The sequence below is a fragment of the Vulpes lagopus genome, chromosome 16 (assembly GCF_018345385.1).
Source record: "Vulpes lagopus strain Blue_001 chromosome 16, ASM1834538v1, whole genome shotgun sequence".
In the NCBI taxonomy this organism is placed as follows: domain Eukaryota; kingdom Metazoa; phylum Chordata; class Mammalia; order Carnivora; family Canidae; genus Vulpes; species Vulpes lagopus.
Genome location: NC_054839.1, coordinates 51,579,036 through 51,651,124, shown reverse-complemented (window position 1 = coordinate 51,651,124; position 72,089 = coordinate 51,579,036). Strand labels below are relative to the sequence as shown.

Below are 72,089 nucleotides of genomic sequence, written 5' to 3'. Positions count from 1 at the left end.
CTCCAATAGTGGTCAATCTGAATGAGCTTTCAAAGGGGAGCTGGTTTTTACAACTTTATAGTTCCTCTATCGGATTCCATTGGATATGTTTGAATGGTACCAACATCAAAGGTGACAGGAATTGTTTCTATTTGTAGAACCATCTAGGAACTTCCAGAATTTGGGATATGCCACGTCTCTCATTTTCCCCTTGGCTGATATTTCCCTCCACTGACTTGGGGTGGGGGGTGTCTTTGGCCAACAGGCTGACTTCAGGAGGTGACACTTTACCCAGAACTCTGGAGGTGACAGTGCAGATAGGGACACCCCTCCCCCCATCCCAAGGGCTGTCAGCAGGCTCTCATCTGCTCCTGAAGAGCATCCTGGTAAGGACAGCAGCATGGTGTTCCTTTCTGATAACACAGCTTGTGGGTTTTCTCAGAGCCATCCTGGGCGGGGCTGTACCACAATGAGTTCCATAGCCCCACTGAGACCAGCTGCTGCTTGCTGGAGTCTGGGTGGCAGATTTTCTAGAAGGATCTCAGAAGTCAATGAGTGAAGGCATAACTGCCCTGGAGAGGAGGAATTCTGGCAGTGTAAGCTCAGGGAATTAGTTTGGGAAAGAAAGTTTATAATAACAGTGTTCTAGTTCCTGCTGAATAAAACATTCACAGAGCTTTTCTTCTCCCAGCAGAAAAATAAAATACTCTGGTGGCAATAGAATGGTTGTTCTTTTTAAATGTTGTTTTTAATAAAAATCAGATGCTAGCAGTCATTTGACCTCTACACCACTCTCTCTCTGTCTCCTGATCCCGTACTGGGCATCCTCTGGGAGCACATGGGACATCATGTCCTGGGGCTGCATTGAGGCACTCTCATTGAAGCAGATGGGGAAACAGCCATCTGAACGAATGGGGCATGAGCCCAGAGAAGGTACAACCAGCTGCAAACAGAACAGTAAATATGGTTGTTACACATCTGGTAGGTAGTTCTACAGCGACACAGCTAATGGTGCTGGTATTTAAATGGCCATTAGTAGACTCTGGATCCTGCGCACCCAATTAAGAATACCCTGGAAGCTCTCTCTTGGTGCTGCTCTGCTGTCATTTGGCTGCACCCTGGCCAGCAGCAGAGCTCTGGTTTGCAGGGCTGTCTTCATGGCCTGCGGGTGGAGAAACTTCCTCTTTGTCAACAGGAGAGAGGAGAGTCTGGAGTGGGCCCGCCACTGATGGGGCCTCTCAGGGGTGATCCTTCTCAGAGGTGCTACTTCCCTGGGTCCTCTCGTGCGGGGGTGAGGATGCCAGCCTGACACATCCTGCCGTTCTCAGCGTTTGGCTCTCATTAACCCCGAATCGACAAAACTCAAAGCCAGTTAATCCGGAGGATTCAATATTCGTGAGTGCCAGGTTATTCCCTTTAAACCCTTGACAAATGAAGAAGGGGGAGGTGCTTTTTCTTCTGAAAAAACCTCACCTGGTTGGCAGATTGAGTAGGCTTCCCTCTATCTTTTGTAGGATTCTAAGATCCCCAGGGCAGCTGAGAGCCACTCCCTTGCCTTAGGGATTTATTCTCTGTGGTAATACAAATCTTTGGCCAGGAGAATTTACTTAGGAGAATTTACTTAGAATGGTTTGTTTTTATAGTCCACATAGGAATGAAACAAAGGGATCCAGAAGGGGCGGTGGGTGGAGGGGATGGGGTTACTGGGTGACAGGCACTAAGGAGGGCACTTGATGGGATGAGCTCTGGGTGTTATACTATATGTTGGCAAATTGAATTTTTTTTTTTTTAAAGAATGGTTTGTTTTTAACTCCTTGCCTGAGAAGTTTGAACAGTGGAGAGCTTAAAGGTTTTGAGGTGGGGCCAAGCTTAGAAGACGGACGTCTCTGACAGTTTACTTTGCAGGGAGAGACAAAGGCAGGGAAAGCCGCTTTACCTATTTTTGCTGCCTGCCACACTCCCTCTCCACTCCAAAACCCTTTTGCTTTTTTATTCTTCTCGTTTCATAGGGATTATTGAGAACTACGACCACTGCCACCATCTCCAAATATGCTACATGCTGCACAGCAAAGGGCCTAATTTTTATAGTGGGTCCCCCGTCATGCTTAGAAGTTTCCAGGTTAAAAACAAAAACAAACAAAAACAAACAAACAAACAAACAAACAAAAAACAACAAAAAAAAGAAGTTTCCAGGTTGAGCTGCTCACCCTATAGGCCACCCATCTGTAGGCATATTGTTGGAAGATGTCATATGTTTTTTTTTTGTTGTTGTTGTTTAATCTGTTTTCTTTCTTGTTTTGGGGGAGCAGCAAGGAGACACATGCTTCTGAGGCGATTTAAAGGTTGGAAGGAAGGAATTCTTGAGACATTTTCGGTACAAAAAGGTATTTTTTTATTAAAGCACAGGGACAAGACCGTGGGCAGCAAGAACCACACTGGGGGTTGTGAGGAGGATTGATTATATATACTTTAGAGTTGGGGAGATAAACACATAGGGAGGTTTCCAATTCTAAAGAAGACCCACAGGATCCTGAAGGCCTAGCTACTATCAAGCTACCGTTGTTTTTCTCTCTAGCAAAGCATTAACACTTTGGGAGTTTCCTGGAGGAAGGTCACATTCTGTCTGCCTCGAGTATTTGTCAGTGGGCCACAGGTTATAAGGACATTTAATTTTATCTACATCTCCTTGCCTTTGTTCTCCCCATCACTTCTACTCTTCCACAGCAATTTAAGGACAACCAGAAACAGGAGTTGACTGGGGGGAAAACCAAGGCAAGCCTAAAAGAAGTCAAGCTGCACAAAAATGCAGATTGAAGTGCCCCACGGGGTCCCTGGTTCCTTCTCAAGCATCCAATGCTCACTGAGATCCATGCTTCCTGGCAGCAGGGGAGAAGCTTGGCGAAGCTGGTGCGGTAGGCTGGTCTATTGATGGCCCAGTGGCCCAGAGTGGAGCTCTTTTGGGTGTCATATGCTGAGGAGGTGGCTGTGTGGTCGGAGTAGCACATGAGACACTGTGGGGGGAGGTCACAGTCACATCTGCTCCCAGTTCCAGCAGTAAAACAAAAGGCTGGTAACTCAGCCCAGCTGTCTTCTCAGGGGAGGATTCTTGGAATCAGGAAACATGGCCAAGCAGAGGCTTGAGTGGTTTGCTCTGCTGGACTGACCTGTGTTCAGATCCTAGAATGTTTGGAGATCTGAATATAAACACACACACATACAATCTCTCTCTCTCTCTCTCTCTGTCTCCCCCGTCTCTCTCTCTGTCTCTCTCACACACACACTTCTATCCACAGTGTTTACCATAGTAAACACAGCAGACACTCAACTTACAGATGAGAGGTGACGGTGAGGCACAATGGAACCAGATCTGGTTTGAGAACAATCAAACTTGGCGTCTAGTCCCCCCAGCTCTGTGATTTACTGGCTGTGTTAGCTTGGTCAGGTTTCTTTTTTTTTTTTTTTTAACAACTTTATTTATTTTTATTTTTATTTATTTATTTATGATAGGCACACAGTGAGAGAGAGGCAGAGACATAGGCAGAGGGAGAAGCAGGCTCCATGCACTGGGAGCCCGACGTGGGATTCGATCCCGGGTCTCCAGGATTGCGCCCTGGGCCAAAGGCAGGCGCCAAACCGCTGCGCCACCCAGGGATCCCATTGGTCAGGTTTCTTAAACTTTCTGAGTCTCAGTCTCCTTAACTAGGAAATATGGTAGTTGTGAGAATTGACCTCCCCGGCCACAGAACCAGGTCTGACCCACAGCACCAGTCAAGAAATGGTAGTCACCGGTCTCTCCCCATCCTTATTCCAGCTCCAGTTTAAGAATCTTTAAGTTGAACGGGGAAGGCTTGTGGAAGAGGAAAATGTACTCTCTGCTGGCAAGGGTACGTGCCCACGGGCCATCTTTTACTCAGTGTCTGTTTTCATATTCCTTCCTGGAAGCTTCCAGCTCTGCCTCAGTTCACATAACTCCATATGCTCCGTGGGCCTGTATGTGCCTGGCCCCTGGCTGGCGAGAAGTATAGTTGCTGCTGCTGGTTTACCAGGGGCCACGCTGCTCAGAGATAGGTTTTTGTTCTTTGAGGTTCCTGCAGGTGGGTCCTGTTGAGCTTTAGCATGGGTGTTGGCCTCTCAGACACCGTAGAGGGCCTGTTCCTCTTTCCATTTCCTGCCCTCCCCAAATGATAAGAGAGTAACAGGATCCGGTCCCCAGAAAAAAGCCTGCTCTTGGCCTGTTTCTATTGTGCATCATCTATGCTTGGCCTTGGCTCTCGCGTGTTCTGCACTGTGAGCAGAATATCAAGTGGTGTGGAGGAGAAGCAAGCCCCGCGCTGCCAGCCCAGTGTGTGCATTGTCAGGGGGAATATCATGCTACGTGCACAGAAAATAACTTCCTTTTCTCATTTTATAAATTAGCTCAGCGATCCCTGAGATTATGAACCTTTATTCCCACAGATAGTGCTTTAAAGGGAAAAAAGTAACAGCAACAGTAACAAAGGAATCAGAATGCAGTTCTCTCAGCAGTTCCCAAAACGAAGCATGGGTGGGAATATGGTCTAGAAATCCTTACAGCACCCAAAAGCTCTCCATCTTCCCTGATCCCACTTTTTTCTCCGAGCCTCACCCCTCACTTTGGCTGCTTTATCACAAAAAGCTTGGATGAAGGCTTATGACCTCAGCTGGGGCTGCCAGGCTGGAGAGAAGAGAAGGGGTCCTCTTTCTAGAAGAGAAAGGTCACACAAAATGCTAGATTCCTGTGCCTGGTAGTCAGCTTACCAGCCTTTAGGTAAGGTAAAGGTTTATCCTCTGTCATAGAATTTGTCATTGAAGCAATCAGAGCAAGAAATGAACCAATACATCATCTGGACCGACTCCTTTGTCCTACAGATAGGAAATTGAGACCCGGAGAAAGTAAGTGACTCACCTGAAGTCCTCACACAGCTGACAAGGGGCTGGGGCTGGGGCCCAGGTGAGCATGAGTGCTTCTGCAAAGGAACACACTTGGGGTTCCCAGGGGATCTCATTCCCAGCTCATTTTATTCCCAATTATAAAACTCATTCCTATCTGTTCTTAATCTACTTGTAAACTCTAATGACTAGTTCTAGTGTTAAATACTTAACATAATTTACTTAATTAGCTAATTGTTAACAATGTAAAGTAATTTCCTTTGACCTTTTTTAATCCGTGTTCTTCCTCCAGAGAAGAAGGTCCAATCACCAATGTTTTGGTGATATTGGCATAAAAAGTGAATGGTTTGGCATAAAACCAGGGTTCAGTTCCCAAAGGCCATGCTTTCCTCCACTAAATATCCTATATATTCCCATATAAAGTAAAGGGTATAGGGGAAAAAAAGGACATTTTTAAAAAAATTAAGCGCATTACAGTCACCTATTATTTACTGATCATAGAGGTGAGTTAATGTAGTCAGTAAGTTTGGGATATTGGGACCACGGGGGCCTGACTTTGAGTCTCACCCCTACTCTGTCCTAACTGGATGACTTTGGGTGAAGAACTTTATTTCTTTATCTATAATATGGGTTGGTAACTGTGCCTATTTTGTAGAGTCATTATGAGGATTAAGTGACTTGATATATTCTAATACCGCATATGGCACACAGTAAGACTTCAACAAATGTGACTTATTATTATTAATAAATACTTATAGAAATATTTGAAGGTTTGTAAAAAGATGAAGAAGGAAAGCTACCTCCATTTCATTCCTCAGTTTGTTACTTTCCTACTGTGGAATCATCATGGTATCACAAAGTATGTATAATTTAGCAGGCTGCTTTTTCCACTTAGCATTCTTTTGTGAACATCTTCTCTTATTCTTCAAACATATGATTTTTAATGTCTACAAAAGATTTCATAAGTAGACATACCATAATTTATTTAACTACATCCCTATTGTTGCAATTTGGTTTGGTTTCCCCATTTTTTCCCCTTTATAAACATTTTGGCATATAAATCTTTGTCTGTACTTTTGATCATTTTCTTATGATAGATTCCTAGAAGTAAAATTATTGGGTCAAAATATAAACATATGTCAGAATCTCAATTCATACTGTGAGTTGCTTTGCAGAAAGAAACAGTGCTTTGCTTTGTAAAGCTCATTCTCCAAAGCTGCACATGTCAACATTTCCCACCGGGCTGTTTTTGTGAAAGGGGAAGTAGAATACATAACATCCTCAGTCAATTGAAAGCTTATTTCCTCTTCTTTCTCTTCCTGGGCTGCACATAGGACTGTTGGAAATGTCCATGATTTGGGAATCCTTTGGAATCTCCTCCTCCGGAAGCCTCACATTCCCTCTTGTTTTGGAGACTTATTCAAACCTGAGCTGGTCTTGCAAGCTCAGCTGACCTAAGTCAATCTTCTGACTAGGGGAATGGTATTTATCATCATGCTCATCTTTTAAAAGCTTTCAGAACAGTTGAGTCCATGGGTTCTTTGCTTAGTCTATCGCTGTGTGGATAATACCCCTTATATGTTTGAAAGTGGCTGCTTAAATTTACCATCTGTATTTGACCAGTTTGGTCCCAATAAGCAGAGGTCTTCCAGTTCATGTTTTTTCTCCATAGTGTGTGGATGGTGACCACATCACAGGGGTGCTTTGCCGATACCTCTCTGAGTCCAGCACAGGGAATGCCTGCTACATGGCTTAGGTATTGCTAAGCTGCTTCTCAAGCTTCTCTCCCCTGAATCCAGAACCTTCACCTTTCCTGATTTCACCCTTTCTATCCTCTAGTATGCTACCTCCAGTTCAGGGCTCCTATTCTTCATGCCTTGGGTGCTGCATACTTACCTCCTTGGTTTCCCTGCTGCCAAAGTCTTCCTCCTCCACTCTGTCCTACGCATAGCTGCAAGATTAGTCTTGCTTAGCCATAGTCCTGAGGCTGCTGCTCTTCACTGAGGACCAGATTAAGCACACTTTCAAGGCCATCCGTTGCATGGACTGTTTCCTGGTTACCCCCAAAGCACTTTCCAGTTAAACGTCCTTACTCTCTGTTCCCTGAAAGGACCCAATACTTGTCAGACTAATTCTTTTCCTTTTGCTTAAGTGTCCTCCCTTTTCTCCATGTCTCTCTTGAAATCCTGAATACTCTATCCTGAATACCTGTAGATGAAGCCTGTCTTAACACACTGTCACCAGAATGAGAGCTCATCCACCATGAACACCTGCACATCACTTCCGTTTTCTCAGTTCCCCCAAAACACAGTATTTTCTAATATTCCCTTTGTCCAAATCTTGATGGATAATAAAGATTACCCACCTCCATTATCTATCTCTTATTATTGAATCCTTCCTTTGTGCCAATCTCTATAGATCACGAACACCCGGAAGGCTGAACAGTGCTTGTCTCCTCTCTCTGCTCCTTACATCACCCCTCAGAATGTCTGGTGCATGGTGGACACTCAGGTCCTGAGACAGAAGTTCTCTGCCATGCTGCCACAGAGTAGGAGCAGCACAGCTGCCTGGATTTATTGCTTTTCCCAGGAGAGGCAATTATAGCGCTTTATCTTCCCCTTTGGCTTTCAGCCAGTGGCTCTGCACCTAGTTTCTAATTTTCTTTTTGTTTGAAGGGATGTTGTCTACTCAGTCAAAGCAAAATGATGATGGTAATACGAGTTGCTGCTATTTATTGAAAGACTACTATGTGCCAGACACTGTGTTTTATGTAGGGGATCGCATTCATCAATCTCTATAAAAACCTTAGAAATGAGTAATTTATGCTTTATGATGAGAAAATTGAAGCTCAGAGAGGTTAAAAATCCTGCACCCAAGGGTGCAAGTGTGGCTCAGTCAGTTAAGCATCTGCCTTCGGCTCAGGTCATGATCCCGGGGTCTTGAGATCGTGCCCTGTGTTGGGCTCCCTGCTCAGCAGGGAGTCTGCTGCTTCTCCCTCTCCCTCTGCCTGCCACTCCCTCTGCCTGTGTGCACTCTCTCTCTCTCAAATAAATAACATCTTCAAAAATCTTGCACCCAAAACACTACTGTAGTAGATCAGAGTTTGAGTTAAGAATTGAACCTGGATCAGATGCCTGGGTGGCTCAGAGGTTGAGTGTTTGCCTTTGGCTCAGGTCCTGATCCCAGGGTGCAGGGATCGAGTCCCGCATAGGGCTCCCTGCGAAGATCCTGCTTCTCCCTCTGTCTATGTCTCTGCCTCTCTCTCTCTGTGTCTATCATGAATAAATAAATAAAATCTTTAAAACAAGAAAAAATTGAACCTGGATCTATGGGCCCAAGTCCCTTCTGTTATGTCCTGCTATAAAAGAATGACCTGAAGGGGCTGGATATGAGGCTCTGGCTCAGCTTTCCTGGGATCTGAGAGCCTGAGGCTTTGTAGTGGAGGAAGTGCATGCTTCCACTGGAGCTCAGTTATGCTGGTTATGCTGAGTCCCTGGTGCCTCTTCATCCTGTTGCAGTTCCTACAACAGGGCAGAGAAGTAGAGTGAGACCACTATTTGGGTCTGAGTGGCCTGGGGGCCCCAAAGTTCTTTAACTCTGCATGTACTCGGTGTTTCCTCCAGAGATATCCAGAGATTACAGACCTATCACTGAATCAATAGGCAAAATGTACTCTTGACATGAACTTATGGGGAATCTGATAGTTTACTACACTCTCCAGGTCATCTGTTGGCTGGGGGAAAAGCAGTTGAAAATGGGTATAATGTATGCTGAAATCAAGACAATCTCAAATATCTTACTTTAGGTATCAAAACTGGGTATGTTGGGATAATTCAATGCTAATTTTTTTTAAATTTTATTTATTTATGATAGTCATACAGAGAGAAAGAGAGAGAGGCAGAGACATAGGCAGAGGGAGAAGCAGGCTCCATGCACCGGGAGCCCGACGTGGGATTCGATCCCGGGTCTCCAGGATCGCGCCCTGAGCCAAAGGCAGGCGCCAAACCACTGCGCCACCCAGGGATCCCTTCAATGCTAATTTTTAAAGAACTCTGGAAAAATAGCATCCTAGCATAGTGCTTGGCTGCTATAGTAAAGCATTTATTTAATAGACGTTAATTGAATAAGTGAATGAATGAATTCAGGAATATAGGAATAAATGAATGGTATTTAAAGGTTTTTTTTTTCTTTTTCCCCATAGCAAGCAATGGAGAATAATGGGGAAAATGGTATTTTCCAATTATTAGTAGTGTGACTTTAGCTAACTTTTTTTCTTTAAGGCTCTGTTTTGTCATGTGTAAAATGATGATGTCAATACCTGCTGTCAAGCACTGTGAAAAGTCTGAAATTTTACCTTACTTCCATCTTACATGTTAGCCTGTCACAGTTTCAGAGAGGCTGGCAGGAGACACCGACTTTTGGGTCAGATGCACCAACTTTATTATTCATGGAACAGTAAAACATGAACATTTCCATATTTGATATTTGTATAACTTCCCATTGCAATTGGCTCATATGGATGCCTGTACACACAGTGAGCTATGTCCTAGGACAGTGATTCCAGGCTTCCAGGCTTAGGGATTCTAAATTTATAATGAACAGAAGTATGCCTGCCTTTTCCTCTGGAGGGTGATAGTACCTCTACCTTTCCAGCCTGTTTTCTGTACAGATGTCCTTGAGAAGATATTCCGGAATAAAGGGAGCTATAGCTTTGCCTGTAAGGAATGTATGAAGAAATGCATGAAATCTACGAAGAATCATCTCCCAACAGCACCTAATGGTTTTTTTTCTAATAAGGATTACATTATATATATATATATATATATATATATATATATATATATATATATCATATCAGTCAGGATTATTCAGGTTATGTTGCACTAACAAATGACTCTCCAAGTTTCAGTGTCTTAAACTTCCAAAGATGTACTTCCTGCCAATGCCACTCGCTCATAGGGATTTGTGGGAGCTTTCTTCTAGGTCATCTTCATGTGAACCTAGGCTGGGTCCTAGGCTGAAGGAGGCTTCATCATGTGGCACATTGTCATGGCAGAGGGAAAGTGAATGTGCAAAATAGCAGGCTGGCTCTTAAAACGATATCCCAGAAGGAACACGCATCTCTTCTGCTCACATGTCTTCATCTAAAGCAAGTCATGTGGCTAAACCTAATTTTGAGGGAGAAGGGAAGTGTGCCCAGAAGAAACGCTAAAATACTTATTAGTGGCCAGCACAAAATACTTCTAGAGAAATGCAAAAAAACAGAAAACAAAAGAACTCCTTGCACAAAGCATGGCAGATGAAAAATTTTGGCTTGCTTCTTCCTTCTCACTTGTGGAACCCTGAGTTTGGGCAGGGTCAGAAGTGTGGGTCTTTGGTCCAGAGGAAGTTCATAATGAACATGGATTCAGATTGTTCTCTATCTGTGGCAGTGGTCAAGAAGATCTGCAGAATTTCCAGACCCAGTGTAGTCAAGGCTCAGAGTTATGTGCCCAAGCTTGTAAATCAAATCCATCAATGCTAATCACTAACATGCGTTCAAGTTCACCAACCTATTGGTTTTCAACATTAAAAAAGAAGGTACACAGAATTTCTTCCAATCCCCAATTATTGCACAGAGATAATAACTAGATTGAGAAAGGAAAAATATGTTGATTTATTTTTATCCATGAAGCAATGCAATCACAGATTCAATAGTGGAAATACTTCCTAACTTGGTTTCCCCCTCTGACTAGAAATCATTGAATGTCATAGAATGAAATAAATATTATCATCACAGCCTCCATGTGTTAGAGTTAAAAAAAATGCTAGATGAGTATTAATTCATATCTTTAATAACTATTCATCGAGCTCCCCTGGGCCCCCAACTATCAGGTTCTGTGGTAAGGATCTGAGTATTGTATGGGAAACAAAACACAGATCCTGACTCCATGGAGCTTAGAGTCTAGAGCAAAAGAAAGATCATAATAAAAGGAACCCTTATTCATGGCTTGCTTACTAGGGCCTGGGTGCTGGGCTGTACAATATGTTTGCATTTCCTAAAAGACTCAACAGTCTGTAGTGGTTAATTACTCACAATAACCATGTGGAGGTGGTGGGAAGAACAGCTTTGACCCAGTGTAGTCAAGGCTGTTATTTGACATATTCTGTGGGGTCCGGAGTTTTTAGGACAGAATTACAGATGTGCCCACACCTAGACATTGTCACTAAGCTGTATCACAAGAATCACCCTTGTTCATAGGCTGTAGATTCCCCATCTCCAGGCTGTGCCATCTCTTTGTTCATATTCTCCGTCAATGAAGAACTCAGAGAACTCATGGCACATCTAGTAGGTGCCAGGCAATGTGCACCTACAGTTATCCTCCTACAATTATCGGCAAGGGTAGGAATGACTCTTATCCCTTGGCAGATGAAGTGATGGAGGATCAGAACATGAGAAGTCACTTGCCTGTTATTCCAGGGCTCAAAACTGGGAAAGGCAGCCAGGATTCAACCCAAGGCATCTGAGCCAGAAACTCTTCGCAGGGCCACTATCCTGTCCTTATGGCCAGCAGGCCTGACCAGTGGCTGCTTCCAGACCTATAACCATGGCTCCTGCCAGACATCCCTAAGTCCCCCTGCAATACTGTTAGGTTATGAGATCCAGGCAGCTCTAGCAGAAGCAGACTCATTCTGGGAGCACCTGCCTCTCTCCTCAATGCAATAGTACAACTTGCAGCTTTTACTCATCTATTCTAACAAACTCAGCAAACATTGATTAAACAGCTTCAATGTGGCAGGCCCTGAGGCTAACAGGGTGAGCCCAACACAGCCCTGGTCTCCAAGGGCTGAAAATCAAGAGTATGAGAGAAACTTAGAACCACAGCAAGTATAATGCAAATGGATTTAATGCAGGGTTATAAAGTGCAACAGAAGAATAAGGAGAGAAACTCCTACTGGCCAATGTAGGAAGGAAGACCTTGTGGGGAGGTGTGATTTGTCAGGGCTTTGAAGGATGGGTAAGGCTCAGGTGTTAGAGACCAGGCAGTGAGGGGTATGGAGGGAAAGGGTGAGTGTGAAGGAGCCAAGTCCTGCAACAAGAAGGTGCTGTTTCTCCCAGAAACTGGTAAGCAGGGGGAGAAGTTGCTTTTCCGGAACTCACAAAAGCTGGCCCATATTCACAGAGGCCCCAGGGAGGAGCAGTTTATGGGAGGCAGATGCAGTCAGAGGGCCTGCTACTTTCTGAGAGGAAAGAACACTCTGGACACTTCGAAAGTCCTATCTGAAAGGGAGCCATCTGGTGCTTAGTACCAAGCAAACTTCCTTTTATTTTCTCCAGGCATCTGGGCTCTGTGAGGGTGGAGGGACCCATGGTGGCTCCCTGGGCTGCTGAAGGGCTGCATCTTATGCCTGAAGCCTGACTGGTCCCAGCCTCCGCACCTCTGCACAGAGCAGTCCCCACAGTGAGCTGATGAGCTGACAGCTGTCTCTTTAGGAGCCCTTCGGGGTCTGCCTCCCAATGCTGTCCCCCCTGCGAGAGAAGCATGGTGGGTTTTTAATCCTGGCCAGTTACATCTGGGAAAAACAATCCAAATGTTAGTCCATCTGGAGAGAGGATGAAACCATATCTTCTGCAGCCAGTGCCTTTTGATTTTCATGTCTGGGTCTTTAAATCTCATTATGAGGCCAGAACAAACCCCTTGCTAGCCTGTCTCCTACCCTTCAGGCGGTCTTTTAGATATTTCTTTGTGCCCAGTCTCCTTATGCTCTTCACTAACAGAGCTCCTTTCATCTGGGCGTGGCAGAGCCCTTGAAACAGCTAAACAAAGCCTCGCAACACCCCCATGAGGAAAGAGGTGATCATAACTGGCCTTCCTCCTGCCAGAGAGGCGACAAAACAAGGACAGCACAGTGACCTGGTCACAGTCTCAGCTCCTCCAATCACCCTAAGATAAGACTTTGGCCACAACACCCTGTGCTCATATGCTTCTGTAGGAGCAGACTTGCATGTTCAAAAGAGAACTTGATACGTTTCTTCCTAAATTGGATCCTCCTCCTGTGTACCCTGTTAGGGGAAAGGCAATGATCGATCGCCCAAGGTAGGAAGTTTCACCTCTCCCAGGCTTTCGAGACTTCCTCAGTCTCTTAACACTCATGCCTACCCTACCTCTCTTCTCCAGTTCTCTGCAACTCCTTATGACACCCTGCTTGCCTGGATTACCACCACAGTTTGCTCTCTGTAGTCCTGTTCCACTGTGTTTCCTTCCTAATCCACCCTCCAGGCAGCTGTCAAAATAAACTTTCTAAAATACACTTAGTTAGGTCATGCCTCTGCTCAAAACACTTGTCTGACAGGGTAGGATTTAAATTCCTTAGCATGACAGAGAAGCTCCATGTTCCCTGCTCCAGCTTACCTGTCTAACCTCATTTTTCACCTGTGCCCCTCTATACTCTCCATAACTGGCCATCTAGGACCACTTCCGGTTCCCTACACATGATGCATCAGGGCTTTGCACATGCTCTATGCACACTGCTCTAATGTTCCTGCCTGTTATCAAAGCCCTGCTCAAGAGTGGTCTCCACTCTCAGCACCAGATGAAACCAGCAGCTCACTCCTCCGTGTCATATTGTATCTTCATCGGGTTTCTGTTAGAGCACATAGTAGGATATCGGACATTATTTATGTACTCACCTCTGGCCCAAATCAACTGTGTGTTCCTTCTTAGCTAGAGCTATGTCTTATTCCTCTCGGCATTGTCAGGACCTAGGACAGCACCTTGCAAATAGTCGATAAAGTTTGCTGAACCAGGAGCATCATCCTATCTGTTCATAGAAATGGCAGAACTAATAGACAGGGAAACTGAGGCCCTAGACAGTTAAGAGGTCTTTCCAGACTCATGCTGTGAATTGAAGTAGCAATGCAATGACCAAACCCAAGGCTTCTGGTTTCTAGGTCATTACCCTTCTCTAGTTCCTCAAACTCAATAAATCAAGCGAGCCTTTTTGGGTGAGTTTGTGTTTCTCTACATGTCACAGATAACATTCATTCATATATTCAACATTCACTCACATATTTAACAAGATAGAAAAGTCTCCTTTCCCATGAGACACTTTCTGCTGGAAACGGGTAGAAAAACCGGTAAGAAAGGACATAAATAAGGTATGAGGTGAGTAGGCAGGAGTCAGTGTAGGTAGAAGCTTGGAGGCCATCACAGGGTGACTGAATTCTGTTCTAGGAGAAGTTATTGGCTTCTAACTGCAAGGAATTTGACAGCTGTGGGGACAAGAGTTTGGAACAGAGTAACCCAGGGAGAGGAGTTATTTACAGCTCCCAAAGGATATGATAGTGGCTCGGACCAGGTTGGTGGGACCGCTGGGGCGTAAAAGTGAACTGATTTGAGATTTGATTCAGAGGAAGACAGCTTGTACTTACAATGGGCTGGTTGTGGTTAAAGTCTTAGGTCTGGAAGAAGGGTCATTAGCCATTGCTCTCATTTGTCTGCATTAAGGTGATGACCACAGAGGCAGTGGTAGGATTCTTGAGTCATCAGCAGATTTCAGCATTTAGTCATCACTAGTTATTTCTGGGGAACCATCCCACAATATTTTATTATGTGGACAATATTATCAAAGCCCTCCATTGAGGGGTCAGGCTTTTTCTTATATGTCTTAAGGCCAAAGTTGATGGCAGTAGGACTCTGGTTGGGACCATGCTGGGTTTGGGTGTGGCCTCTGACTGTGCCTTGCAGGGTGGGCCTCACGTGCCTTGCACGTGAGGGCCAGCATGGCCTAGGAAGAGCATAAGATTTGAAACTGTGCAGCACCTGTTTCAAGTTGGTGCACTTGGGAAAGATTTTTAAACTTTAGTTGTCTTATCTATAAAATGGGCATTAAGAGTACATGACTCACAGAGTTTGTGTGAAAATTTAATGACCTAAATACTTAGTAGGCACGTAGTGCCTTTGGTCCTCTCTAGAACCAGTAAGTGGAGAGGGAGGGAGATTGGAAAAAGAAGGAGCACTCTTAACATCCCCTCACACTGGCCTGGGCCCTGAGTACCTGTACCCCAGAACAAGAATCTTCATATTCCTAGTAGGTGTTCACCTAGTTTTAGGGCAGAAAATTTAGTATGGGGCACAAGTATTCTTTTAACCAACTAATGGCTTGCACTTTTCTCTGTCCCCAGTGAGGGTAACTGTGGCTTGAGTAATGACAACGTGATGAACGTGTCCATTTTCAGCCAATACTGTGGCATCTGGTGTTTTCAATTCTGGGCCTGAGGGTTTGGTAGAAAGTATAAGAGGAGACTCCTGTGAGAAGCCTTCTCTTATTGATGTTCATATGAAGGTGTGGTTTTGAGTTGGTGAGCAGAGAGGGGCACATCTGTGGTCAGGTGTGGGCTCCTCTGATGTATGTCATTCTTGGCAGATTACTCACTTCAAGATTAGGTAGTCTTCAGACAGGGAACCAGAACTTAGAAGGGGACCCTCATCAGCAATGATAGGGAATTTTTTCTCAGGGCTCTGCTTTGTTTGATAAGGACTGTGAGAGGTGTAAAGCTGGGATCATAAGTTGATGTTACTTTGGCTGATTAGTAGTTGATACCTTGAGTATTAAATCCAAGTCTGCACTCAACAAGCAAGAGTGCTGTGATTGATTGGCGACATCTGTCCTGAGCAGCCTATGAAAGACATGCAGAATGTAGGATGTGAACTGGCCATTCCTAGCATGGAGATTCACAGGATCCCTCTAGGATGGCAGGGGCTAAATGTGACCTCCACCACAGGGAGGCAGAAGGGCAGCAGGCAGGGAGGCCTTCCCACTGAAGCTACATACTAAAGATGGATAAACTACATCGTGTAAAACAGATATGACTGCTTGCTTCCTCTTTTTTGTTGATTTATCTTTTTTTTTTTTTTTGAGAGAGAGAAAGAGAGCGAGCAGAGGAAGAGGGGCAGAGGGAGACGGAGAGATAGAGTCCTAAGCAGGCTCCACACCCACTGTGGAACATGAGGCAGAACTGGATTTCATGACCCTGAAATCATGACCTGAGCTGGAATCGAGAGTTTACCTGGGTGCCCCTGTTGATTTCTCTTTTTGACTCCTCCACCATTAGTGTAATCTGCCAAAAGACCTGTGGCCAGGTTTCTGCTTTATTGCAAGGGGGCTGGTGGAGGGTACAATGCCTGGGCTGGAGGACAAAGGAGAAGGACAGATCCCTGAGAGTAGGGGAGCTGGCAGTGGATAGCACCCTAAGATCCCAAGGAGAAGGTCAACCTCAGGGTCCAGGCCTACCTCCTTCTGTGTGGATTTCCTCTCTATCATTAGCTATAGGCCAGTAGAATTCTAATGTTCTGTAGGAAGCATTCCATCCTTCTTTTAGCTTCACCTTTTCCAGGATTTTGCCAAAGACTATTGCCAAGATAGTTAATCAACCATTTCAATCCTTAACTCCATTAGGAAAAGTGATGGGAAAATTACATAAAAGAGGAAAGAAACTAAAAAGACTGAAATTGAGTGAGCATTTACCAAATATTTTTATATATTTTATTTCTTTTTTTTTAAACTACCTTATTGACATATGACTGATATTTTAAAAGGTGTACGTATTTAATGTATACAACTCCATGTGTTTGGGGTAAATATCCATCTGTGAAACTATCACCTCTACCAAGGCCATAAAAATTTTCCAAAGTTTTCTTCTGCCCCTTTATCACCATTTGTGGTGAGCACACTTGTATCTCACAATCACCTTGTGAAGTGAGTACTATCCTCACTATCTAATCAATGATGAAAGGGAGGTCCAGAGAGGGCCAGCCCCTGGCCCTAAGTCTAAAATCCAGCTGAAAGCAGAGCCACACCCCCAAGCCCAAGCACAACAGTCCCCAGTGTGTGTGCTCCTTGGCTCTGCCATTCCCTGGAGTGTGGTGAGATTTGCAGTCCTGATAGTGCCACTGGAGGAGTGTGGGATCCCCAGGCCTCAACACCCCCAGGGATTGCTGTCTAGGAAAGAGCCAGAAAATTTCACCTCCTGTGGCCACCTGGTAATCTGGGCAGACAGGAGAGGGTTGAGGCCTGGGATGCTCTTGTGTTCTTCGAACTGGGGAAGGGAGCATCTTCCCTGCCGAGAGGGGCCACTGTGAACTGAGGTGACCACCACATCTCCTGGACTGCTGGGCTCACAGACTCCCTAGCACCTGAATCACATTGTATTTGAGGGACCCTTCTAGGAACTGCTGTCTGGTCCTCTGTGCTAAAAATGCCCTTGACCATAGGACTTGCCTTACAGATTTTTTAAATATATGTATTTTGATTTTTTTACATTAATAAAACACTCAAAGAACTGAATGGGGTGTTAGCTATGTGACTTTCACCAGTTTAAATGGAAATTGTGTAGCTAAATCAGGGAGCAAGGCATCCTTGAGTTCTTTGTGTGTGTGTGGTGGGGGGGGGGTAGGGGTAGACATGATTTGACTAGATGTCACCATGAATATTTTTAGAGACCTTGAGAATACTCTGTAATTACACTATCTATACTTTGGGCCTAGTCTTATTGTTCAGTTGACAAAATACTTGCTTCTAATTACAATAAACAAAGGATTTCATTACTCTAGAAGAAAAAAAAAAGGATTCTATAGCTTCTCTTTGCTTAAAAGCAGCCCAAAATACCTACTGGGATTGTTTTTTGTTGTTGTTTTTAATGGCTAGGACTGGCATACCAAGACAATTTTTATCACAATTACATTAGTACAGTTTGCAAACAAGGGAGCCTTTCTTCACACCTTCTGTCTGATGTGGTGGCAGAGAGATTAGAGGAGGTTTGTGTAAAAAGTTTAAACTGAAGCCTGGATTCTGTGAGGCTAAACAGCAATGCTTATTCCAGCATTGTTCCCTTCTGGCTGTGGGGTGCTATGTGGACAGAAGCCTCAGGATTTTTCTATTAGTTCTTGAGAAAGGAATTGAGATTTGCAGCCTCCCCTTTCAGATGACAGAGAAAGAGGAGGAAGAAAGGACACAGGCCACCTTGCTAGTCTGTGTGGTTTTGAAGGCTGAGTTTTTCAGACAGGAGAGCAGAGGCAGACTGGTCCAAAACTAAGCTCTGGCTCTGGTGGTATTTTATTTTATTTTATTATTTTATTATATTTTTTTAAATTTTTTAAATTTTTATTTATTTATGATAGTCACATACACAGAGAGAGAGAGAGAGAGGCAGAGACACAGGCAGAGGGAGAAGCAGGCTCCATGCACCGGGAGCCCGACTTGGGATTCGATCCCGGGTCTCCAGGATCGCGCTCTGGGCCAAAGGCAGGTGCCAAACCACTGCGCCACCCAGGGATCCCCATTATATTTTTTAATTAAATTTTTAATTTTAATTCCAGTATAGTGAACATACAGTGTTCTATTAGCTTCAGTTGTACAACATAGTGATTCAACACTTCTATATGTTAGTCAGTTTGTTCTCTGTTGCTAAGAGTCTGTTTCTTGGTTTGTCTCTCTCCTTTTTTATCCCTTTGCTCATTTGTTTTGTTTCTTAAATTCTACATATAAGTGAAATCACATATCTGTCTTTCTCGGACTGACTTATTTTACTTAGCATTATACTCTCTAGCTCTATCCACGTTGTTGCAGATGGCAAGATTTCATTTCTTTTTGATGGCTGAGTAATATTCCACCCCCACACACTTATTTATCTATTCATCAATTGATGGATGTGGGCTGTTCCCACAGGTTGGCTATTGTAAATAATGCTGCAATAAACATAGAGGTACATATATCCCTTTGAATTAATGGGTTTTTTTGGTATTTTTTGGAAAATGCCCAGTAGTGTGATTACTGGATCTTAGGGCAGATCTCTTTTTAATTTTTTAAAAAAGATTTTATTTCTTCATGAAAGACACACACACAGAGAGAGAGAGAGAGAGAGAGAGAGAGAGAGAGAGAGAGAGGCAGAGACATAGGCAGAGGGAGAAGCAGGCTCCCTGCAAGGAGCCCGAAGTGAGACTCGATCCCGGGTCTCCAGGATCACGCCCTGAGCCAAAGTAGATGCTCAATCGCTGAGCCATCCATGCGTCCCTCTTTTTCATTTTCTGAGGAACCTCTATACTATGCTTCACAGTGGCTGCACCAGTTTGCATTCCCACCAACAGTGCACAAATGTTCCTTTTTCTCCACAACTTCGCCTACACCTGTTGTTTCTTGTGTGTTTGATTTTAGCCATTCTGACAGGTGGGAAGTGCTATCTCCTTGTGGTTTTGATTTGCGTTTCTCTGGTGGAATTTTAGTTCCACCAGAACTGTGTGACTGGTGGCAAGTTGCCTTACCTCGCTGAGCCTCATGTACAAACTGGAAAGAATGACAGCACCTCCCTGATAGCATTGTTATAAGTGGATAGAAAGCCCTAAGTACAGCGCTTATACAGGGAGTGTTTATATGTAGCTGCCCATTATTTTAAAGATGTGCTCAATAAATATGTGGTGAATGCATGAAGAATATTGGTTCTGATCACAGGATGCTTCAGGCAGTGTTTTCCATTTTCCTATGAAGAAAGCCTAATGAAGTGCCAGCCTCCTCCAGGAACCTTGTAACTTGTTTGTTTGTCTCCAACAAGGAAGGCTGCTAATCTTCCTGTTGAACTGTGGCCACCTGCACTCTGCAGCAATAGCAGCCAGGAGCTCTTACTGTAGCCGGAATGGAATTAGGGCTAGGCTGACAGAGGGGCCGGCCAAGGGTGCAGGTAGGCGCTTCCATAGCTAAATATAGCTAATGCTTATTTAAATCTTGCCATGTGCCAGGCGCTGTTCTCAGCACTTTATGCTTAGAACAGCAATCCTACCAATAGGCACGATTGTTATTCCGATTTCAGAGGAGAAAGCTGGGGGACAGCGAAGTTCTATTAGGAGGTCTCTTGAGATCTCACAGCTTGTGAGCGACAAAACTGGGATCCCAGCACTGGTACTCTGACTCTAGCGTTCCCCCCATCACTGTACTCTTTGGCCTCCCTGGAGCCTGTAAATCTGAGGGTGCCCTGAATAAAATTTATGTTATGGGTTGGCAACAGGACGTTGGTTCTCTGATCTACAGGTGCCTTGCTGAGAAATATACCAGGGCAGACCACCCAGCTGGTGTCTTGAGCTGATCTGGCTTCAAGCTCCTAAGCATGTGTGTGTAGGCACATGGGTGTGTGCCTACACACACGTACGCATGCATACACACACCTGTTTGTGGTGCTTCTTCAGAATTTCATGGGGCATAGACAGGTAAGTGAGAAATAGTATGGGGACCAGAGCAGGACACTGCATAACTGAATTAAGGAATTTTGAAGAGAAGGGAAGAAATGGGTTTCCAAATACTTTGTGCTTGCTGGAGGGCTCTCATAGGGTCATCTTTTTTTTTTTTTTTAAGATTTTATTTATTTATTTATTCATGAGAGACACTGGCGGGGGGGGGCCGTGAGCAGAGACACAGGCAGAGGGAGAAGCAGGCTCCATGCAGGGACCCTGATGTGGGACTTGATCCCGGGCCTCCAGGATCAGGCCCTGGACTGAAGGCAGCGCTAAACTGCGGAGCCACCCGGGCTGCCCTCATAGAGTCATCTTATTTCCATTTACCATGAAACATTTTTTTAAGCTTGCCTATCTGGGCTGAAGATAAAGTCACAGTCTTCCCTAATTGTCTACCTCTCCTAGGAACACTCTCCCTGCTTTAGGCGAGGACAGCTGACAGTCACAGAGATTTTACTGGCAGACTCCAGCATGTGCCCTGGTCTATACCCTCCTGCCTTTCCTCTCCAGGGAGTACAGGGCTGTGTAAATCAGCCATGAGGAGGGCTTAGCAATTAAGGAACCTGACACCTAGGTGATTGCTCCATCCCCAGGGGTTTCCAAACCTTTTTGAGCTATGAATCTCTGTGTTCAGTGTAAATCCCAGGCCCCTGCATGTGAGGCAGCTGAAAGTGGAGCTGCTCTGGAGGAAGCTGGGGTCCTGGAGGCCTGTTTTCTCTCCCACGATGATACTCTGGGGGTAGAGAAAAGCAGTTTGAAAGCCCAGAGAGCAGCTCTCCATTCCTTTTTATAGCTCTGAAGACCAGCTTCTCTCCCTTTTGCCCTCCATTCGTCTCATCTTCTGGGTGCCTGTGATCCTCTGTGACAAATAGGCATAGCTAGAGTGCAGACAGGATCAAAAGGCAGTGCTAAGGGGCCAGACTTAACACTCATTCTGTTCCAATCTTCCCTAAAAAAAAAAAAAAAAAAAAAAAAAAAAAAAAAAAAAAAATGAGACGTGATGGTGGTGAAAAGTATGTGAAAGATAGAATAGTTTAAAAGTTTGGAACATGGTTTATAGAGTCAGACTGCCTGAGTGTGTAGCCCAGCTCTTCTATTTACTAGCTAGCTGTGCGACCCTGGACAAATTTTTTCACCTCTCTGTGCCTTAATTTTCTCATCTATAAGATGGGGATTAAATAATAGCAAACTATCTCATTGGGTGGTTATGAGACTTAACTGAATTCATATATAAGATGAGCTTAGAAAGGTTCCTCGCACATGGTAAGTGCTAAATACATGTTAGCCATTATAATTTAAATAATTATATCTCTCTTCCCACAAGTGAATCCAATATATCCTAATGTATAAATGACAGACTTTCTGACAAGTAGGCTTTTTTTTTTTTTTTTTTTTTAAATAGAAGAGGAAGAGCACAGAGCAATACTAGAAGGGAAAAGAGAAATAGTTTCATGGAGGGTAGTACAACCACAAAAAGGGAATCCCAGAGTCTGTAGGAGACATTAGTCCCTGAATACAACTATACTAGGCCAGTTACTATAGGGTCTTGAGCGATTTAAGAAAGGAGGCTGTTTGGGCACCTGGTTGGCTCAATAGGTACAACATGTGACTCCTGATCTTTGGGTTGTTAGTTCTAGCTCCGTGCTGGGGGTAGAGATTACTAAAAAAAAAAAAAGAAAAAGAAAGAAAAAAGAAATTGGGTTCTACCTTATAAGAACCTAAGAGAACAAAAAAACTCACTGGAATTTTATACAATAGTTTTGTTTTATGAACCAGTACTACCTCACCCAACCATTTTATGGTAAGCCATTTCCCTTTCTTTCTTTTTCTTTTGGAGATGGACTCCCTTTTGTTATATGAGATGCTAAGGTATTTTGAGCTATTTCAGGCCTGTAGCCCTGCTCCAGGTGCTGGGCTAGGAGAGCGTCACAGATTCTGGCCGGAAGACTTCCTGAGGGGTTGAAGGAGGCTGCAGGGCAGAAATGCCAGGTTTCTCTGGAAATCACTATCCTGCTAAATATAGCAGTGATTATACAGTTACTTCGTTGATTTTTTTTTCTAATCACAGTTTACTGGAGGCCTTAACCTTTAGAATTCTTCACAGGAGGAGGGCTGGAAAGGCTATTCTGGTGTCCTTTCACAATAAACATCTTTGAAGAGTAATTAAGGCAACATATTGTTACCTTGGTTCCACAGAAGGAAGCCTAGAGTTCACAGGAATCAGAAAATAAACAGACTTCAGGTGAGCTGAAGCAAGGACAGAAATAGGCCCAGGAACTCAGACTCCAAGGCTAATGACATCACAGATATAGGGAAGTTGGGTTAAAGGATCCCATCCGTTAATTCTCCAATTTTTTGAGTTGAGAGCAACAAGAGTTAAGTTCAACATAAAAGTGACACTGTTTAGTGTTAGAAGCAAAGGAAATTTTGGACATATATAATTGTAGGACATATATAATCATACACAGGGAAATTGTAAATTTATATGTTTATATTATATATATTTATATACATATGTATATAAATACATATGTATTTATGTTTTAAATAAATATTACATTATAAATGTAATATACATTTATACATAATGTATAAATGTATATTAATACATAATGTATAAATAAATATACATTAAATATGTATATAAATACATATGTATTTATGTTTTATAAAACATATAAATATAGTCCATCAGGAATCATTATGATTGAGGGAGTGATAGATAATCTGCAAGGAAGGAAGGTATGATGGTCCAAAGGTGTATTCCCCTCTTGTTCCTCATAATTTTGACTAGACAATACTTTGATTCTGGAGTCTAGTGGTCAAATGTTTTAATTCAGTGAGGCCACCTGGGGAGAGCTATATAGCTAGACATATAGTTTTATTGACACTGACTCTAGTGATTAATTTGGTCCTGGCCTTGTAGAAGGAGAGGCCTAGGGTCAAGTTCATCTTGAGTCAGTGGTGAACCCCCAGAGGAACAAAAAGAGTAAGATGGGTGCTGGGTTTTTAAAGAAAGCAAGAAGGATATAGGAAGAGAATACTGCTCCCTCCACCCCACCCTCCAAATTCCTGGGTCACTGGGAAAGATGAGGGTAATTGGGAAGAACTCAAAGCTGCTCTGAAGCTCCTCTGAAAACTCCCAGTTTATAATTCTTATTTTTAATTTAATAAATATGTGTTGCAATTCCAGGCACTGTTTTGAGTACTAAAGGATGGGGAGCAGAAAGACAAAATAAACAGACACATTCCCTAACCTTAGTTTAAAGCTAATGAGAGTATATTTGATGTGTACACAAGTAACACACAGCAGCTGTGGGGCAAGTGAGTTCATTTTGAAATTATCCAGGCTATGTTTCCAAATTGAAGCACGGGAGACTGGTCCCCCTTTGAAATTCCTCTGTGGCCATGTGACCCATGTTGGCGTGTTTGCTTGTATCTCAGGGAAGAGGACAGGGTGACAGAGGGACTGCTGTTAAGCCTCCTCTCCTTTTTTTAATGTGTGGGAAATTCTACTTGGGTCTGGAGGACTTTAATATTTGTAATAATCCATGGTATTTTTGGCTATAGTGGCTGAAAAAATGAACTTGTCAGCATCTTTATTCTTATCTCTTTGGGGGAAGAGGGCTAGAGACATGCAAAATGGTAGTCAGAAGCCCGGCCACCCATTTAGCCCCTCTCAGCACTTGGTCCTGAGCAAAGGCAGCAGCTCAGATAATTAGAGTCAAAATCCTGATGGAGGGACTTTGTTCAAAGTTCAGTCACAGTCTGGGATGGAGAACTTTGCATGCCCACTTCCCTTGTTAATAGCTTTGCTGACCTTCTCTAAAGCAAAAGTCATTAGAATGTTGAGTTATGATCTGTTTCTTGTAAAATTGTGCCAGTCCCCCATTTATAGCCCTGTATTTCAACCAATTCTAATTACTTCTTAGAAAATACTTCTTTCAAGCCTTGGAGAATATTTCAAACCCTTATCCAAGCAACCAAGCATACTTCTTGGTTTGCAAGCTAATTGTGACCTGATGCACACAAGTCTCAATGAAAGACCACTCCCCCTTCCCAGCAGCCATATAATCGTTATCTCTGGGCCTCCAATGAGCCAGTGTCATTTGATTTCCTAACCTTGGAAGATAGATCTTTCATGGAGGATGCTGGGTATTAGGAAGCTAATGAGGAAAAACAAAAAAATTCTTGCTTTTTTTTCTTTTTTTGAAGAATTTTCTGCATCTCCCCAGGGAGGGTCTTTCCTTCTCTCGTTGCTGACGTCATTTGAAGTCACTGTCCATTCTCTTCCTCCACCTCTGGAGAGTAGGCTGGTTCAATTCAGAATCCATTGTGGGGTCCTGGTTAATGGAGTCCTTGTATGGCCTCTGCTTTATCTCTACAAAATTCCCCCAAGGTAGGAAAAAAGAGAGAGAGAGAGATAGAATCCCCATTGACTTATGAAGTCAAGAGATCTTTGGTACATCTCGAACTTGGTTGAGTCCAGTGGATGTTCTCTTTCACCCATCTTTTTAAATATATTAGCTTCTATCATTTCAGAGAGTTTAAGCAACTCAAAGATTTTTGGAGGTCTCTGTTCCTTTTATGCTTTGAGTGGGAGCAAAATCACCAGCAGTGCTGAGAGGAAACATTTTTATAGACTTTCTAAATCTCCCCACTGCCGAGAAGAATTAAAAAAAAAAAAAAAAGAAGAAGAAGAAGAAGAAGCATTTCTCTTGTCTCTTTATTTCTAATCACTTTTTCCTTCTAACGGGACTGAAGCACCATGAGAAATGGCACTCTTTTACGGCAAGGACTCATTTGCCCATAACGAACACTGAGTACAAAAGCAAATTAAAAAAAAAAAAACAAAAAACAAAAACCAACCCTATGCTTAGAGAGACCATTAGGAACGATTTGACATTTATTGAACAACAGATGGCGATTAAAAGCATAAAAGCTAGATTGCCTTGCTAGCAACAAAGGGTAGTTCTACTGAGGAAGTCTAACGTTTCAATTAAAATACCTCTCAATGTCAATTAAATCATATGAAGATAAGTCTGAAAATGGTTTCTAGCTGCACTATAATCAATAGTGCAGTTAAAAATCCTCATCAAGAAGCACCCAAGTTTTTAGTTTGACAGTTTGCTAAAAGATTAGCCAAAGCTTCAGGAAACCATTTCCTTCAGCGTAGGGTTCAAAAGGTAAACATTTAACCAGGAGTGCTTCCTACGTATTAAACAGATTTATTTCAACGATGAGAAAGAAGCCTTGCTGCCTTTGCTTTGTTTCAAATCTCAACCGCTTTTCAGTATGGATTAGGCATTCATGAGGGGTGAAAAAAATAACCCCATTATTTTCACAGCAAGGATCTCACTCTAATGATGTTCACATTCATTTGGGAAATAGCAAGTTGGAGTGGAGAGAGAAGTGGTTTGGTAATGAGACAGATTTTGGTTTGAAACACGGCTCAGTCACCTTGGGTGGGTATCTTTAGTGATCAGAATGCTTTCTCATTTGTAAATTTCTTAGTTCTCATTTGTAAAATCGTCATCGCCATACCACCTTTCCTAGATTGCCTGGTGCTTTCTAGGCTCTCAGTGAATGGAGGCCCCTATCTTTAGCTCTCTTTTGGAAGAACTTTATGATAGAGAATCCACTCTAGCAGATCTTACCAAAACTGGGTTCCGTGAGGCAGTGGTTTTGCTACGGTTACATGCCAAAAGGTTAATGCATGCTAATGTTAGCGTAGGCAGTTAGTTAGGTTCTAACAGGATAACCTAGGTGAGCATCATGGAAATCAAGGCCAGCTGTTGGGAAGATCAGAGGCTGGTCCTCGCAGCACTCCACGAGAAGCCAGATCTAACCAGACTGGCCCAAGTTGGTGGATGCCATGATTGGAAACTCCTGACCAAATTAGGAAGAAAAGGCTCAGAAACCCTACTTTCTGCCCCCCAAGTAATGAAAATTCCACCCCCTAGATAACAACTGTTAATAAAAGATAAAAATCTAACCCTCGGGGCACACAGTGTGTGCTCCTACTCTGTCTCTCTCTCTCTTTCCCTCTCAATCCTTCTCATATCTTGAGAATGTACTTTTCATTTTTAATAAACTTTTCTGCATGTGTGACTCAGCCACTGTGCTGCATGCCTGTCCTTAAATTCATTCTTGTGACAAGACCAAGAACCTTCAGCAATTCCTTCAGGTCTGGCTGAGTCAAGGCCCTGAGACCCAGGGTCTCCACAGTTCACCTGGGGTTGAATCTTTCACTGTGGGATGAATTGTTTCCCTCTAAAATTTATATATTGAAATCTCAGAATTTTACTATTTGGAAATAGGGTTGTTGCAGATGTTATCGGTCAAGTCAAGATGGGATCATTACTATATAATGGGAAACCCTCATCCATTGTGACTGGTGTCTTTATAGAAAAGGAAAAGATGGAGGCAGTCACCCACACAGGGAGAATGGCAAGTGAATGTGAGGACAGAATTTAGGGTGATTCTATAAGCCAAGGACTGTCCAAGATTGCTAGGAGACCACTAGAAGCTAGGAGAAAGGCTTGGAACAGATTCTCCCTCACAGCCTCCGGAAGGAACCAATTACCCCCCCCCCCCCAACACACACACACCTTGCTCTCACACTTGCAGCTTCCAAAATTGTGAGATGATAAATTTCTGTTGTTGAAGCCGCCAGGTTAGGGAGCTTTGTTATAACCACCCAAGCAAACTGATACACTAGGTCAAATACATTTGGTAAACATTGGTACAGCACCCTTTTGACATTTCATAAAGCAGTTTACTAAAGTCAGGTCTCTGAGAAATCCTGCTACTGAGAATTGTCTCTACCTTTACTGAATTCAGGGTTTCCCAAATTCTTGGCCATGGAAGTCTTTCCCATTGCATAAATACCTATTTACATACTTTAGCACTACTTTGGGAAAGAATGATCTGGAAAGCTTTTCCCTGAGCCCCACCTCACAACAATACTATCACGTCAGCTCCATCAGCTCCGGGGCTGTCACTCTAGCTCTTGCTTCATCACCAGCCACAACCAGTCACTTACTCTCATGCTAAGCACCACTCCACAATGATGCCAGCCCCTTTGTCATCACTGTATCCCTAAGCAACTTTCCCTGATGCTCTCTCCCCTTTGCTCCACTTCTGCTCTCCAGGTGTTAGGTGTTGCTTGAGAAAGCGATGGAACTGAGTTAAATGATGGATTTGGATCCTGGGCAGTAAAATGTAATACATTTCAAGCTGAGTCTCCACTGCTTCTCAGTAATCCTTATTTTCTTGTATTGTTTCTCTGGTGCTTGCATGCCTCCGTTTATGCATGCACTCATTCATCACCTCATGAGTGGCCCACCAGGAGCCGATGCCTGTACCAGTCACTGGGTAGGTATGTGAATAGGGACAGGCATTGATGAATCGCTTCCCTCAGATGCTGATGGCCTAGCAGAGGAGGTAAACCAACACTAGGAGAGGAAAAGCATTCAGGGAAGTACCATTATATGAAGCAGCAGAGGGAATACAGAACCAACAACTGGTTGCTGGCCAAGGGTGGGAGAGTGTATTTCAGGCAGAAGGAATAGCAGATGTATTCAGAAAACTTCAAGTCCTGGTCAGATGTTAGGTTACTAGTTGGGGAAGAAGAGGATGCGAAGCTAGGAAGGGGACAGGGATAAGAACGTTACGTGCGGAGGCGTTTGCAGTTGATCTCATAGGGAAGGAGAAGCCATTGATCTGTACATGCGTAGTGATCGGATTTTCATTTAAGTAAGATGACTATGGAATTATACGTGGTTTTAATTTTCTTCTTTGTCCTTTTTGGTATTTTCAAGATTCTCTGCCTGCTTTAGTTTTTGTGTTGCATGAATATATTTTTATCAAAAGGATTAAAAAGTTCAGACATATACAGAGAGAATTCGGCTATTCTGACCACTTTCCCCAGCAACTTAGATTTTTTCCTGATAAGTTTAGTTTATTGTGTTTTTTTAAATATTTATTTATGTATTCATGAGAGATACAGAAAGAGAGGCAGAGATATAGGCAGAGGGAGAGGCTCCTACAGGGAGCCTGATGTGGGACTCGATGCCAGGACTCTAGGATCACACCCTGAGCCGAAGGCAGATGCTCAACCACTGAGCCACCCACGTGCCCCAGTTTAGTTTATTCTTTCAGTCCCTCATCTACCTTGCTATATATTTGTGTGTATGTGAACACACACATAAATATATTCATGTGTGCACACACACATATATACATGCATGGACTCAAATTTGTTAGTTATAAAACAGATACAACCATGCTATGCCTCTGTCTGATGACTTATATTTTCACATTGCAACTCTTTCCACATATGGGTTATTTCATTCTTTATGATGGATTCATAGTATTCCATAGAATAAATGTAATACAATTTTTTGTTAACCACTCCCTCATATAAAGAAATTATTATAACAAGTAACTCTTCAAGGATATTTTGTACATGAATTTTTGTGCACATGTGCAAGTGTTTTCTTAAAACTCTTATAAGTAGGATTGTTGGGTCAAAGACTATACAGCATTTAAAATTTTGAAAAATACTGTCAAAAATGACAGCCAAAATAGCCCCAGTGATTCACTCTTCTGCTGTTTTTCAGTGAATGAAATCAATATTTTATTTTTTTCCAATTTCTAAGGCCAAAATTTCATTTAAAAATATCCATCTCCCTTCTTAGTAATGAAGCTGAGGATCTTTTCGTATGTACATTTTCTTTTTTTTTGTTCTTTTTTAAAGATTTTATTAATTTATTCATGAGAGACACAGAGAGACACAGGGAAGAGGAGGAACAGGCTCCATGCAGGAAGCCTGATATGGAACTTGATCCCAGAACCCCGGGATCATGCCCTGAGTCAAAAGCAGATGCTCAACTGCTGAGCCACCCAGGCATCCCCATATGTACATTTTCTATTTGTATTTCTTGTTCTGCAAGTTGACAGTTTTAATCCTTTGCTGATTTAAAAAATTGAGATTCTCATTTTTATCTTATTAATTTGTGGAATCTTTTTATGTGATGTGCCTTTGTCATTTTAATATGTGATATTTTAAAAAATGTCTTTCAATCTGGGACTTACCTTTTAACTTTGTTTATTTTCACTTTTATTATAAGGAAATTTAAAATTTATAGGCAATAAGACCTGATAATTTATTTCTCTATAAATTCTAGGTATTGTGTCTTGCTTAGGAAAGATTTTTCCACACTAGACTAATTTTTAAATTACGTTTTTCTTTTGATGCTTTTATGGATTCCAGACTATAATATGGTATTTTTGCACATGGTGTGATATTGGGATGTAAGTTTTTAATTTTTTTTTGATTGAAAAAGTTTAACCAATGTCCAATGCCCTGTATTGAATAATAAAATAGTATTATAATCAGAAATAAAATATTTTAAATATGTATATTAATTTGGTGCCATCATACAGGTTGGATTGGAAGGGATTAAGGAGATGAAAAAGAATAAGAACTTAATTGTTAAAATATAACTTGGACCACCCATCCATCCTCCCCTGACCCCCAGTTTTTTACTAGACGGAAAATTCCCAGGTAAGGAAGTCTGATAACTTAAACCAGGGAAGTGGCTTTGGCAGTAATAAAGGTGACCAAGAAAAGAGGACATGAAATTGAGAAATCTCTGGGAAGAGAACAAGTGGGATTTATAACTGACCATCTGAGGGAGAGGGACAGATCTCTGATTCTCAGGTTTCCAATCTGGGTGACATTAAGAAATGTCACTAAGAAATATCCTGGACAGGAGAATAGATTGAGCACAATAAAATGTTTCACCATCCAAATTAATAAAAATGCTGGGTAAAGCATTTAAACATTAAAAGTTAAAATGCACACTAAAAGCAAGGAGGCTGTCCAATGCTAAAAATATAAAGGGAACTCAGAGTGGTGAGTAGGAAGAAAGCCATGTGGCTCTAGAGAGGCCTGCAGCCAAGGGAGGCTTGAGTGGTTATGTTTTGAATAGCATCTTGGAAAAGAAGTTAAGTCCATAACCCACAAGTTGGCCTGGGGGCCTCAGAAACTGAATACCCTATGTGAGACTTTGAGCTGGAAAAGTGCTTCAGTTCCTTAGAAGGGGAAAAATAATCACTGCCCACTATATAGGGGCTGCAGCTTGAAATAAGCAGCTGCCTCAGGCCAAGGTGAGAGCCATCTTACCTGGTTAAATCCGGGACTGTGATACAGGCAAGCATGGAGCCCGAAGACATGCTGCCTGTGTGCAACAGGAACCCAGAGACCATAAGCTCAATCACTGGTTTGGGACTGGTCAACCCCACGGTGCCTGAGCAGACAAACTAGAATTACCCAACTGGGAGGCTAAGAAGTAAGAAAACTGGTGACAGACAGACATATAGATATTGATAGATGGATGAGTTCCAAACCCAGACACTCAGTAGTACAAGCCCAGAGTATCAAGAGTAATGAGCAATCCTAAAAGCCAATGGAAAGGAAGAATAAAAAGGTAAACTATAACCTCCAGTAGTAAGATGGACAGCATACTTCTTAGCAGTGATAGTTGTCATAAGGCAATGGAATAGATTATCAAAGTCCTAAAGGCAAATAACTGGGGATTTAAAACTTTATAATGAGTAGGATATTTTGTGCTTCATGTTTTAGTCTTGGGTCAGGTGCTTGTTTTACCTATTTAAAAAATTAAGAGTGAGAGTAAGAACAAGACATTTTAGGTCTGCTAGGACTTAGAAAGTTTACTTTCCCCAGTAACATGAGATAGATCACACTCACTAAAGAAGATTGCTAAATGATATACTTTAGTTTGAAGAAAAATGTATTCGGGAGGAAGAAGCAGAATGTAAGCTGCAAAGGGAACAAATAAATTGTGGTAAATCTAAATGAGAATTGAGATTAAAATCAATGAGAATAATAACAACATTGTTCATCATATGTGCTGAAAACAAAACTATCCAAAATATCAAACAAATATACAAAGCACAACAGCAGGGGAGTGATTCTGGAGAATGTTAAATTATACAAGGTCCTAATTTAGTTTAGAAGGATGACAGATATATGTATGAACTTTAGCCTTTATTAGAAAAATTTAAATTTAACTTTCTCTCTCTCTATATATATACACACATATATAAAACTTTATGCATATTATAAATGTGTATATTAATGATACACATATAGGAGAAATTTAGGTATAATTACTAAAACAACAAACATAGATTAAAATGCTAAATGAGTAAAGGAAAATGAAGAAAATGTGATTAATCCACAAAAACCAAGACAAGAACATACATAAGGAAAGTGAAAGCATGGCAAATAGAGAATATCAGAAGAATTTATAAGCACATCAGTGCATGGCAGAGAGACCCCAGAAAACAACTTAGGCATGACACTTGATTTGTTATTGGAAGGACATCCACACCAGTGGGGGAAAGCTATTCCTATGAAGTACATGATGTTGAAACAGCTGACTTTCTTCAAGGAAAGAAAATGAGAATTTGATCACCATTTCACACCACACACAAACAAATTCCAGACAAAAATGCGAAAAATGAAACTCTAGGAAATGAAAAGAAACCACCAGGAAAAACATGTCAAAAAAACCCCACAAAAACCTCCACAGAAAATAATTGAAAAAATGTGAACTCAAGATAAAGAAGGAATTTTTTTAAAAAGTAAAAAACCACATTCTATTAAGGAAAAGCCAGATAAATTTGACTCCACAAGGCATAGTGCTCTATAAATGAAGTTTCAAAACAACCTATGGACTAGGAGCAGATATTTTCTGTTTACATAAGAAAGGATCGATGTTTGGAATAAAAAATCCCTATAAATGAATAAGAAAAAGACAAACAATATAGAAAAAAATATCAAAGGATATAGGAAGCAAGTCACAGTAGGGATGTGAATGAACAATAAACACACAACATTTGAAAAGCTTTCCATTTTGCTAGTTATCTAGAAAATGCAAAATTAAAAAAAAGATTTTATCTATTTATTCATGAGAGACACAGAGAGAGAGAGAGAGAGAGAGAGGCAGAGACATAGGCCGAGGGAGAAGCAGGCTCCCTGTGGGGAGGCCAACTTAGGACTTGATCCCGGGACCCCAGGATCACGACCTGAGCGAAAGGCAGATGCCCAACCACTGAACCACCCAGGTGCCCCTGGAAAATGCAAATTAAAATAGGCAACAAGATGTTTTACCTTCTATGTGCAAAAAGTAAAGTCTGACACTTCCACATATTGGTGAGCACGTGGGAAAATGATACTCAATAAACCATTGAGAGAAAAATATACCTGACATTCAAGCTGGTACCTTATTATTTTTCCTTTTTGTTTGTTTTGTTCACTGTATACTGGTCCTGGCACAGGACATAGGCGGTGGGCAGAGCACATGACATGATTTTTTGAATGAACAAATGAATACCCCCAAAGAAGCCAGGTATCATCTCACTCGGTTTATGGACTAAATGTTTGCATTCCCCCCAAATTCATATGTTGAAACTATCCCTCAAATGCAATGCTATAATGAGATGGAGACTTTGGGAGGTAATTAGAATTTGATGAGGTCATGAGGGTGGAGCCCTCTTGAGTGGGATTAGTGCCCTTAGAAGAGGAGACTCCAGAGAGTTTGCTTCTCCTCCCGTCTCTCCTCCACTTTGTGGGAGTACAACCAGAAGTTGGCAGTCTGCAGCTTGGAAGAAGGCTCTCACCAGAACCCAACCATGCTGGCACCATGATCTCAGACTTCCTTTTTCCAGAACTGAGAGAAAGTCAATGTCTGTTGTTTGTAAGCCACCCAGTCTATGGTACTCTCTTATAAAAGACTGAACAGACACCTTCCTTGACACCTCATTTTGTTTTGTTTGTATCTTTTTATGGCCTTTCCATTATTTTGCCTCTGTTAGAGTCATTTGTTGATGGGTCTTCTCATTTTATTTTATCCTCCATTTTCATCCTTCCAATGACCAAATGTTTGAAGGCTGGCACTATTTTATAGGCGATTTTTCTATAACTTGCAGCCTACTACCTTGGGTGTAATGGGCGCTCGATAAATATTTGTTAGATTTAATTCAATAAAGGGAAAAATCATGTAATCTTCTCTAGAAAAAAATGTGCTGGCGACGAGAACCGTTGTTTACCAGTGAATCTCCTAGAACTGTCACGCATCAATTTAAAGGGCTGTGTAGCCTATGAATGAAAAAGAGATTTTAAAACCCACCTCACATTTTAAGCTTTTCCTTTGGAGAGGAAAAAAAAATCATTCGATTTCTTTATTTGTTCTAGGAAAATTGTGCTTGGAGGAGGAAACAAGAGTTATGGCAATAGATCGAGTGTCCTGAAAATGAGTTGGAATTTCCTCAAAATTGGACTTACCTTTTCTCACACCACTGATGCTCTCTGGGCATTTCTATTACTAAAGACAATAGGATCTCCAAGTGATTTGGGGGTTTCTGGAGAGTGACTTTTGGTTTAATTAGGTCCCACCGGGTGAATTGCAGTTTGATTCACACTGGTGGGGAGGAGGAGAAATTCTCTCTGCTTGTCTCTTCCCCACACGTCTTCCTACGTCTTCCTACCTGTATGCCTCTTTCTCATTGCTTGTCACCCTTTGCAGGCTGTTCAATTGCAACTTAGTTCCTTTTGTTAAATATGTCCCTCTTAAGCCTCTACCTGTCTTGGCTTTTCCTTGTTGGCATTCATCTATCTTCCTCAGGGATGAGGAAGGAGGGCATTTAGTATGGGTTCAGACACACATTCTGTAAGCCACCCTACAAAGAACTATCACTATTCCATGAGTGTTCCCTGGCGGTTTAGGACAAGGGGAACATTTAGCAACCCAGGATGCCCGGGCATCACTGGGCAGAAATAATTGCTAATTAGTATCCTACTAGCTTGGGAGCATTAATTGGCTTTGGGGGATCTGCTTTCTAGACCCAAAGTGTATTTTGTTCATTTTAGCTTGCTACATAGGATGAGGGAGGAATAACAATTACCGAAATAGTTTCATTTCAGTAATTCAACCTAATGAAGACTTGTCATTTGAATGATTATTCAGTAGTTGCTCCCTGTTTTTCTGCCAAGGTTTCTGAAAAACAAGCTCAGATATTTCTCAAGCCTGAGAAAACACATCCTTTCCTTTAAAAAATTTCAGAGAAGTCTATTTTATTCATGGATATAGGAAAGCTCACAAAAGAATTGCCATCCTATATGATTATGTAAGTAGGGAGAAAAGGAGAGAAGGTAGCTTTTGAAACACAGCATTTTCATTTCAGAACACATCAAGCAATAATATAAAACAAAGTGCTTCAAATTGATATCTTTAATTTTCTCCTAGAAAGGAAATTTGTCAGCTATTTTATGATTTATTGAGGCTAAAGGCATATGTGAGGACAAGTTTTATGATTAATTAAATAAAATTACTTGAGCATAATACTCATAATGATATTATCTTTGAATTAAAATTCAGTTGAATAAGATTGATGACATTTTCAATCAGCAGATTAATTAAACTCTTTTGTTAATTACACATAAGTCAATATGTTTGGATTATGTATCAATCAATATGCTGAAGCATCATCCACTTTGTTCTAGAAAGCTGCTTTGCTGATATTTTTTCTAGCAACTTTATTTTAGAAGTTAGAGTCCTTTCATTTTCTTTATATCAGAGGTCTCAATATTTAGTAAATTTAGCTGTGAAAACAACTATTGCAACAATTTTTCTTTTGCTTATTTTTTTTTTTTGTCTTTGTGGAAGTCTTTTTTGGGTTCTGATGATGGCTGTAATGACTATTCTTGTAACTGAATTTCAACTCTGCCTCGCTCAGATATTTTGTTAGAACAATGCATTGAGGGGACCATAGCTGACCAAATCTGCAGCTGCACTGCTCCGCCCCCATGCCTGTCTGATCCTGAACTCTCTCATCTGCTCCTCTGCTTCCCTCTTGCAAGCAGGGTGCTGACTGAATGAGATGTTTTGTGCAGAACATTCTGAAGGACAGTTAGCTATTTCGGTATCTTACTCTTCCTTTGACAATTTACGCCCCTCCCACTCCCCAGGGTCCCATTCCTAGAGCTTTAATTCTGAAGAATTTCTATCTGTCTTCATAGGTAGAGGCTGTGGGCGGTGGCGGGGGATGGGAGGGAGGAGTTGGTGACTAGTGCTTTTTGACACCAAGCCCTAGAAAGATTGTTTTCTTACTGTCTTAATGAGCTTGTGGACCAGTGATAAACCCACATACTGATAACTTTTAGTTTTGAGTGTCTCTATGCAACGCAATAGAACTGAATTCTGTGGTTGGACAATCAACCAGGAACCTCTCCTCCTCCTACAGTTTTTGAACATTTATTTTTCTATATTTTTTATTCACTGGGCCAAATTCTCGTCTCAGACTGGCAAAAGTTTACATGCTACAAATAGCTACCGTTGAATGAGTGGGAGTTTTCTAGCATTCAGAGAATCCAATTTGGGGCTGTCATTTAGCTCCTGTCAAAGCCGAGCTGAGATAACTGATATTTGAGAGATGGGATTTATAAATATACAGTCTCCTACATGTGCTAAACTGTATCCTTGATCACCAGAAAGCTCTAAATGTGGTGCTCATTAGTTCAGCCCTTCCCAGTGGAAACTCTTTCATGAATCATGTTTTAGTGCTAGGTCTTTATCTTTTTTTTTTTTTTAAATAAAGCATTTAATACTGGAAACAGTGAAGTGGAGAATATTTCTGTAGCTTCTGTAAAGACTGCTTAAAGATACTGCCCATTATGTTGTTCAATGTTCCTTGCGCAAGAACTCATGTGATGAATTCCTTTGAAAATTTATTATCAGGAAAAAGCTTGTCTCTTTTGAAGAAGTGAAAGTTTTGCTTTTTTTCAGACAACTAGCGCCATATCCTTTATTGTTTCCCTTTATGCATTGGCTGTCAGGAAGCTCAGAATGAAAGTAAATGCTGTATCATTAGAAGAGAGAGTAAAAAACACGAGGCAGTTTCCAGGAGAAGCATAGGAGTGGATCTTTGTCTTCCTGTATCTGTTTATTTACTGATACAATGGACATTTACTAAAGGAGGACTGTGTTGTTCCAGGCACCATGCCAAAGGTTGGGGGGAAGAACATGGTCCTTGCCCTGGAAGGGATTATGGTCTGAGAGGGAGACAAGATAAATAAACAAATGAGTCTGACGGTGGGCGGCAGGGGGTCAAAAAGGGAGCACCTAGATCTGCCTGGAGACAGGAAAGGTCTCCTTGATGAATTATGAAGAAATAAATCCCTGGGTAGACTAGATCTGGATAGGGCAGATTCAGATCAGGGCAGAGCACAAAGCCAGAAAGGGAGAAACAGCAAAGCAGCCACAACAGTGTGTGAGGGGGAGGGTTATAAAATGTCCCTGGAGACATGGGTAAAACCCAAACATCAAAGACCTCAGGGCCTCGGGTAGAAATCTGTGGTTTGTCCTCAAGAAGAATATAGATTTGTGAAAGTATTTTAAGCAACATGATCAGATTTTGCATTTGAGAAAGCCTCCTGGCAATGTAGCAGGGGACAGTTTGGAAAAGGGGCCAGGTGAGAAGCAGAGGGTCCAGGCAGGATGTTGTTGGATGAGCACAGGAATTACAGGAGGGACCTGGCTGAGGCTGGGGCAAGGTGGGTGCTGGGCCTGGGGAGAAGCTGGAGTGAGGACTACGAACCAGGTTTCTGGCATCAGAGACTCTGGGGCAAAGGAGAGACGACGGGAAGAAGAAACAGCTGCAGCCCTGTGGGCTGGGAGATGCTGTATTCCGTCCCACTTGTGTGGCCCAAGAGGAAGATGAGGACAGCGGCTCTCAAGGAGCTGGATGCCCAGCTCTGCACCTCACCTGGGTGATACGAACCTGCTGATGGAGCTCGGGCAGGGACTTGTTGCCACATTGGAGACAGGTGGAGTCCTCAGTTCCTAAGATCTCTTGAGAAGAGTTGAAAAGTCTATTAAAGGGTGGGGTGTGGGTCTGGGCAGAAATACAGGTGTCCTCCGGGAAGAGGCTCCACCAACAGGAAGGGAGGAACCCAGGAAGCCACTGCGTTGGCCTGTGTGTCCCCCACCTTTGTGGTCAGTTGTGAGGTTCATCTGCTGGCGCCCAGTAAGTCAAAAGCTCAGCTCCTGCTCCTCCTCGCAGCATCACCTTCTCTGTTCTCCCCTTGAAGCAGAAACCGACTCATTTCCTAAGTCAGTGTCACCCTTGAGTCCTTAAGGCCTCACGCCTTACAGGAACATTCGGTTTCTCATTAAGCCCTTCCTTGTCTCTCCATCCTGAGTCACTGCCTTAGTTCAAGCCTCTGCCACTTTCGGCATGGGTTATGGCAGTAGTTCCCAGGGGATCTTGCCTCACTCTGGTCTTGCTCTCTAATTCAAATTTGCCCTCCCCACTTCCATGCCTAAAATATTACAATGGACCCCTGTTTCCTGCCTGACCAAGACCAAAGCCTTAGCTGGGTGGGTATACCAGAGCAACGATGCGATGTGATGCATCATCGAGCTGTCATTCATCTGCATATGCACAGTGCCAGGTGCAAAGAATGTCTCCCTTGTCGAGCCTTGCATCATTCCTCCCTCTCAACCTTTCCTTAGTCCACTGTCCACAAGGGACCTTCATCCAGGGCCCGGAGCAGAAAACGGTACCCTGTTTTGGGGAGTTGTGACATCTACCACTACCATTCGATCTGTGGCCAATTTCCTGACGCTGGACAGCAGTGTATTTTCTCTTATCACTACACTTTTGCACATGTGATTTCTTTTGCCTGGAACGACTTTCCCTTCTTCATGTTGATAGGTGTATCCAAGAAAGAGCCTAGATGTAGTGAATTCTGTACAATAAGGGATGTTTTGTTCAGGTTATAGTTAACCCAGAGGTGGTTTTCTTTCTCTACCTGGTCCCATCCAGGCTAGGATTTATAAAATCCTTCCAATTGCTACAGTGCAGTTCAAAGAGACAGAGCGATCAGAACAAAGAACAAGAAGTCACCTCTGGGTAACCATTAGAGACAGCCACTATTTGTAGAGACTCCACTTTAGAGGGAACCAAATCTCCTCAGAAATAAGCTTGATGACTTAAAGACAAATTTTGAACAATTGTTGACTGAGAACCTGCAAGTTCTCTTGTCGTTTGAAAGAAAGCCCTGATACAGTGAAGCGTCCTTTGCAGAGCACAGGGGTTTCGGATGTAGAATTTTGTAAAGCAAAGAAGAGGATCTGCAAATAATGTAGCTCCAGGGCAAAGAAAAAAAGAGCATTTGCACAGTATCCAGGGAGGGATGTTTCTCTTAGCAATATTTGGCTAAAAGTTTCACCAATCCTGAGGTGCGGAAGAAATGAGTAGCTTACTGTGTGTTTTCATGCCTAAGTTAACTGTTTAATAATCCAAATACAATCAACTCCAAAGTAAGCATTGATTTAGTCATTCTCAGCTGGGGAAACAAAAATTATAAACCCAAAACCCTTGGTTAAAATGAAAAGCAAGTACCAGTCATCATGCTGTTTGATAAGCCCAAGAAGAAATGAGGTCCATATGTCACATGCTTGGGATTTTGAAAGTGCTTCACCAATGAGATAAGGGTATTTATATTCTGTGACCACAGCCACGAAGTTAGCAAAGAGCATAGTTGAGAGAACAGACAGGAGGGGAAAGGCAGTATTGAAATTTAAGTTTACACAGGCTTTGTCTGCTATTAAGTTTATTGGAAAGGAGCTACAAGCTTCCGGACAGATTCGGTAACTATAAATTTCTCCCCGGGATGGTCATTTAACGTTAACTACAAAATTGCTGCTTAATATTCATAGAATGCAACCTTCTACTGCCGCACGTGCATAATATTCTATTATTCCCTTAATTCGTATTTGTTTTGTAGGAAATCGAATTTGCGTACTTAATTTGTAAAGAGATGCAACAGCCTTTTGTTAATCTATGTAAAAATTGTGCTTGCATTAGCTGGAAAATTCTTTTATCTCTGGGCCTATTTTTTTTGCTTTGTAGGTTGCAAGTACATACATGCCCTTAGCAGTTTCAGAACCAAGCACAACATGAGGGTTGGTTCTTGTAACACACTGACTTTAATTTATTATTTCCTGTGTGCCAGTGCCGTGTTGAGCACGATGCCCATCATCTTCTAATCTCACTGTATGAGTCAGAGTTCAGTCAAGGAAGGAGAGCCATTGTGAGTGTTATGAGATGAGGGGCTCATTTGGAGGTGAGCTGGGGCCGGCTCATGAGCTTCCGAGAGCACTTGGGTGCCTTTCTTCCCAACTCTGTGTTCAGTGACTTAATGTTAGAAGCTTGAAAAGTGGAAGTATTTGTACCCCCGAAGTCAGCAAAAGCTGCAAATCAGGTACTCCCTGGAAAGTAGGTTTAGTACATCACTGTGCAAGAAGCTTGGAATTGAAGATCTAGGAGAGAGAGTTGAAGATTGGAGGTGTCATTTGCCAGTTGTCCTGAAGCACTGGCTCAGGTAGACAGCTCAGAGCTTGTAGTGAGATCTGGGAAATGAAGCACATCCAGTTGCTTCAGGTGGATTGCAAGGGCAGCCTCTTGGAGAGGACCGTGGGAAGCTATAGCCTCTGTGTGGCAGCTGCCTCCATGGGTTCGCAGCCACGCATCTGGGGGTGGGCTTGTGGCTTCTGTTAATGAGCAGAAGCAGCAGTAGGGGTGACAAGCTAGGCATGGAGCAGAGAGAAGTCAGTTCTTGCTGGGACCCACCATCCGTGTCACCACTAACCATGTCAGACTGCAGGAAAAGGTCTCCTGCCCTCCCCCTCCCCTCTGCTTCACTTGCATTCTCCCAAATTTGGGGCAGGCTTCTCTTTTGGCCAACCCTAACCTCGAATCATACCAGAAACAGTTGTCTAGGAAACACGGTTCCCAGCTCCGCTAAGTTGACACAGTCCAATATACTTCCCCAACAGTGCAGTGAAACAGATATTATCATCTCCATTTTTCATCAAAGAAAACCAAGATCCAGTTTTATGTTATACAAATATGTCACTAGGTCTGCTAGTGATTCCAAAGCCTGTCTTCTTAATTACTATAGTACACTGGGAGTATTTTTGTTTTCATTTTGTCTTTTTGATTGTTTTTTAAAGTAATGGCCCAAATAAAAGAATCTCTTTCTAAAAAGTGCTATAGGTAACATTTGATGGATGAAGCCCTTTGACAATTATTGTCTATGTTCTCATGCATAGGATGACCAGATCAGATGAGCATTTACAAAAATGCATCTTGACAAGGTTTATTCCAGTCTGGTATGGTATACCTGGCCCTTGCTTCTCAAGACACAAAGATGCTAGGATGGTAGGATAGGATTTCTGCCATGAAGGAGGACATAGCCTATTTAACAAAAAATTACATAGGAGTAATTTTGGTTCCAGATAATTTCATGTACGTTTCCATATTTACTCAGCCCACCTGCCCTCTAGGCCTTGGATGGTTGCTCAGTGAACAGCCCAATCAACACTGAATAGTGCTGAATGCTATTCAGTCTGAATGCTACCACTACTCTCTGGGCTTCAGCATGGGCTCCATTTTGTCCACTGAAGTAGGGGACTTAAGGCTTCTTGGCTCAGATCTGACCTGACCAAACTCACAAAGCTTGTGACTTCCCCAGCACTTTTGGGTTCAGAGAAAGCTATGCAATGTTGGCTATGGTTTAGGCTTCTCCAGCAGCTTCTTGGAGGGACTGGATGTCATAACTCAGAAGTGAGTGGATAGTTGACACTTGGTGGGGTGCCTTTAGAGCAATGGTAATCAGGAGTTGGAGGATCCTGGCAGATAAATCCTTCCATTTTGTCCACATAGACTATTCCAGGTGTGGTGGTTCCATACAGCTGACTAGAAGGCGTGGAGAGTCATGTGACTGAGCTGACTATGCTTTCCAGGAAGATGTGGCCAGTTCAGTAATCCGCCACTTTGTCTATGCTTTCCTCCTTCCCTCCCCCCTCACTGTTACTTCCCTGGGATCAGACCTTTTACAAAGCCTGGGCCTCTCATCTTTGCCCCTGACTGATCTCTAAGGAGGCTCAATGAAGCTAATTACCTAAAGGTAAACAAATACAACATTTTTTTAAATAATAATGGCATGTTTAAAATACTATTAGAGAGGGTTGCTAAAATATATATATAATTCTTTACTTCTGTTTTGATATTTGTCCTATGTTTCTCTACTCAAAGCTTAAGCCTGTCATATCTAACTCATTAACTAATATCCAAAAATAATTCCTGGGTGTTCACATGCCATGATGTGACAATATATCCTGATCCTCAGGTAACATGTTTGCATTTTAGAGATCTCATGAGGTCAAAGGATGAATAGTATGTGGACTCATATTGCACAGTGGGAAAGGCATGACAGAGGAGAGAGGCCCTCAGATCACTTGGAATGTCCACTTCATTCCAACACGATCATCTTATGGGTAAGACTTGTCAGAGTGGAGACATGACTTTATAGTCTAATAGTTGTTAAAATTTCTTGAATTACCAATATTGGCAAGTAAACAACTACACATTTACTTCAATGGAGCTAATGGATGTCTATTTTATTATCTATCTATCTATCTATCTATCTATCTATCTATCTATCTATTTTTGAGAGAGAGGGAGAGAGAGAATCTTAAGCAGGCTCCATGCCTAATGTGGAGCCCAACATGGGGCTCAGTCTCACAACCCTGAGATCATGACCTGAGCTGAAATCAAGAGTTAGGTGCCAGGCATTCCTGGGTGCCTTCTTTAAAAAAGATATGAAACTATTATTATTTTTATTTTATGTGAATATATTAATATATATTCACATATATTTATATATAATATAATATATTTTAAATAAAATATATTATTATTTTATTTTATATGATGAAAAAGAAGACCCATTTCATCCAGAAGATCTGTAGTCCAATGATATTAATCCCACAACAAAGTCATAGTGAGATTCTATTGAAATTAATAGAAAACGGCAAAATAATAGCTACTTTACATTAATGACATACATTAACATATTAGGAACGTTTAAAAAGCATATTTCTGGACTCAGAGTCTATGAACATGTATATGCTCATGTTTTTCATCGTGATTGTTTGGAAACTGCAGAATGGGTAAATTAGCTTCCTTTATTAAAAGAGAAGAAGTCTCCCAAATTGACTTTGGGGATTAAATCCCAAACTGCAAATAATTGAAAATAAAGGTTAAAAATGAATACGCTGATACAGCAGTCTCCTAGAACAGAGCATATCATCACTATACAATTATAACTGGGTTTTCCAAGTGGAAGATTAAAAGAAAAACTCCGTTATGACATTCTAGACATAAAGATTTTTAGCAGAACCTTATGGTAAAAATTAGGGTAAAGGTAAAATGGTATATTTACCCTAAAGCATCGGACAATCTTCGCAGTAATTAGAAAAAGGGATATTTTTTCCCTATCAAGATTTCATCTTTTCTTGCTTAGAGACAGAATCATCTCGATGGAAAATTAGCAGTCACAGAGCAATGTTCAATTTCACTAAATTATGGCACAATTCTGGTGCTGTATGTTATGAGGAGCCTTTAATGCCATTGCTGCAGGACAATCAGAGATTTTTCCAGTTCTTGGTACTTGAATTGCAAAGGAGAATATTAATAAGATAAAATCCTAGGATGGAAAAATCTTTCAACTCTGAAATTCTATGCCTGGAAGAATCATAAGATAGCATTTTCTCATAAAGTACCTTTGCTTTAGAAGATCCACAATCCTGATTATTATTCAAACCTAATTTCAGTTCAGAAAACTTAAGTAAAAGACAATCTTCAAGTTCTGAGGATTATAAAAGATGACAGGACGTATGTACTTTTGATCAAAAATGCACCAGGGGCAACAGCTGCCCACCAAAAGACAGCTCAGAGAGGCTGTCAGTCAGAATAACAGGGAGGCAAGTCAGAGCAAATCACCGTGTCAGATTCCAGGGCAATAAAACCATTACTCCTTAAATGCTGGGCAGTTAGGAAATGTTGCTGTACCGTGAAAATGACATTATGACATTCTCGGTTTGTTATTTCTCTTTAGTTTTCATTTAACATTTATGTACTTGAAAAGGCAACCAAATTACACATTGTCCTTGTTAGGGTTTGAAACATAGCATAACGTTAATCTCATTTTTCAACAAATATTTATCGAGTGCCTGCTATTTGCCAGGCACTATGCTAGGTCCTGGGGCTATGAAAATGATTGGATCTTGATTCCTGTTGTATAGTAGCTTATGGACCAGTGGGATATGAGAGTTGGAGGTACACTTGGAGATCATCTAATTTTATAAAGACTCTTGGGCCCCAAGAGAGTTAGGGACCTAGTAAAGGCCACTTGGCTTGTTGGAAACAGGGGTGAGGGGATTCATGGCCTCTGATTTCCACAGTAGCTATTTAGAATTCCTTATTCATTTATTTACTCATTAACAGCTATTTATTGAGTGCCTACTCTGGGCCATTTAGGTCCTTCCCCTCTTGGAGGTTACAACTTTATCAGAGAAGGCGAATATCAAAATGGTGAAGAGGGTACACATTCCTTAAGCTATAACTTAGATGTATAAATAATGTTGCTTAATATTTTAGTAAGTAAATTTACACAGTATTTCAATCATCCCCTGCTACTGATGGCAGAATGTTTAACATGATCAATCTTGGGTAAATCCTGTCCATACTATTTTTTTCCCCACTCTGTCCTTCTCCCTGTGCTTGTTACTAAGTTGCCCTTGGAACTTCTGGATTATTGTGGGGCCCTCTCTGGTCCCAGGTCATCATTTACAAATGTTAGCAAGAGATGTTTGATTATCCCCATCCTTGACCCTTGTCATCAATCTTATTGGCATCCAGGAAAAAAAAAAAAACAAACCCTAGCAACGCCTCTGGTCTACACTGCCTGGATTCCAGCAGTGAAGTCTCTTATTTGGAGTTCCAAGCCTTCCCAGGTCTACCACTCAGACTCTCTGTCTTCTCTCTAGCAAATGGTTTTTAAAAATTGTTTTTGATATCTTCTTAGACTGGAAAATGCAGTCATCTTGGCTTCTTCTGAATTTATTGCTTAAGTCATAAATATGCCTCTAAGTTCTTTAGGGCTTTGTCTTTTGATAGTCAAATGCTCAGATTTTTAGATTCCAAAATTAATTCCTTTAAGCCATCGTCCTAGAGATGATTCTTGGGAAAACTACTTTGAAACTCAAAAACTAATTGACTCTTTTTTCTTTTAGCATCCTAATTTGAGGGCAGTGGTAAGAATAGGGTAGTACGCTACCTCACACCCATGAGAATGGTGAACATTAACAAGACAGGAAACAACACATGTTGGAGAGGATGCGGAGAAAAGGGAACCCTCTTACACTGTTGGTGGGAATGTGAACTGGTGCAGCCACTCTGGAAAACTGTGTGGAGGTTCCTCAAAGAGTTAAAAATAGATCTGCCCTACGACCCAGCAATTGCACTGCTGGGGATTTACCCCAAAGATACAGATGCAGTGAAACACCAGGACACCTGCACCCCGATGTTTCTAGCAGCAATGTCCACAATAGCCAAACTGTGGAAGGAGCCTCAGTGTCCATCGAAAGATGATGGATAAAGAAGATGTGGTCTATGTATACAATTGGAATATTCCTCAACCATTAGAAATGACAAATACCCACCATTTGCTTCGAAGTGGAGGGACCTGGAGGGTATTATGCTGAGTGAAATAAGTCAATCGGAAAAGGACAAACATTATATGGTCTCATTCATTTGGGAAATATAAAAATTAGTGAAAGGGAATAAAGGGAAAGGAGAGAAAATGAGTGAAAATATCAGTGAGGGAGACAAAACATGAGAGAACCTAACTCTGGGAAACGAACAAGGGGTAGTGGAAAGGGAGGTGGGCGGGGGGTTGGGGTGACTGGGTGACGGGCACTGAGGGGGGCACTCGGCGGGATGAGCACTGGGTGTTATATGTTGGCAAATTGAACTCCAATAATAAAAAAAGGAATAGGGTAGTATGCTGATAACTTACTGCTCAAAACAAAAATACGTTTTATTATGTCTCATGGTTTCTGTGGGCCAGGCATTCAGACAGGGCACAGTGAGGACAAGTTATCTCTCTTTCCATATCTGGGGCCTCAGCTGGAAATCATCAACTCTGGGGGCTGAGATCATAAAGTTTGTAAATGCAGTATCTGAAGGTTGCTTTTGGCTGGGGGCCTAGGTGGTGCAGTCAGCTGGAAGACTCTCACATGGCCATACATGTGCCATGAACTTTATCATAACATAGTAGCTGGGTTCCAATGGCAAGTAGAGAAGGGGAGGGAGGGAGGGAGGGAGAGAGAGAGAAGAGGCCATATTGCCTTTTATGATAAGTCTGTCAATCACAGTGTCCTTTCATTGGTTGAGGAATTTACAAAGGTCCATCTGCATTCTAGGAGAGGTGACAATGACCCCACCTCTGAATGGGGAGGCATGTCCAGGCCACTTTGTGAGCATGTGGATTGGGACATACATTGGTATGGCCATCTCGGGAAAATACAATCTGCTATAAGGGGGTTAGCAGGAAGTATGGGGATGAAAACCACTGGGTAATACATCACAATATTATTTTGTCCCATTTGGTCTGCAGCAGATGGTCATCATCCAACTGTGCAGGTGTGGCCAAAAAAAAGTAAAGCATGTATTGATGGAGAATCAAACTGTGAGTGATCGATTTTTTTTTTTTAGAAGAATTTCTCTTCGTAGAGTATTTGTGTGCAGCTATTTGTGTTCCACTAAGGAGCAATGTTACCAGCTATTTGTGTCCCACCGAGAAGTGAGCTTTGCCCTACACATTTGCAAAGTAGGTGTGGTTTTTTTTTTTTTAAAGTAGGTGTGGTTATCACTCCAGCCCCTCGTTCTGTTTGTTGCCCTTTCTCTACTTTCCCCAGGGACTGAGTTTGTTTATGTTGAATTTTCCCACTCGCATCAGCAATTCCTGCCCATTCCCCCTTCTTTCCTTTTCCATATCATAATCTAATGGTTCAGCCTTTTGCTGGGGAATTAATTGGGTTATCATGTCCTTAACTAATAATAGCTTTTTTTCCCCATGAATTTTAACAGCTGCCTAATTGAAGTATCCAAATGGAATAACTAATAAAGAGAAACTTAGGCTTTTAAAGCCTGACTGCAGGGCTCAAGGATAAGACCAGGGTGGGGTGCGCAGAAGCAGCTCAATAGCTCCTAATCATGCCATGAGGATGCCCATCTGTGTGGCCTGCACCCAGGGCTGACCTGCTTTCAGGAAGCTTAATTAGCAGGATGAGAAGAATTGCCTCTTTTCCATGCTTGGGTGAAGACGTTGATGTAGCAGAATAGTAGAGCCTAGCTACTCTCCTCTTTATTAGTATATATATTTTAAATGAAATAATTTTATTATTTTATTCTGGTTATAAAATGAATTCATGCCTACTTTCAAAAATCTACACATTTCTGGAATGTACAGAGAGAAAAGAAAAATTGTGTGAAAACTTTCCACCCAGATTTAACTCTTGTAATATTTTGGCAAATGTTCTTACATATATTTCTATATGCATGAGTACCTAGAGCTATATTTATGTATGACTTTGTTTACATATCATGCTCTCTACATCCTGTTCTGTATCCTGTTTTGTTGCATTTTCATTCAATAATAGTTATTTTCCCATGTCAATTAATATAGATCCACATCATCATTTTTATTGACTGCACAATATCCCTCTGTGAGACATACCATAACTTATTTAACTAATTCTATCGAACAACATTTATGCCTATTGCAATTTTTTTGATATTATAATCAATGCTCTGAAAAACTTTCTTGCACATCCATTTTTACATATTCAAAAATCTCCTTGGTATAAATTCCTATACAGGGAAATTGCTAGGAATTTCTTTTTAAAGAGACAATAGGAAGCCCTGAGGGAAAGAAATCTGAGTGAGTAGCCTAGTTCCAGAGAACCCATGGAACAAATATACATAAAAGTCAATAGTGTGTCAGGAGCTTGATCTAGACAGCTCAGAATGCAAAGATTAAAAAAAAATCTTCAAGAAAATCTACCTTAGTGTGGAAAATAGACCCTTATACAAATAGTTACTACAATAAGATCAAATTTCCAGGAGAAGTATGAAAAAAGCACAATGAGAAGGATAAAAAAAAAAAGGAGCTATCAAATCTGAGCAAGAGAAGTGGAAGTGGAAGAATTAGCAGAGAAAGCAACCAGTGAGCTGAATCCGTGGTTGGGCCCCTCTAGAGAGGTGACATTTGAGTTCAGGTCTGCATGAAGTGGTGAAAGGAGGTTGGTTGAGATTAGGGACAAGTATCCTAAACTGGGAGGCTGTCCAGTGCAAAGGTCTTGAGGGGACAATGGAAGTGGCTAGTCAGTGAGAAGGCTGGAAAGCGTACAGAGCACAACAGCAGAAGCTTAAGTAGTTTCCTGAATTGTACCAGTCTGTTCACAAAGCAGCTCCTGGACACATACAACAACTTGGTTCATGCTAGAATGTTTTAAGTGTTAAGTACTGTTTAAAATACTGTTGGGTTGGCTATAGTTTAGATTCTCTTTTTGCAAGGTTGGGGTTGGTTACAGCATTTTTTTAAAAAAGGAATTGTATCTACATTTCATTAGGGCAAACAATGTGAAAAAAGTCTTATAAAGGTGTCTTTATCACATATCCTTTTTAAAAAAAATATTTTATTTATTTATTTATTTATTTATTTATTTATTTATTTATTTGAGACAGAGAGAGAGAGAGAGAGAAAGAGAGAGGCAGAGACACAGGCAGAGGGAGAAGCAGGCTCCATGTCGGGAGCCCGATGTGGGACTCGATCCCGGGTCTCCAGGATCACGCCCTGAGCTGAAGGCAGCGCTAAACCACTGAGCCACCCGGGCTGCCCCTATCACATATCTTAATGGCCAATGCTGGATAGAATCCCACCCTAAAACAAATATGAGTATGACAGAGAATTGGATAATCACTAACAGATGAAAAAAACTAAGATTATTGATACAGCCCTATAAAATCTGCTTTAAAAACTATGGTATTAAAAGGGAGCCGCAAACAATTTCGGCCACCTATTATGAGGTGAGTACATGTACCGGTCTTAATTCGTTTTCTCAGCAATCCCGTTACTAACACCATTTTGCAGCTGTAGAAACTAAGGCTTGGAAGCACTAAATAGCCTTGTCCAAGGTCAGGCTAGCAAATGCCAGAGTTAGGATTTCAAGTCACGTCTGCTGCCTCCTGTTTGGAACTCCTGTCACTGTACCATGTCAGTCTTTAGTGCTATGCCTCAACATACATAAAGCCATGCTGTCATGGGCTGAATAGAGAGGCAGTCCTTTTAAGAAAGCAAACAACTTCCTCGAGAAAGGAGCCTCAAAGCTTTATCTCTTGACTGTCAGACCTACCTATCTGTCTGAACGTTTTGGAAGAGCCTGTGCCCGGCTCAGCCATTCCTCCCTTCCCAAAAGAATTCTCCAGAGGGTCTGGCAGCAGAAGGAGGCTGGGGGAAGTGGCTGGGTCAGCTGGGTATGATTGAACACTGTGCCAGTATCGAAGACCTGATAAAAATCTGGGGCCTCTGGGCACTCGATTTTTAAAGTAATCCTGTCAGTTCCCTAATAATAGTAATAAATTAACCAAACAGCAGATTCAGTGGTATTTTATGTCCTAAGGGTATTGCTTTCACACTTCAACTTGATAGCATGATTTATCAAGAGATAAATTACAGCTGGGAATGAATGGATTTACTGATGTCAGAGAGACGACAAGTATATTTCGAAGATGTTACCAGTGATGGGCATATACCTGACAAGCATACTTGAAAATCCCCAAACAAAAAGCTTCTCTTCAAAGGCTGAATAACTTTAATCTTCACTTTAGATGTAGGTTATTGCAAGGACAGAAGGAATTTGATGGTATAATTACCCCCCTTCCCAAATCATTATGACCTGAAAGTATTAATTACTTTGCTCTTTGGAGATGGGGTTACGTAGCCACCTCAAACCTCTTCTGAAGCGCATCTGGAAGATAAGTAAATAAATGAAGGTGGGGTCATGCTACTGTAAATGAATGTCTAACTGCCGGCTCACCCATCCTCCACTGCCAATCCTTCATGACTGCATGTCATTCTCCTATGAGTACACATGACGGAGACAGAATTTTACTGTTGGATTTGTTTGCTGAGCAAGACGTCCTCATCCTTGGATGTCAGGGAAGGTGGAATTACTTCCAAGAGGTTGCTCAGAAGAGGAACAAAAACAGAAGTGAGAAAGAGAGCCCGAGTAAAGGATAGGGATGGCTTGGGCACAGGTTGAAAACCATCAAGGTCAAGCACAGCTTGCAGAGCTGTGCAAGGTGCTGGTCAGAGAGAAGCTTTGTCTGGACCCTGACAGCAAGATCGCCACCACCGGTGTGTGGGTCTCCCTCATCTGCCCACTGGTGAAGATGTGGCTATCAGTGCCCTGCCACCTGTGCCCATCTGCAGTGCCTCGACGCTGTCTTCTACCTCCAGATGAGTGAGAAGAAGCCCACCTGGATGTGTCCTATGTGCGGCAAGCCGGCTCCCTATGACCAGCTCATCATTGACGGGCTCCTCTCCAAGATCCTAAGTGACTGTGAGGATGCCAATGAGATCAAGCACCTGGTGGATGGCTCGTGGTGGAGGATGAGGAAGAGGATGAAGAGGAGGGCCCCTGGCCCAAGCAACAGTGTCTCTTCTAGAAGGTCCTGGTGTTGGCTTACTGACTGCTTGTGGCCACCACCACTACAGACTGGATATTCGACTTTCCTGGTGCTCACCCACACAGAGGAGGCACAGGTGGGTCTTGGGGTACAGAGGGAGGAGTGCTTTTTTTTTCTTTTTATTGTTGTTCATTTTGTTTTTCCACCCCTTTCCCTGGCTCCTGGCACCTGTACCTCTGGAATCTCCTACCAGAGGATTAAAAAAAAAAGTAAAGTGACCAAAAAATGTACCAAAAAAAAAAAAAAAACAAAAAAGGAAATGAAACAAAACAGGTTTAGATGAGAGCTCCCTAGAGGTGTGTGAAGATGGCCCTCTCCATACAGAGGCAGACTCACAAGTGTGAGCTGAGAAAGTACTCTGTCTTGTAAATCCACAGATACTTACAGGGCTGTCTCTAGAATGTGATTTTAAGAAAAGGCGTATTAGAAGAATTCTTGGTGAGGCATGGTCTAATGAATGTGTTCTTAAAGTCTTTTTTTTTTTTGAGTCTTTTATAAGAAGAATAAAAGTGGGCTTATTTTTGTGGGGAGGAGTGCTAAGGAGTAGGGTAGGATGTGTTAAGGACTAGCAGTACCTTGAAGGAAAAATAACTCCAAGCTTGGGGTATTTACCTTATAAAAGAAACAAATTAAGGCTATGTTGAGCCTTGGACATTTAAAACATATTTTTAAAACAAATTTCAAAGTCTGGGGATTGTACAATTAACAAACATACATTGTATTCTGCTCAACAAATCAAAACAAAAAATTATTATAAAAAGTAGATGTAGAAATAAGATTTAACTTCAGAAGCAAGCAAGCACATAAGCTCATTAATGAATAGTCCCACTCAAAAACAAATGGGATTTAAAACGCCCCCAGCTTTTGGATGGTTTAAAGCTAGCCATAACTACACAACTATGTACACAGATTAAAGAAAATGGTGCAATGCAGTTTCTCGTTAAATCCCTTTAAAGTTTTCCAATAGCCCGAAGCATCTGTCAAAATCCCAGGGAGGCGCTACAAAGGACTATTTTAAACCTCCAAATTCAGGGCACCTGAAGAAGTAAAGGTGCATGCCATATTCCCTCTTGAGGATAAACAGCTTTTCCATATATAAATTGTGAAAGCGGCGATAAACATGTAACACCTTCACATCACACAGTCTATGTGGATCTCGCTAGACTTGAGTAAAAATTTTTTTTATTGTAAAAATATTTAAGCTGCTTCATATATCTTTTATTTTTTCTGGCAAAATTCTGAGTAGATTTTTACAGGGAAAAAAAAAATCAAGTGTGAGACAGAACTCCTGGACTCTGGGGAGACATCTGGTTTTTCAGGCTGAGTCTCTAAGATGGGACCCCACCATCCTGGACATCTAATTTCCAGATAAATTCTCCAATAAAGCCCTAGGAGCCAGAGAAGTCTTTTTTTTTTTTTTTTTTTTTTTAAGATTTTACTTATTTATTTCAGACAGAGAGATAGAGCTCAAGTGTGAGCAGGCAAATGGGCAGAGGGAGAAGCAGACTCTCTGCTGAGAGGGGAGCCTGATGCGGGGCTCCATCCCAGGGCCCTGGGATCATGACCTGAGCCAAAAGCAGATGCTTAACCAATTGAGCAACCCAAGTGCCCCTAGAAGTCATCTTTAACATGCATTCTTCATGCTGTCTTTGAGAGTATGTCTACAGGGAAACATGTGAGGCAGAGCAGAACTGGGCAGAGGCTTAAATCCTTCTTAAATCTTAAATCTGACCTGAGAGTCAGAGTCATGGGTGTGGAGGTTGAGTAGGTCCAAAGCAACTGTTGGCCTAGATGCTCTTATGGACACCCACACTTCCAATGGACAACCTGTGCAGTGCTAATAATGGGAAGCGGGTCAACTCAAACTAAGTGTATTCAAATTAAGGTAGACAAAGAATCCAGATTTGGCCATCTATACTATCCATTTCTCCACATTCTGTCAGAAGTAGGAAGGTGGGGCAAGGGGGTGAACCTCTCTATCTCTTCTGTTATCACCCTTCCTTTGAGTCCCAATTTAGCCTGAGGGGTAGGAAAAGGGAAACTACTGGTAATATTTATTTTGTCCTACCCAGAAACATACTGTCTCAGCTTTTCATCTTTTTTTTTTTTTTTTTGGACCAAATGACACATTTGTTTTTGTTTTGTTTTAGACAGTGGCTTCAGTTTTTTTTTTCTGTCTTCAGTTTGTTAAAGCAGAAGTTGCCATGAGTCACAAACTTGGCCTGCTTTATATTAACATTTAAATACATTACATTAAAAAAATTATACTGTGGGAATAAATGGGAAAAAATGACACCATTTTTAAGGGAAGTATACAGACAAAAAAAACATGCACTTGGATGAATTTCTGTGAACTACAAACTGAATATCCCCATTCATGGAACAAACCACTCAGGTGAAGTAATAAAAGGAAATAAAAAGTTACCAGACCCCAGAAACTCTCTTCTTCTCCCCTCCATTCCCTATCCTGACCAGGCTAATCATTGTTTTTCTATTATCACTATTTGGATAGATTAATTTATTTTTAGAAAAAAAATTACTTTAAATAAATGGACTCATACAGTATCTACTCTTTTTTTGTCTGTCTTCTTTCATTCAACACTGACGTGGTGAGAGTCAGTATTGTTGGTAGTAGTAGTTCTTTCATTTTTATTGCTCTAGCATTTCACTGGTGAACATGCCACAGTTCACTTATCCTTCCTACTGTGGAAGAACATTTGGGTTGTTCATAGTTTTTGCCTATTATGAATAATGTTGTGTGTATTCTTGTATCTATCTTTTGGTGAACATGTGTACCGTCTCTGTTGGTTATATACTTAGGAGTGGAATTGATGGGCCAAAGAGTAAGCATATGTTCAATATTAGTAAATACTAAACAGTTGTCCAACATTTCCACTTAATCATGGCAATTAACTCTCTGGTCTGAGAGTTTGGGTTGCTCTACATTCTCATAACTTGATGTTTTAGCCATTCTGGTAGCTGCGGGAACAGCACCATTTCTGAGGGTATACATTGTAAAATGTAATAGGGTAAAAATAAAATAACATATATTTTTATGTTTTGAAGATTAAATAATGTCCTGAGAGAGACAAATAAGTGGATGACCTACCTCACTGGGGAATACTGGTAACAGATCACTTATGTATGAACAATGTTTTCAGGATAGCTGCTTTTAATTATTCATTAAAAGATGTGCAGAATTGCTTTAAAATGTAGGATTGCAGAATTAAAAAAAAAACACTTTTTACTGTATTTTGTGTTTCATGGGCATTTTGAAGAATTGTGATCAATACCTGATTGCAGGCAGTTTGACTATGGGTTAATCTACATCAGCATAAAAAAAGTGCAGCAAAAGGGAGTCTGTTCATATGCTAAAGACTCTGAAGCATTTTCCCTGAAGTAATCTAGATTCCGCTGTCATTTATTAATTCACCTTCCATTATTTCCACAAGTTCAAAGTTTCTGAAGGAAGTCCTCATGGTTGTGGTTTTTTTTTTTTTTTTTTTGCATTAGAGCTGTTAAAATTTGTTGTTCATGACTCTAAAATATCTGGTTCTGTGCTAACCATGGAGCAACATCTGATCCTAACCATTCATTAGGAATGTATTTGGTGGCCATAACAAATTAATTGGCCAGAGGTAAATCAAACAAAGTCTTGCTTGCTTGCTTGCTTTTTTAGACAGAGAGTATGTGTATATATGTAGGGAGGGAGGAGGTTCAGAGGGAGAAGGAGAGAGACTCCTAAGCAGTCACCATGTCCAATGCAGGGTTTGATCTCATGACCCCTGAGATCATGACCTTCGCCAAAATCCAGAGTTGAATGCTTAACCAACTGAGCCACCCAGGAACCCCACAAAGTGTTTATGTGTTCTCATATAATGTTCTCATATAGTGTTCATATAATGTTCTCATATAGTGTTCTCATATAATGAGAGAGATATATTTGCTGGCTTTAAGACTTATTTACCAGCTGGTTGTGGTTATTTATTGTTCCAGCTGCTCAGCAATATCTTTAAGCATCCAGCTTTCAGTAATTCTGTTGCATCATCCTTAATGCACCAACTTTCACACTTATGCTTGTTGCCTTGTGGTTTGTAAGATGGCTGCTATTCTTCAGACATTACACCCATATTTAAGGAGAAAAAAGAAAGGATGATTCCAGCTTTGTGTTTCTCATTTTTTGGGAAAGGTAAAGAGCCTCTAGAAGACTTCTGCTTCTACCTCTGTATTTCTTATCTATTGCTATGGAACAAATATCCTCCAAGACAGTGGCAAACAAAAACAACAATAATGAGACTACTGCACTCCTGCAATTAGATGAAAACAAGAACCAAATAATTATTATTTTACAATTTCTATGGTTCAGAAATGCCATAGAGACTTAGCGAGATGGGTCTGGCTCAGGATCTCTCATGAAGTCCCAGTTAGGATGTCGGTAGGGGCTACAATCATGTGAAGGCATGACGGGGCTTGAGGATCCACTTCTGAGATGGTTCACTGCCAAGATAGCAGTTGGTAGGAAGACTCACTTACCCACCACTTGGGTATCTCCATGGTCTCCATGTTGTATCCTTTCAACATGGCATCTGGGTTCCTTCAGAGCAATCCAAGAGACAGTAAGGCAGAGATCACATTTTATAAACTAGCCTTGCAAGAGTCACACTGTCCCTTCCACCTTTTGAAGAGAAAAGTACCAAAGAATTTGTGGACAATATTTTTAAGCCTCACTGCCTTGTTGGTCAAAACTGATTCACTTGTTTAGTGTAATTACAGTGCAGTCTGGGAAATGAATTTATCATCAGAGGCTATGCCCATTCTTCCCTTGAAAGAACAGGAGCTCCATTGTCAGGAAGAAAGGGGAAAGAAATACTGGGAATACAAAAAGCTCATGAATTTGTATGTAATGGAATTTTTGAGAACTTGACCAATTAATTCTAGAGTTTACCTGAAGGAAAGAGCAGCTTAGAATAGATACAAACAGTTTGAAAAGTAAGGTTTTTTAAGAGTGAGAAGGGAATGACCAGACCTATGAGACTTCAGAATAATAAACCAATAATAGACAAATGAATAGAAAACAATGTTTGGTACATAAATAGATGCAAATTTATAGAAAATTAATATTAAAAAGGATCAATTATTTCATAGAAGGCATTGGAAAATATGTGGTTGAGAAAGATTCGATTACATTCTTGCTATACCACAGAGTAAATTCTAGATGAATTAGAGAGTGAAACGTAAAAAATGAAACCACTTTAAGACACTAGAAGAAACTTTAGGTAAATATTTAACTTATCCTAGATGGGGAAGGATTATCTAAGTTTATAAGCAATGGAGTAAATAGCAAAGGAAAAGATTGATTTTAATATTTAACATTACAAACTCTGTCAAAAACATGATAAAAATTTAAACACAAACAAGGAAATTATGTATTATTGATATTTTGATGGGATATATTTGTTAACAAGAAAAATAGCTTTGCTTGAGGTCTATGGCCCTTTCCATGGAGCAAATACTTCAGATTAAAAATAAAACAATGGGAACATATTAATGTATAATGAGTTAATATAACTGATAGTAAAACCTCTATCTTCTCAATAAAATGGAGAAAAAAAACATAAACCTACGATTTCTAGAACAGATAGAGCAAATGGATAATAAACAGGAATAAATGGCCAGTGTTATTAGTAATCATAATGATGAAATTAAAACAAAAATAAAACCTAATGTTTTATCTATCAGATCAAAACCTAAGGCTGGCCAAAATGTGATAAAAAGGGATTGTCAAACATTGCTAGTCTATGCAAAGCAATTTGATAATCTCCTTAAAGCCTTCAGCATGTTTGTACTTTTTTTATCCAATCACTTTGCTTATAAGAATTCAGTCTAGAGGTGCCTGGGTGGCTCAGTTGGTTAGGTGGCTGCCTTTGGCTCAGGTCATGATCCTGGGGTCCTGGGATCAAACCTCACGTCAGGCCCTCTGTTCAGTAGGGAGCCTGCTTCACCTCTCTCTCTACCCCTGCTTATGTGCTTTCTCTCTCGCTCACTCTCTCTCAAATAAATTAAATAAAATCTTAGAAAAAAGGAATCCAGCCTAAGGAAATAAAAGAAATAAACTTAAAAACATACATATGACATAGTATGTTTCAAAATCATTTATAGTAGAAACAAAAAGGAAATTCCCTAAATGTCCTACCATGGACTGCTAGCTAAACAAGTCATGGAATGTCCATATGATGGAATATTTGGTGGTTGTTAAAATGTCTTAATGAATTTCAATAACCTAGAAAAAATGTTAATGATATGATTTTAATTATAAAAGCAACACACATGACTTAAAGTATATGTGATAGTGGATGAATTATGGAATATGTATTATATAAGAATAGAAAATTTGCAAGAAAGTAGAACAAAATACTTTCAGTATTTCATGAAAACTAATTTGGGGAGGTTGTAAGGTTATGAAAAGTTTGTGTCTTGTTTAGATTTGTGAACTTCTGAAGTTTTCTACAGTGCATTGTTTTGTGATCAGAAAAAAGTACTCAGTAAAATCTAAATGGACTATTTTAATCTTATTATCTAACCTATCTTACTATTCTTTTTTTTTAATTTTTTTTTCTAGCTTACTATTCTTAGGGAGTTGTAGTGTATGTGTATGTGATAAAGATAGAGAAAAAGAGATGGTGAGAGAGAGTTTGTGTACTATAATTCCAGGGAACTTCTGTATAAGAAAATTCTAAAGTTCATTTTGTCAGGAAGTGGTAGATTAAACTCTACAATAGTGTGTTAACTCTTTCAGGTCACTAAGGGACCAATTAGTGCATTATGCTAAGGGGTACTAAATTGTATCCTACTAGCCTGGAGGAGACCAGGCATGTCCCGCAGCTCTAACTCATATCACCACTGGGAAGTGATTCAAATCCGGGAAGAAGCTGGTTCATTGAATATTAATTGAATGGGTGAATAAATGAAGGAAAAGCAAAGAAGAAGCTAACAAGCTAACATTTATTGATTATTTTCTATGTGCCAGGGGCTTCCCACTCATTATTTCATTTAATTCTCATGGCAGCCATATAAGGCCTATGTTATTATTGTCATTACCATTTTGTAGGGAAGGAAACTGAATTTATATCACGGATGTATGCTTTCTTGCTCATCTTATAGAAAGATGCTGGCACTGGCCTGAGGGAAGTCACTTATTGGCTGTGGTCAGGAGTATGAAATCCCTCTTGGATCCCCAGAGTCTTCTTTCAGGTTGACTGATTCATGACACTCTACCATTTAAGATATCATTCCTTTTTAGATTGTGGCTTTTCTGAGTATTACATAGTCAGTAGTATCTGAGGGGAGAGCGAGCAGGGGAGAGGTCTGGGAAAGGGAAAACTCATTGGGCTATCGGCCATTGGTACTGAAATAAGGCTATATTTCATATTACTTTCTGAAGACTATTTTTAATTACAAAAAAAAAGAGTAACATGGAGCAGAGGAGAGCAAAAGATTGCAGGGTACCTAAGGAAGACAAAAAGGAGGGCCCCACGACACAGGAGATGGGATCTGGAGTTTTTTCCTACTAACCATTAGTGTCACAAGTGTGCTTAGAAGTCATTTCTCCTTTAGTCTCTTAAAGGTGAGAGGCAGGCATTTGCAAGATAGTTGTCTGGGTTGCCAGTGCGGGCACAGGCTGTTTTGGTGCCTTGCAGCAAAGGAAATTGGTTCATAAAGAGAATGTATTCCTCACTCATTTCATTAACAGGAAGCTGTAGCTCAATACATTGGCTAGCCCAGGCTTGTAAGTGGTCCTTGAAACTGACAAAAGAAAACACAATATTAGAGTTAAACCCATTGTTTTCTGGGGATTCTGGGCTAGGGGAAGAGTTAGTTGCTCTGAATATTTCATGTTTCTATTTAGAAGAATTTTTCCATCTGAGAAAGAGCACTTTCCTCCTCAGGTGGAGACACATAGTTTTACATTTTAGACATTTAAAGTTTTGAGAACAAAGTTCCTCATGCCTATAATTTCATCTTTAAAAAAGAGATTTCAAGAAATAAGATGAAACTTCTAAAAGAAACCTTTTTATTCTTTGTTTGCTTCTTAGTTTGGGCGCATTTATATTTAGGCTCCCAAAGAATGAAGGGGGGGGGGGGCAAAGTGTTTCTTTCCAGAAAGAAAATCCAAACTAGTGACATCTTTAAATAGATTTACACTCAAATTATACACTGTAAGTCTACAAGCAACATTATAAAAAATCACCCACATGGCCTTTTGTACTGTGATCCATTGTATGATACCAAAACTCCTGGAGGAGGGAGAAAATAATGATTAGGCTTAAGCAAAGTGAAAAGATATTTTCTCAGCTGGAAGCTGTTAATACTTTAGCTGATAGAGACTTGGAGAATAACTCCTCTGTTGTGTGTTTAAAAAATAAATATACAAGTACTGGAATAATTCACAGGATGAGAAATCACAGGAGGGAGATAACAGCTGAGCATATCTGAAACTGATCGTTTTTCTGCTTATGGGGATGTTGCTCTTTTGCCCTAAGTCTTAGACGTCAGTTCTTCTGGATGTTGTCTCCAGTCCTCTGGGCCTTGCTGTCTTTGAGTAAATACTATATTGCCAACTCAGCCAAAGGCTCTACATTTTCATAGAAGACAGACAATTATGGGAAACACAGGCAGAGAATTTAGGATGCTAAACTTCCTCCACACTTAAAAATATTAAATATGATTTATTTTCTCATTGCAAAGCAATATAGGCTCATGATAAAAAAAAACCTTAAGAAATGCAGATAAGCAAAAAGAAGAATCTGTATAATAATCCTACTCATGAGAGAAAAGCACAGTTAGTAATGGAGTATATCTAGTCTTCTATCTCATTTTCAATCCAACAGAAGTATATTTTGCAAAAAAAATTCCTCATGTAGTACATATATATATATATTTTCATCTTCTTGGTCTATTCTTCTCTCCATTTCTGTGAGTAATAGCTAGAAGTCTACACTTTGAAATCAGAACCAACAATACGTAGAATTTGGAGTCTCCTACTTACATCTGGGTGACACAAGTCTCAATTTCTTCCTGTAATAAATGAAGATGATGTTATCTAGTTTGCAGGGTGGTATGAGGATAATATGATACATAGTAAATGGTCAGTGAGTAGCAGCTATTACATTTTTTCTTTCTTTCTCCCTTTTTGTACTTTTGCCATATTGGTGCCTTCCTCTGTCTTTTTCTGAGCTCAGCTGCCCCCATGCTTCCTGCCATACTAGTCTCATCTACAACCATTCCAGAAGCTTTCTTTCAGTCTTTGGTGTCCTGTCTCCCAAGTCACAGCCTTCTTGAGACTGGAAGGCAGGAATTTCACCTAATTGCTCATGTCACCAGTGGTATCCTGTCCTTGACGTACGACATTGACTTTCACAACCATTAATGAAAATTCACTCCCTCACATTTCTCATGTTGCGTAGTAAGTGTGATGTACTTTTCCTGATAGTTCCACCTGCCAGGAATGGACACTTAGAACCTTTGGATATCCTCTGAGTCACCTTGGCCATATAGTGTTTATCCTACTTTTCTGCTCCCTCTGTCTACTGACAAATGTCTTTACTGTTTGACTAAAAGTAGCCACAGTTACTAACAGTAACCACATCTGTTACACATTCATTCTTCTTCCTCTTCCCACTCCACTGGCCATTCCTGAGTATGCTTGATATGCTTCTTCCTATCAACCAGCCTGATGGCCCAAGGTCTTCTAATTTCTGTGCGTAAAGTTCAATCTGTTCTGCTACCTTGACTGTTATTAGTATGTATTATTATTAGTTTTTTTTTATAAATCTGCTAAAAGCTAAATAAAATCTTGAGTTGCTCCACATAATATTACTAAAATTGTATGTCACTCAAAAACACACATATATTTTTAAAGATTTTATTTATTTATTCATGAGAGACATAGAGAGAAGCAGAGACATAGGCAGAAGGATAAGCAGCCTCCTCATGGGGAGCCCGATGCAGGACTCGATCCTAGGACCTTGGGATCGTGACCTGAGCCAAAGGCAGATGCTCAACCACTGAGCCACTCAGGTGCCCCCAAAATACATTAGACTTTTCCAGGTAAAAAAGTATGGTTTTCCATCAGGGCATTATTGTCTGTATTAAGAAGAAGAAAAAAAAGCAGCACTTAAAATGTTTAGGTCTGAGTGCTGATTTTACTTTCTTTTATAGAGTATAAATGTATAAAGATTGGAGATGTTTTGGAGAGGCCAGAACAACCTGGCAGTAGAATGTTTTAATTCCTAAGTTGTACTAGGTATAGCTATTTCTTGAAGTAAGATAAAGAATTCAGCCAATAATCAAGATCTCACTTGTCTGAGAGAGGGATCCAAGGACTAGGAGAAGGAGGTCTCTACCTCTGTCCTAACACCCTTTCGGTGGGGGGCGGGGCAGGGATGGCAGGGGGGATATGGGCAGGGACAGGGAAGCAGCATAAGAAGGTTGAGCCCTCATTAAGAACCAGCACTGCACTGGGACACACGGCCCTTCTTACATACTCTTTAAACTCTCCCTGGGACAAGCAACAGGGATGTGCCTTTCTAGAAGCTTTTAAATCAAAGACTGAGGGCTACCATATGGAGGCATGTCTATTGCCCAGTGTGTTCACAGTCAGGGAATGCTGAGTCTCAGAGACTGTTTTGTTGGGTTTGGCAGCAGGGCAATCTGAGGAATGGGCAGTCAGTTGTACTACCTGTTTCTCTTTCTTTGCTTGCTGTGTCAAGTAGAGCTACTTCCTTGACCAAGTGCTCAGTATAATGGAATGCTCCATTTTGTGAATGGGCCTGGGAATATTTTTTTAAAAAATGTATTATGGAAAATTTCAAACGTATGCAAGATTAGAATAGCATAACGAAACTGTGCGCTACTACACTTTTCAACATTTCCCCAATTTTGTTTCATCTTTTGTCCTAGCACTTACCTTCCATGCCCTTCTTGTAACTACAGCAGTCTAAAGCAAATCTCAGAGAAGAAATTCTCTAAATGTTTCACTAGATCTCTAACAGATAAGGATGGAAAAAATAACGTAATCACAGCTCCATGGAATCAGGGAAGAATTTGGATGAGCTGTTTCTTTAGGCCTTAAGATTTTGGGGGCTGAGAGGCCATGTGGAATAATATAGCAGGGTGTCTACGGGCATGTTAATGTCATTCATCATATGGTGAGACCCTGATGACTGAGTGACTGTTGGGATGAGAGAGTGTGACTCCAGCCACAAGATATGGAAGATTGAGAACCACTCTTCTTACACAAAAAAGCTCAAATGACAGTCCAGCAGGATGGCTGCTTGTCAATGACCTCATTGATCATACTTCCGTTCTTTCAAGAACCTCATCCTGACCCAGAGGCCACAGGATCTGTGAGCTTGGACTTCACACCTTTTTCTCCATACAGACTACTCTCCCCCAGCCACCTTGGTGGCTTGATTCTGTTGGGAATGCACTGCTTTTCCCACCTCAGTGATTCTAGTCAGTGCAATAGGGATAGTTATTCACACACCTACTGTGTGCTCTGCAGAAGAACAGAGGTACAGAATGTCATTTGGAAGGCGTCTCCTTTCGAACTCAAATTCAAACAGACTAACTCTCTTTGGTTTATGAAAGCTGCTTAGTTGATTCTTCAGGCTTTGAAGCCACATGGTACTGATGGGAACTGGAAAAGAAAAATGAATTCTTTCTTGACATGACCTCTGGGTTAATCTCAGTCATTCTGCTATCCTTGGGGAGATCTATGGTGAGAGAATAACAGAGCCCTGGATTACTCCATGGTCCATGCCCACGTGGACTTATCAGTATTTCTTGAACATACTTTACGATTTTCCAGCATAGCATGCTGCTTTCTTTTGAGAGATGTACTCCTTTTCCACTTCCACTGAAATCTCTCTGAGGTTCAGCTGAGATAGCAACTCCATGAGACCTTTCTTGAACTCTCCAGCCAGGTATGTGCTCCTCTTCTCTGAACTTTCAAAGTGCTAACATTCAGTGGAACTGCTGTAACTAGAACTTGTGCAGAGACCAGGGATCTCCTTCTTCTTCTTTCTTCTAATCCCCTCTAAAGACTGTGGTCAAGTGTCTGGCCAAAGCAAAGGGGACACATCTCTAACTAGGCAACAGAGAAGCCAAACCAGTCAGTAATGATAAGCACTTGGAGGGTTATTCTCACTTGCACCTTGTTAGGAAGTCGAAACTGCAATCCAACTCAGTAAACAGTTTTATTTGTCTCAGTGTTTGTTACATAGAATAATAACAGCTGATATTTATATAATGCTTATGATGGATCAGGTTCTGTTCTAAGCTCTTTATAGTTATTATTCACTTGATCTTCAGAACAATGCTATGAGGTTGATATTATTACTTACTTCCATTTTACTTTCAGAGAAACAGAGGCATTGGGAGGTTAAGCAAATTCATCAAGGTTGCGCAAGCTTTGTAGGTGACAGACTTGGGATATGAACCAAGGCAGTGTGGCTCAAAGGAAAATAAGACACAGTCCTTCGGTCTTCAAGTGTTTACAGTCTAAGGGTTCTAACAAAGTGAATGATATGATTCTCTTCTAGTCTTAGAATCCCAAACTCATTCCATAGAACTGGACATAACCAACAATGGGTTGGACTGTTGGGTAAGGCCACAACTGAGACCAGTGTTGGGAGTGGTTGTCCCACCATACACCAAGATAAGAGGCAGTTGTAGGCAAGAGCTGAGCTGAGCTACTTGTTAAACTGTAAAGCCTCCTGCAGAGGACGTTGTTGGGCATTGTCCTTCAGAAGCGACTGGGAGAATCTTCTATATATGGAGGCTGGTCTTTCTCTGGGGAATCCACCTTCTATATATGGAGGCTGGTCTTTCTCTGGGGAATCTACCTTCTGTTCTCGTTCATTACCATCAGTGAATGTAATTGCAGGATGCCATTTTGCGGTGTGGACTGACTAGCTATTAAGAACTGTTCTGTGGAGACCTTAATATTTAAATAACCATTTGAATATTTCCTTAGAATTTCCTTCCAACGCAACAGATCATATGGCAGCTATGAAACTCTGCTGAACAGAAGCCACGTGGAATTGTAGCCAAGTGTTAGGATGGCATAGCAATCTCCACAGAATTTCTCTGGAGGTTTGGGAGTGTTCAGAGTAACCCTCCATCTTAAATACTGTGTTTTTTAGCCAAATGGGTTTTCTGAGAAAGAAGAGGTTTTAAGGCTTCTCTGGAGATAAATGAGCATATAATCATCTGCTCTAGAGGGAAATGGTTCCAAATCTTGGCATAAATCTCAGAAGTTGTTGCCTTAGAAACAACTAATGTTGTGTAACTCTCTTCCCTGGACAACCATTTAAGGTCTCTATAATTTGCTCACTTCTACCCATGGTTTTTAAACCTTTAACCCCAGGTGAGAAATCTTAATCTCTTTCTCTGGTGCAGATGATAACAAACAACCTTTCTCATTTCCCCAGACATTAAACACTTGGTGGGGACCGATCTTCTTTATCTTGAGAAAAAGGGATTGTGTTAAAATGGTGGAGAAAAGATCCACTGTGGCAGGGCCCCTGGGGGTTTGATGACATCTGTTCTGGTCTGCTCAGGACTGAGAAATTTCCTGAGAAGCAGAATTTTTGTATTTTGTTTTGTTTTTAAAGATTTTATTTTATTTATTTGAGAGAGAGAGCAGGAGAAAAAGAAAACATGAGTGGGGGCGGGGCGGCGGCAGAGGGAGAGGGGAAGCAGACTCCTCACTGAGCAGGGAGCCCAATTCAGGGCTCGATCCCAGGCCCCCAGGATCAGGACCTGAGCTGAAGGCAAACACCTAACTGACTGACCCACACAGGCATCCCAGGATTTTTAGTGTTAAAGTCAGAATGGTGGTTCAACATAGTAAGGGCATGGGCCCTACTCCAAGGGAAGATGCCCAACTCCACGGCCTCTGGGCTCTGGATGGCTCTGGGTTCCTCCTCCTGCATCATCAGTGGAGGGCACTTCAGAGCATGGTCCCTACTGAATTGTCTGGTGATTGCTCTTTCAAAGATTCTCTCACAGCAGTTACATTAGAGAAACTGCTGGAAATATTACACACAGCCAGATTCAGTTCAGCTCATTCAATTTTACTCAATTTATCAAGCCTACGTGGAGTTTCTATAAATACTGTACTAGAGGCGGGGGATACAAAGATGAATAAGACTCAGCTCTGCTCCCTAGGGGCTCTTAGTCTAATGGGAGAGATGAAGGTATAAGCAAAGAGGCACCTTTCAGTGTGATGGGTGCTGTGATTGAAGTGGCAGACAAGACATGGGGAGGGACATTGTTAGAGTAATGCACTACATGAAGAGGTCAAAAAGGCCTCCCTAGAGAAGGTAATACTTCAATAGAGAGTTGGAGGATGAGTAGGCATTTGCCAGCTGGACAGTGGGAAAAAGCACTTCAGGGAGTAGCAAAAACATAGAGCAAAAGCACAGAGGAAAGAAATGATCTGTCAAGTAGAAACTTCATGGTATATTTAGGGAACAGTAGGTATGGCTGGAACACAGCATTTGAGATAGAAAGAATGGTAAGAGCGGAGCCTGGGGACAAGGAGCAAGAGACAGACCATGAATGGTATTGTAGGTAATTATAGTAATCACTGTTGGCCACCTGCCCATCTCCTTTTCCCACTTTGCTGGGTTTTTTTTTTTTTTTTTTTATCCAGGTGATTCATCCTCCCCCCCCCCCCCCCACTCCCCATAACCATCAGCTTCTTTGAGCTAATCACAGTGATTTCATTTCTCTTGTAAGTGACTTATTTTAACATTTGAACTGAGACAAAGGTCTGGCCAAAGAGATGTGAGATGTGGTTCTGTTGAGCACCTTTTAGGAAGAGAAGCCCTGTTCTCCTGCCAGAAGCTATGTCTACATGTTTGGCCGCTATCTTATGAGCATGAGGATAACTGGCTTGAACACAAGCTGATTTGATGAAGCTGCTAGGTCAGAAAAATAGAAAGTACCTAGGGCCTTGAAGTCACTTTCTCTTAGGATATTTTGTTAGATAAGAAGTTTTACTTATCGTTTTAGCCATTTTGAATTGAGATTTCTTGTTACCGGTGGCTGAAAGCACTTAATAACACAGTAAAACAGGTAAAACAGGCTTAGAAGTTGAGACTTTCGGTGACAGGAGAAATGGTGTTATGTTACTGGTTTTATTTTAGGACATTGATTCCTATTTGTTAAGTAGCCATAATTCCTGCCCTTAAATCCTGGATGCGAAAACATGTTTATTCAACTAGCTTTTTGAAACTTATGCCAAGTACCATTCTAGATGCTGTAGATACAGTGTCAAATACGATATGCAATGTCCTCTTAGGGAATTTGCACCCCTTGATGGAGAGAAGCGAGTGAATCAACTTCACAGTGTAATATGGCCAGTGCTGTGGTAAAGTTACACTCAGAATATTATAGTAGTACTATAGGGCTCCTAAGTCAGTCTGATAAATCATTGAGTATTTATCAAGGAGGTGATACTTATACTGAAGACCTATGAAGCAGTAACTAATCATCCAGAGAACTCCACCTAGGGCCAGATATACCCACATCTTTGCCCTTCTGTTTCTGCTGTGGTCCCTCTGACTTCAACCCATTTCTGGATGCTACTCTTATGCTTGCCCTGACTCATCTCTTCTAAATTTAGTTTCTTGCCCCTGTCTCTTGAATTGGCCAGTTCATCTATTCTAACTTGGCTTTTTGTTGGTTACATGGTTCCAGGCTCCAGAGTGTTTTTCTGTGAAGTTTTGACTTTACAGATTTTGGCTTTCGCCTGCTACTTCTGGACATTTTCTTGCTGAAGGAGGTACTTGGCTCATTTTGAACTTGTCTGACTTTTCCCTACCCTCACCCCTCATGTAGTTTCCATATGTGGGCCAAGGTATTAGCTGCGAGGACATATAGGTTCAATGTACTTATAATAATGACTGTGAGCCTCATTATGTAGTCATTTTGAGACTGATATAGAAGGTCAGATTGCTTTAGAAAAGTTTGGAGTAGATAAAAATTAGGTAAGAAATAATTTCCTTTTTTGGCATTTGTGTGTGTGTGTGTGTGTGTGTGTGTGTGTGTGGAGGTGGATCTGAAGACCTTTCAAATACATGGAGAAGCTATATATGCACAGCAGTGTAACTTCCCATGTACCACAAGTATTTGTATTATGAATGTGTTGCTTAGTGTGGGAAGAGCATTAACAACCCCTTTAACATTATGTGAAAGACCTTTCTCTGGAGACTGAAAACCAAAGACGATTCTCTGGTTTATGCAACCTTCCTAAAAATTGATTAAGTGCGTCAGCCCCAGAGGGGTAGAGAATTTGGAAAGGTAGAATGGTTTTTCTAATGGTTTCCTATAGGTTCAAAATAGCCTAGTATTTACTCTCTAAGGTCACTGAGCCTGAAAATCAGTAGATTCTAATCTAGTAGGGTTTAAGTAAAGAGCAGAGATAAGAAGTGGCATTTATTTTTAAAAATTAGAGATGCCATATATTTTTTTCGAATATTATACATATTTTTAAAGAGAACTCCATTGAACTTAGAAAAACAATGTAGCTCAGTATAAAGAAATTAAGCAATAAAGAAAGAGAAAGAAGAGGAAAAAACCACTCCAAATCACACTACACAGGCATAACCACTATTAACATCATTACAAACATCATCCCAAGCATCTTCGTGGGGTGACATTGCCCCTATTCAGAATGCATAGGTTTAAAGCCTTCTATTATTTCCATTCCCTGATTTCATTAAAGACAAGAAGGATTTATTTTCCCCAACTTTGTTATTATTCTTTTTTGGTTGCCTATGGGTTTTGCATAGATAGTAGCATAAAATGACCCTTACTGTATCATCTTTAACCAAAGTACACATACTTCCAACTAGAAAAACTTTAGATAACTCTAAAATATCTTAAGTGTGAGATAAAAATGTGTGGCTTCAGAGTTTTGCATTACTGATCGCCATGATTTATACTAATCAGTTCATCCACTGAACTCTCATTTTGGGGAACCATTTCTTCATCATCAAATATTACTAAGTATTTCATAATTGCAAGGAACCACAGAAATCCTAGTAAAAGACATAAAAATATTATGCACTTTTTTACTTTCTAAGACATAATTTAGTGATAAAGAGAATTCATTAATTCATGTTCCTAATCATTTACGGGGTACCTGGCATCTGTGTCAGATGCTAGAGATATAAAAACAATAAATAAAGATGTAGTCTCTGCCCCCAAAAGGATTTCGTGGTCCAGTGGGGAAAATAAACACATCAACAAATAGTAATCGCATCATATGACATGTGCCTCTGATACGTAAGTAAACAATAATAACAGGAGATAGCATCTGTCAAATAGTTTATGAGAAACACAACTAGTCTTTGAGCATGGTTTAGGAAAGAAAAGAATGATCCCATCTTGAGGTCTTCAGGAAGCAGAAGTATTGGAGCTGGTTCTTAATGATTTGAAGCCTTTTAATTGGCAGGGGTAGGTGAGGATTGTACTCAAGAGCGGGCAAGGCCACAAGCAACCCAGATCACAGAGATGGGAAAGAGAGGCGAGAAACAGGGCAATGCAAGTTCCTGCAGAGATTGGAGCTGAGCGTTCCTTCCCGGCAGTTGGAAAGATATGGCTTGCAAGGTAAGTTCGGGGGAGGTGTGTGACTCAAAGGTCTGGGTTTTATTCTTTGCACAGTAGGAAGCCACTACAGGTTGCAATGAGGGGAGTGACATGATCAAAGGTTTTGGTAGGTTGGATGCTATCCTCAAGCAGGAGGGATTAAAAGAAGAGAAACGCAAAGGAACTACAATTCATGTAACACCTGCTACATACCACCTCTGTGAACATACAGCACTTCAATTCTCAGGACTATACACACAAGGAGGCACTTTTATTTCCATTTTAAATCTGTGGAAACAGGCTCAAATAGTTCATGAAATGTAACCAAAATTACAAATCTCACATGGGAAAGAGTCTGACAGTCTGACTTCCACACACGGAACATGGTTTGACCTCCTTCCTCCATGCCATGATGAGCAATTGGCATCACAGAGCTCACAATAATTACTCTGTTTATGTTGAATGTGTCAAGATACTAACGTTATAAAAATGCATTGTTTGTTCAGAGTGTAATCTGCACTGAGCCTTCTCAATTTGGAGAGAGTTTGATAGACTTGGAGACAGGTCTAAACCTTCCTTTAACCCTAAAATGCTCTATTAGACCCAGAACCGGAACAACTGGAACAAAGACTCTCACACCAAATATTCCATGGGTAAGCTTTAATGTTTTATTTCTTTCTATCCAGATAGAGTGTCAAGCCCTTCAGGGAAGGAAGAAAGAGTTGTGATGGGGGTAATGAAAATTTTCCTTTTCCAACTTGCTCAGAACATTTTAGCCACCCACTTTACCCAGACCTCCATGCTGGCGGGACTCAGAGGACAAAAGAGCAGTCTTTTGGAGTTGTCTAGCATAGCGGGCCTTCTCTCTGGCCTACCTGCAGGTATGTACTCTGTGGGTGTGTGTTCACTGTTATACTGATGGAATTGTTAGAATTAACCAAAAGATTTCTCATCTCACCCTCTTGGATTTTGTTTCTCTAGTGCCAGGCAAGCTTTCCTAACTTTTTTTTTGTAAGTAGAAAAATAGTCTGGAGACATGAATATTCATTTAAATGATTTAGAAATACTTTCAAACGGCTTCAGAGGAAAAACAACAGAAAGACAAAGTGTTAAAAAGCTAGCTCAAAAGCCTTGTGAGTGGATTTGAGAGAGAGAACTTTGATTTGAGTTCTTATAAATTTCACCTAGGAAGGAGAGAAGAAAAGCTTTAGAAGGTATTCAGACCAGTAAATGGTGGCACTGGTCAAAACTCCTGGAGTCATGCCACGATTTCCTTCTTGGACACAACCCCCCAATTCACCCTTTCAGAGGCCCCTGCTCTACCGGGGACTGACCAGAGTCAGCAGTGTCCTTAGGAGGTTTTTGGTGTCATTAGGTTTCATCTTTTTTTTTTTTAATTTTAATTTTTATTTATTTTTTCATTAGGTTTCATCTTAATGCAAAAGAAAAAGCCACAGCAACAAGGTGCATGAGGTGGCATCAAAGGCTTCCTTTTTGTAGCTGCTCCAGTGTGTCTGGGCTTGGCAGCATCTAGCTTTGGTGTAGAAGAACAATCAGCTGAGATCACTGCAGGAAATATTGCTGATGGTGATTAAGACTCAGTGTGGATGACAGCTGGTGGCTCTTCGTTTCTACAGTAGGAGACAGCCGTGTGACCAAACCCTGAAATAGCTGTAGGGGGAATGGTTGGTGCGGAGCTTGGCATCTTCAGGCAGCACCCAGGATGTTGAGTTTGGTTTTGAATGCCACACTGTGGGAGTGAGGGGAACAAATTTGAGCACATTCAGGAGGGAGTAATGAAGACCAGGAAGTATCTGGAAAACTAGGGGCACTGGGGATGCTTCATGGAGAAAAAGGAGTCTGAAGTGGCACATGACTTTGAAATTACACTGGTTGTATACTGCGCCAGGCAGACAAAGGCAAATGGGTGCCAGAAGTGACTTTATGAAAGAAATAACTTTTCCAATAATGATAAAATGGGCTGCTGTGAGGAAGTCATGAGCTCCCTAAGATCAGAAATGTTCAAGCATATGATCTCATGACCTTCTAAATCAAGGGTTCTGTGGTGTGATGGTTTCCAAGGGTCTCACAGGTCACCACAAGTACACACACAACTGTCAGCTTATGGTTGATAGATACATATTTCCTTTCCTTGCAGTCTCTTTTCTACTCAATCTCCCAATCTATTCTGGCTTTTGTCCCCACCACCCCAAGCAGATTGCTTCTGTCAAATCACACTTAAGTCATCAGAGCCCATCATCTCTATCCCTATCTTATTTCAGTTTTTAGAAGCATTTTACACAATGTCAACTGTTTTCTGGAAACAGATCCTTCTCTTGGCTTTCATGACCTCATGCTCACCTAGCAGCTTCTTCCGACCTCATGGACTTTTATCTCAGGCTCTTGCTAGTTCTTCCTCCTCTCCTCAACTCCTAAATGTTAGGATACTCCAGAGGTCCCAATTAGGATTCCCTTCTCCTCTCTATATTAATTCTTTGTAGTGGTTTAAAAACATGTCTACCCATTCCTTAATTTTTTTTTCTGATGCAGAAGTGGAATCTCTGTCTTCTCCCCTTGAATCTGGGTTATGGGTTACACTGTGGGAAAGCCTAGGCCCCTAGAGATTCCAGGTGTGGTACTCTAGCCAAAAGCCCAGCTGGGGATGCAAACATTGGGCAGCAGACTCAAGCCTTCTCTGTGGTGCTGTGTCCAAATTCTTGACCTACAGAACCCAAGAGTGGAATAAAAATGGTTCCTTTATGCCACTTAGTTTGGGGTGGCTTGTTACGCAGCAGGGTAACTAGAACACTCCCAAAGGGGCCTCATCCTGTAGCATGTCTTGAAATATTACCTATAAAAGCTCATGACTTCAAAATCCACTTTCCAGCCCTAATCTCTCAACTCCAGACTCTTTAATTATTGAAGTGTCTACTGTTCCCTCCACTTGGGTATTCTGCAAGCATTATCTCCAACTCAATATAACCAAGACAGAAAGCTTAACATTTAGCCCTTGACCCTCAAATTTACTTCTTTCTATTTCCTGAACCTCTGCATATATCTGGTTTTTCAAGCTAAAACTCCTTTAGTCTTGCTTCCTTTTTTTTTTTTTTTTTTTTTGCCCTCAAGATGATATCCAACACGATAGCAAGTGCTGTTCATTTTTTCTCCAAAATGTCCCTGAGGTCTGTCCCTCTTCTCTCCATCTCATCTACCTCTGTCCTAATCCAAGTTATAATCTTCTCATCTACTGCAATATCTGCTTGACCATTTTCCTGTGGCCATTCTTGTCCTCTTAAAATCTACTTTAGACACAGAAGGCTGTATTAGTTATCTATTACAGTGTAACAACCAAAACTTGGTGGCTTAAAACAACAACAGTTTCTGTGGGTTAGGAATGTGGGCACAGTGTAGCTGGATTCTCTGCCAATTGGTATCAAGCTGCCCTGGAAAGTGTCTGCCTCTTAGTGCCCTCATGTGGTTGTGACAAAATCCAGTTCCCAGGACTGGGACTAGGGGCCCCACTCCCTCTTGGACTGTTGGCTGGAGGCATCCCTTATTTCCCTGCCACATCAGCCTTTCCATAGAGTGTTTTTACAACATGGCAGCTGGCTTTATCAAGGAGAGGGAGGAAGCAAGAGAGAGTGGGAGAACGAGCTAGTCATAGGCTTTTGAAACCTAAACAAGGAAGTGACAGCCCGTCATTTCTCTATCCCATGTCTATTAGTTAGAAGCAGCAAGTCACTAAGTCTAGCCCAAACTCAAGCGAAGGGGATTTCACAGGGCATGAAAACCAGGAGGTGGGGATTGTTGGAAGCCATGTCAGCATCTGCCTACTACATTGCCCCGGAGTGATCTTTTAAAACCATAAATCACATCATGGTGCACCCCTTCTTAAAAACCTCCAGCGGTGGATATATGACATTATACAGTTGTCTAAACTCATGTACAATACCGAGAGCCGACTATAACATAAACAATGGACTTTGGATGATGATGATGTGTCAGTGTAGGTTCATCAGTTGTAACAATGCATCACTCTGCTGGGGAGGTTGATCTTGGGGGAGGCCATGCATGTGTAGGGGCAGCAGGCATGCGAGAAATCTATCTTCCTCTTAGTTTTTCTGTGAACCAAAACTGCTCTTAAAAAGTAAATACATTTTAAAAACTATCCCTGATGGTTTTTATTTTTATTTTTTTAATTTATTTTTTATTGGTGTTCAATTTGCCAACATATAGAATAACACCCAGTGTTCATCCCGTCAAGTGCCCCCCTCAGTGCCTGTTACCCAGTCACCTCCCCCCCCCCCCGCCCACCTCCCCTTCCACCACCCCTAGTTCGTTTCCCAGAGTTAGGAGTCTCTTATGTTCTGTCTCCCTCTCCGACATTTCCCACTCATTTTTTCTCCTTTGCCCTTTATTCCCTTTCACTATTTCTTATATTCCCCAAATGAATGAGACCAAACATTCAATGTTTGTCCTTCTCCGATTGACTTATTTCACTCAGCATAATCCCTCCAGGTCCAT

The 72,089-nt window shown here is 41.2% G+C and overlaps 1 long non-coding RNA gene across 1 annotated transcript; it reads left to right on the top strand.

Annotated features, from left to right (window-relative positions):
• Positions 1–38,792: 38,792 nt before the first annotated feature.
• Positions 38,793–69,783, top strand: LOC121477087. The gene is made up of 4 exons (XR_005984092.1): positions 38,793–38,893; positions 67,432–67,586; positions 68,252–68,446; positions 68,991–69,783. It is a non-coding gene; the product is annotated as an uncharacterized LOC121477087 (long non-coding RNA).
• The last annotated feature ends 2,306 nt before the right edge of the window (positions 69,784–72,089 follow it).